General features: G+C 43.8%; 2 protein-coding genes and 1 non-coding gene across 3 annotated transcripts; 2 read left to right on the top strand and 1 right to left on the bottom strand.

Moving 5' to 3' along the window:
* The first annotated feature begins 17,370 nt into the window (after positions 1-17,370).
* LOC115760732 (tyrosine-protein kinase RYK) lies at positions 17,371-33,539 on the top strand. Its single transcript, XM_030702207.1, has 10 exons — positions 17,371-17,494; positions 22,285-22,412; positions 22,497-22,734; positions 22,802-22,970; positions 23,056-23,213; positions 23,284-23,426; positions 32,303-32,718; positions 32,776-32,916; positions 32,977-33,273; positions 33,359-33,539. Exons 1-10 carry the CDS (start codon positions 17,371-17,373, stop codon positions 33,468-33,470), a joined length of 1,926 nt encoding a protein of 641 aa, XP_030558067.1. The 3' UTR covers positions 33,471-33,539.
* An 11,752-nt stretch (positions 33,540-45,291) lies between these two features.
* On the top strand, positions 45,292-45,851 carry LOC115760820. Its single transcript, XM_030702339.1, has 2 exons — positions 45,292-45,510; positions 45,573-45,851. Exons 1-2 carry the CDS (start codon positions 45,337-45,339, stop codon positions 45,747-45,749), a joined length of 351 nt encoding a protein of 116 aa, XP_030558199.1. The 5' UTR covers positions 45,292-45,336; the 3' UTR covers positions 45,750-45,851.
* A 21,643-nt stretch (positions 45,852-67,494) lies between these two features.
* On the bottom strand, positions 67,495-67,591 carry Trnay-gua. The gene is made up of 2 exons: positions 67,555-67,591; positions 67,495-67,530 (listed from the first exon to the last, which is right to left on the bottom strand). It is a non-coding gene; the product is annotated as a tRNA-Tyr (tRNA).
* Between the last annotated feature and the right edge of the window lie 4,498 nt (positions 67,592-72,089).

Genomic DNA, 72,089 nt, shown 5'->3' with positions numbered 1-72,089 from the left:
TTAGATTAGAGACTGCCTTTCATAACTGTAAATGCACTGGAAATTGCCTCTAATCATATCATTTACAGTTTTCCTTATAAAACGCACATCAAAGGCTGAACCAATTGGCTTAAAGAGGGGTGGGAAATGGAATAAAAAATACATTATAAATTCAAGCGGGAAGGTTGAAGCTAGCTCCAAGTTGAGCCATTTATTCTGCTCATATTTCAATTGGCAACTTCTGCTTTTATTTCTTACCACTAATTGTCAGAGCGAAGTCTTGTGGTCTTAGTATCAGATGCAGATTATGCTAATCTGTCTAGCACTGGAGCTGCGTCTGAGCTCAGGAAGTCATGACACTTTGAGAAATGGCTGCACACCATCAATGCCCGCCCGGCCACAGTGTGCATGCCGCATGCATCTCTGTCAGGAGTCTGCAGCAGCAGCAGCTTCCCTAAGTGGTCGCGCGCTGCACGGAAGCGGATGAGCTCACGGCTATTGCAAATGTTGCGGAAAATATGGCGTCAGTCAAAAGTCAGACCGACGACAGCAAACAAATTGCATTCCAGGTGAAAGCTTCCAACCAACTGCAGCAGCTTCTGCTTACGCAAATCCACTTCGCATCTGAGCCAGGGCTAACGCGCCGATGGCCCCTTCGCAAATAATTGGTCAACTTTCAACTTAATGAAATTTTCTTGCCTGGTACATCCACAGATATGACGTCCCTTCAACCCCTTCCAACCAGGTTACGCAATAGTCTCAGTCGCAGTCGCAGTCGCCGTCACAGTTGCTCGAATGTATCCTAAATTAAGTTGTTATCCAGTGGAAAAATATGCAAATTGTTTTTGGCTCATGTCAGACATAAACTTTTTTTATGGCCAAGTGACATGTCAGCCCAGTCTCTCTCGCTCTCTCGCTCTCTCTCCGCCAGCAACCCCTTGACTCCCTACTACCTCCTTTCCCACTCGCTTACCATGGCATTTGTCTAGCGAACACTTTCGTCTGGCGCCGCGGCCAAAAAAAAGAAATGAAACAACAGCCACAACCAACTCACATGTATGTGTGTGTGTGTGTGTGTGTGCGTTCTGTGTGTTGATGATGATGGGGACGTGTTCAGGTTTATGCACACTTCGTGTACCCCTAAATCAGATAAGCGAACCTAACTCGTACCTCCCCCTGGTCACAGTTCCATCCAATAGCGAAGCGAACCTCTCTCTAAAATAATTGCAAATCATAAATAAGTTGAGGCACGGCGTCCGCCACGTTGTCCTCGCCATTATTTAGTGGCAACAACAGGCTACAGGCAGGAGCAGAAACTCCACTCCCTCTTGGAACTGCACCCCCGATCCCTCCTGCTGCTTTCGCTGAGTGCAGCTAACAGTTAATTAAGACATTCAACCAGCCGCCATTCGTCCCGCTGTCCTCTTCGACCCGTTGCCTCTTTCGCGTCATGTTACGGCCTAATCCTTGCACTCACTCCACCCGACTCGACCCACTCCTTGTCCAGCTGCAGTTGGTCGCGTGTTTCCCTTCAACACTGCGACCATGTTGCTTGCTTCTGCTGTTGCAACTGAGTTTAGAGAGTGTTTATATATATATACAAGGGACGTGTTTGTTCCAATTCTCTGCCCCGCTCCCCGCTCCCCTTTCCCCTCTGGTGTAATGCTTACAAGCTTCTAATTGAGCGTGCAGAGGTCGCTTCTAATTATCGCACGAACCGAACCAAATGGTTTTCTATTTCGTGCCTTTGACGCTCAACGCTCCATTGTTGCTTCTGAATTTGCACTTGTGTACTAAGTTCTCCTTGTTTTAGTTGTTGTTGTTGTTGTTATTGTTGTTGTTGTTGTTATTGTTGTTGTTGTTGTTGTCCGCACTGTTGTTTACGGCAAATGCGTTGGCGACATTCGGGCAAAGGGTTTCAGCTTCAGCCCAAAACATAAATTAAGTTGTTTGGGATCTGGAAAACAGTTTAAAGGCATGGGAGTTACCCAGGGACGGCGACTGGGGATTGTGGGGGAATTGAGAGAATTGGGGAGAATTGCGCGAACCGCCCGAGTGCGAGTGCCTGCTAGCTGCCTAGCCATCTATCCATGTATCCATCCATCCATCCATTCATCCGTTCAGCGAATCAACTTCATTACCGAGTACAGAGTGTCGGAGAGTGTGTGTGTGTGTGCAAATTTCCTGTTCTGCTTTTTACGGCGGCACGTAATCAAATTAAGCAATTACTGCCCTGCGTCTACCCCCTACCCTGGGCAGCTCAGTCTACGGTGTGACCGCGTGCACATCCCCTTGATTATGGGGCAGCTCCGTGAAACTCATGTGAAACTTCGAAACGAGAAGGGGAGTATGCGGAAGTTGCACCCCACAATCATAACGGTAAACGTTGCTTAGCCAAAGGGAAACCGAAGAACTCCAAAAGGCATTAATGTCCTTTCCAGGTCCAGATCCACATACGGCACTTTATTTCTTCAATTGACTCGAAGCCATCCCTTATAAAATCAACATTTGAGAGCTTCGCACAGTCTAAGCCTCCTGTTCTCAAAATTAGTATGATAATCGTTTGGTTTATGGCCAATTAATCAACTCTACAACAGACCCAGACCCGAACCCATAATCGGTCCCAGACGCAGATACATATTTTCATTGACTTATGGATATCCACGGCCGCACCCATATTTATTCCAACCCCAATCCCCGTGCTAGGCGAGCAATGCCAGCATAACTTGGACCTGCTTCGAATTGGGCTACAGCTGTACCCGATGGGTTTATGGGTCGCTTGGGTTTCTCGAACCATGCGGAACCATGTCGCCAATTAACAATATTGAATTCAGAATGGACGAGGGGCAAGGAAACCTCCGCTGGTACAATGGAATCCCTTCGAGTAGGTCAACGCGAAAGTGTTTACGAGTCGCGTTCACTTTCCGCTTAGCTCCTCGGTTGGCTCTTGGCGATAATCGCTTAGCCCATAAAACCCTAAAAGCGCCCCCTAATTATAACTGACCACGCAGCAGTGCAACTCGGTTGCGTTTTGTTTCCGTTCTCATTCCCAGAGAATGAATGGGAATAGAAATGGAAAAGCCCCAACGACCGACTGGTTGAATGCGGAAAACTTCTCTGAATGGCAGCCGAGTGACTTCTGCTGCTTACCTCACGGATGAGCCACGGACAGACAAAGAGACAGACGGAGGACTCCCCCACTGACCTAATGAGCCATTTAGCCAATTGGGGTTAATGTCTTGTGGCTGGAAGAGTTGCCAGAGAGGGCGGGTCGAGGCCTTTCATCTGCGACTTACGACTCATTGATGAATTTTTCAAAGGTTTCGTGCAAAGTTTGTTCTCGGCGAAACATATGAAGTCGGTGAAAGACTTTGAAAACTTGGGGATAAACGAGTTTCTTCTTCTATTTGCAAAAAACGAGGTCTCTTCATTTTCATATTTTCCTTATTTATGGGAAAACATTTTGGTCACGTGCCCCGGACGTGAGCATTTTCGGTCAACTTAGGTAAAGAAGTTTAAGCTAGAAACCTTTCGAGTGGAGCTCCACTAAACTGCATTGTTCCTCACTTGACGACTGCACCAATCCATGACCTAGAGCGTGTTCCTTAACTTGTTGTGTGAGCTGGGCAATCCTCGAGTTCAATCGTGTTGATTGGAATTACGACATCCGTCGAGCCCTGTAAGCCCCCGTGTCATGGCGTGAGCTGCTGCCTCTGCTGCAGACGTCATTTACAGAGCTTAGTCCTTGTCCAACAGGACACAAACACAACAATCAAACAGGTAGAGCACAAATGCCAGAGCTCTCAATTGGATGCAATCCCCCAACCGTTTACATTGCGCTGCATCGGGACTCCAATTGCAGTCGGAGTGGAGGTGGGACAGGCAGTTTGATGTCTTTGATTTCAATTGGTTCCATGGTTTCGATTTTAAACTCACGTCGATTGAAGTGGAGGTGGAAATGCTCTGACAGGACATGAAACTGTAATTGGAAGCTGCTGAAGCGGGCTGTCTGAATCTGTATCTGAATCTGTTCTCCTGTCATACGTCACATGGGCTGTCGGAGGGTGACTTTTGCTTGCACTTCTTTTGTGATATGACAGATTGCTCTATGGCAACTCGCATATTAATTATGGGCAGGTCTCAGACTCTGATGCATTAAATTGAAACAGAACCCGTTTCCATTGAGTCAAGTTTTCCTATTCTCCCAGGGGGCATTCGACCTGAAAGCAAACGCGTGTTGCTTGGCCCCCGAAACGGGTTCTGCTTCAGTTTCGTTTCATCTTTGGATCAGAGGCAACTTCGGAGGGCAACAGAGCATCAATTCAAGTCAATTAGGCTGCGCATCGCTTTGTTCTCTGTCCCTGGCTGAGCATGAGCAGCTCCAATGGCCATATCATTGGCATTTGCTGATTCCATCGACTCCATATCATGCTGAGTTATGTTCCTATCACTCATCACCCAGCTAGACCAGTGGCTAGAGTGGGAGCTCCGACAACGGCTGCTTATCAGTTAATGCGGCGCTTTATTGAGTTATGGAAATTTGCGTTCATTGGGTTTGCAGGATATTGCAGAATATCACAGGATGTCGCCGGCTCTGTTGCTCTGCCCGTTCTCCGTCTCTGACTGGCGGGCAACCGCAGACATATTTTCCAATTCATTTCCCTGCGTGTTGTTCATGAACGGAACGAGGCATCTAAAATTCAAATATCAGCGCTAAAAAGCGTAGCCATGTTCCTGTCCCAGCTCGCATCCATATCCTGCCTGTTTTATGCAATAGTCGCATGCTCTCTATCATCATTCGCATCGTCATCATGGATATGGATGTCATCATCCCCTTCTTTCGATAGACTCGACTCGCTTTTACGATCCGATGCTAATAATGTCGTCTGTTGTCTGTTGCTGCCGTCGGGCATTGGCGCCAAGTTGCATAATTCAATTACATCCGATGTAGACCCATAAAACTAAATCAAAGGAAAACAAAGCGTCACACTTCATTTACCCGGCGTGCTCCCCACAGTTACATCCCCATCCTCCCACCCTTATCCCATCCTGCCTAGACTCTTGCTTGGCTCTGTAGTTTGTCCAATCATACAAATTTGGCGCTACTTGCAGCAGCCTCTTTCCAGACAGCAAGAAGCAATAAAAATGTTGGGCAAAGAAAATCTTCTTACTCCTTCTTACTATCCCGTATCCCTGTCCCTGTATCTCTTTATTCTGTGGACGGGCGGATCTTTCATATTGCGACGCTGCTTATCCTTTTGGCCCATTGCCGACTGCTGACATCCAAGTGGACTCCGACAGTTGATGGCTACTGCGGCTGCTGCTGCTGCTGGCAAGCAAAGTTTTCCGTCGCTTCCGACCAGCTTCCCATCCCCCTCCCCCTTCTAAGAAACGCGCTGTGCCAGGGCGGATGCGACTGAGTTTGTGGCCCAAAGCATCAAACAATTTACTCGCCTGACTTTTGGTTATAGTTTTGCTTATAGTTTCCCTCGGAATAATAATAAAAACAATATCGTAGCAAGTGATTCGCTTGATTTCCCCTTAAATTTCTCTCAGTGTAGTTCTGTTTATGGCAGAACTTGGCCTTGGCCGGAGGCGCTTCTCAAACTTGTTGGCGGATTTTGAATTAGTGCCAAGTGTAAAGTGTTGGCCCATTATTATCTTTCGGACTTCATAACTTGACTCGTAAAAATCTCGATAGTTCCGCAGATTCCATTCCAGGATCTGCCACAAGGAAGGGAGTCACTAAAAGCAAATTGTGACGCATAAAATAAAATGAAGTGAAGTGAAGTTGGCATCTTAGTTGGGGCCAACTCTGAGGGTTATTGGCCCCATATGGTTTGTGAGTGCCGCAATTACCCATTTATCGAGGTAATTAACCAACGAGTCAGGAATACGGAATACGTGAGGCAATAGAAATCTGGCAGCTGGCAGTTGGCAGTTGGCAACAGGCCAAGGAAAATAGCCTGAACCAGAAACTTGAGATCTCAAATTTAAAGGCATTTAACTGCAAGTGGCAGCAGCCCATCACCTGCCTCTCCCCTCTTCCCCTCTCAACAGCTGGCAATACGATTGCAAAGCGTTGAAGCAATAAAGGAAATGCCCCAAAATGTGGCAGCAACAGGCAGTGGGGCAGGACTGAAGCAAGTGTCCGAGTTGTTTGTGTTGCTTTTGTTGCGGACTGCGGCAAAGGATTGCAACGGACTCCGGGCGGACACATCAGATACATCTTTTATATTGTTGCACACGTCTTCTTCTTTCCCTTCCTTTTCCCTTCAACTTCTGCTTCCTTCTAAAATATTTGATCTGAGAATTTGCAACGATTTGTAAAGCGGCCGCAACTTGACAGCCATTCAAGGACTCTGATAACTGTGCGCCAGGATAAATGGGATGAGCGACTGGAAAGTGCATTCACAGTGTTCGGTCAACTGTGAATTATTCCCCCCTTCCCCTCTTGGAGACTGTGTACGTTTCATGAAGGCGCCACGAGACGCCTCTGCAGCTGCATCTGCTGCCTGGCAGGATTACTCCACGAGGCAATTTGTCCGGCGCCAGCAGGACACAAGTTTTGGCTGGAAAAGGAAAAGGAGTTTCAAGGGGGTGTCGAGGGGAGGCGCTCTCCTGCGGATCACGTGCCCATTTTGTTTACATGGCGCATTAAGAGGATTCCGTTTCGTTTTATTGCGATTTGATTCTATTTTCTGTTTTCTGTTTTTGTTTGTTGTTGTCCTCTGCCTCGCGTGCGCCTGCCACATGCACACAAACCCCTTCTGTCCACACACAGCACACAGACATTCACACACACGCCACCAACTCACCTACACACACATACACACACACAAACTAGATTCAGTTGCAGCCACAGATCAAGTCTCACATACTATTTGTTTTTGTTCTCGCATTCGCATTCGCATTATTATCCTTTTCCTTATCCTTATCCCGCTTTGCAGTGTGCTTTGGGTTTTACTCGGATTGCTCTCCCCCTCCCCTTCTACTCCCCCGGCACCCTCTCTGCTGGGGTTGGTGTGAACTTTGCCACTTTGCTGCAGCTTTTTTCAGTTCCTGCAACTATTTAAGCGTCTGTCAATTGTTGTTGTTGCAGCTCGTGTTGCTTATTGTTATCCCTCTTTGCAGCTTTTTATACACATTTGTTGCACGGGGTGGTGGCTCGCTTAACCTTTCATTTGAACCCCCTCCCCACACCTCTGCCTTGACTGGTTTTTGTGTGTGTTTTGGCTATGAGCTCGACTCATTACAGAAAAGTGGGCGTGTCCCTGGGTTGCTGCTTGTTGCCTCCGCTGATAAGTGCACGTCTGGTGGCTTTGTGGTTCTCCTGTGGTTCTGCCTGCCTATAAGCTTATCTGTTATCAGTTGCCGTCGCTCTAAAGCACTTCACCAGGGAGTCGATGTGCCCTGTCTTAAATCAGAGTTTTATCGCCTGCAATTTACTTGGTCGCCACTTAATGGCCACACGAGGCACGTGGCTCCTGCAGGACTCCACTTCGCAATCTGCAATCTCCCTTCGTCAATTCATTTTACAGTTGCACGTGTAAACATCATAAATGACGTCACAAATTGAGAAAAGGGTTTCCTTTAGCACAGCTTGAATATTTTCCATTATTTTTTGAGGCTTTTCTTATTTGCAATTTGATGATTTTCTTGCAGAACCTCAAGACTCGTTTTCTTTAATTAAAAGTCCAGAGCCCAAAGTGTCCTTCCTGCTGAGGCTGTCACAGAATTTTTGGAAGGAACTCTTGAAATGTTCTGCGCTTGTTTGCTGTTTGGGCGGCTTTTTGTTGTTGGTAATGAGGCATATTTGAGGCGTTCGGGAATGTAATTGCGAACTAATCAACCTTTTTTAATTGAATTTCTGCAGCTGGCAATGGCAAATAGCCGAACAGCCGAACAGCAGGGTCTGCATTGGCCCCTCTGCGACTTTGTTCAAAATCAAAGAAAGTTATTTCATTAAAAAATTTTAATTGACATTCGTTCTTCTAGTAAATTGAGCTTTGTGTCGGAAGCTCTGGCCATCTGTCAGGTCCTGGGACAGGTCCTGCCAAATAACTTTGCCCTGGCCCCAAATGAATCAAACTGACAGTTTTCATATATATTTTCTGCTTTTTTGCTTGTGCAGCTTTTACTTGCTTTTTTTCTGTTTTTTCTCCCCATCAGTTTGTTTCTTTTTTATATATTTTGATGTAATTACTGCGACAAGTTGCCCAATTTGCTTAGTTCGGTTCCAACTTCGTTGAGCTCGTCTCATTTAATTAGTTTGGAAAATGTTGCTCCCAACAGTTCAGAAAGAGAGAATCTTTCTCTGGTCCTGCATTGCCTCAGCTCTTCTTCTTACTTACTGTTGTTGGCAGCTAACAGGAAATTGCTTCATTTCGACGGCTTTCGAGTGACAAATTGAATTTGCAACACAACAAATAGGGCTACTTGTCACAGTCAGAAGCCCACACACATTCATGTGGCTGATATACAATTAAATATATGCAAGTGTTTGTGCTAACATGTAAGTACAAGCTATCCGCAATTCCGTTGCAAGTTTCTTTCTCCATTGCGTTATTCCAAATAACATTTTGGACTAGAAAGCAGAATTTATTATTTGCAGAGAAAGTCATTTCAGCATCAGAATTCATTTATAATTCACAATTAGTTAAAGCGCAAGGTCACATAAATCCATAAAATATAGTGCAATGTTAAATACTATTAATTTTATTAAAATTTTATGAGTTCAATATTGTATTCAATTTAAGAGTATTTTCTAATGGTCATTTCAGGGAGGGACACAGGCAAATAGTGAGGACAATCAACTTTTTGTCAAGCAATCAACTAGTTAGTTATACTTATTAATTTTCTGTTATTCCTAATGAGTTTGACCTGGCCTGGGGATATTTATACGCATATATTCATATGAGCGCCACAATTGAGTCCAATACAATTAATTTTGGCCTGTTATTGCGAGGCATTTCCATAATTATTATTGAATTATGTGATATGCTTATTAACTTATCGGTTCATCAGTAGAATCCCTCCGACCCCAATCGTTTCCTCGCTCTCTTTCACTCCAAAACAAAACATAAACAGTGCGAAGGAAAAGCACAAAAAAAAAAACATGCCATTTGGAAAAAATGCGCAACAGTTGCATGTGGCAACAACAAACCAGCAAACAATTGTCCTTTCTGCTGTTGCAAACACCCTAACCTTCCTGCCTTCAAGAGCCGGCATATTGCCAGTTGAGCTGCGCATGTGCCCACACAGTCCAAACACGAAGGCAACTATGTCGGAGCTCGGCTTTTTGGGGTTTCGGTCTGTGTGTTTCACGTACTGCGTTTAGTCGCGCACAGCTTTCCGGTAGAGTCAGTCGGTCGTGGAGCACGCGAAAGGCACGCGAGCATCCTTATTGTGCAATATTGCCGGCAGTTCGGCCAAACAAAACTCGCAGACTCGATTTCGTGAAGTGACGAAGTGAGCTCCGTCCAAAATACTAAATATTTCTTTCTGTTTCGAACCCAAAACCCAGCGAATCATTAATAAATGTAAAGCAGAACGTGCGCCGCGCCATCCACAACATCAGCATTATTCTTGTTCGCGGTTGGCGGTTCGCCTCGCGCGTGCTCTGGCAACCAGCTACGAGGAGGACATTGAGCCCCAAATGCCCCAAGAGCCATGTTGACAGGCTTAAATGGGCTTTTAAGCGCTTAAATTTTCAAGGCGCTTTTCCGCTCATTACCAAAACCCCGCCATTCCTGTCTTCAACATGCCTGTCAGCGTTTGGCTGGTGTCCTGTAAAATGATATATTACAGCCAAGCAAATAAAAGTGTTGGCCCAAAGTGAGAATTCGTTCTCAGCCAAAAGGATTAAGCACGCCCCCAAGCTGTGCCTGTGCGTGTGTGTGTGTGTGTTTTGGTTATTGTGCGTGTCAACTGGCCATAAGGCCGCGTGTCTGTGTCGAATTGCCAATGAAAGGATTAAAAGCATAACATTTCATATCGGTTGACAGTCCGCAGTCCGCAGGACACATGGAACAGGACTCGGCGCCTAAGCTGATTGCGTTTTGGTAAGTAAGCATTTAATGTGTTTTACTAAACACTTTTTTCAACACTCAACAACAGCTTCAACGCCCGCACAAACACACTCAGAGTCCTCTCGAACCCGAAGGCAGCAGCCGTGTCTAACCAGCCGGCACGGTTCGAGACGGGACGTCAACAGACGACCCACTTCAAAGTGAAACTAAATAAATATTTTCGCATTTAACCATTGCGTCCTTCTTGCTGCCAGACATGTGTATGCCGAGTACACTGAGCGAAACCAACAAACAAGTCTGATAAACATTTTTTATAAATCCAAAAACTTTTAGTGGAGACTACTCAGCTGAGTTGTATAAGTGACCTAGTCGGTAAGGGGGAATATATTTAAAGAGTTAGGTATTATTTAAAAACATTTAGTTATCTTTGTATACACTGCTTGCGCTCAGTGTATGCTGTTTGTGAGGAGTATCTGTGTTAAGCGTTGACACTAATTGCAATGTGCGACAGATTAAAAGCTTTTGACCAACTCTTTAAAGTAGGCAATAAAAACACTTTGAACGACAGCTCGTTCAGAAAATGCACTGTAAAATAAAGCACAAATTAGTAAGAAGCGGTCAAAAAGGTTCTAAATGTTCTGGAATTCAACAAAGAGGGTCCTAACAGCAAAAGGGACTCTTCAAACACTAAACTCAAAGTTCATAATGTTCTCTCCATGAAGTATGCATTACAGGGTATATAAGTAGCTGGTTTGCAGCACATTTTGTCTACCCTCACACATAATGTTAAGATACACAAGTATCTATTGCTTCCCATTTAAAAAAAAGTAAGGCGTACAGCTTCTTCTTAACGTCGCATGCCATGTCTGCAGTTAATCATACCCTGTTAACACAACATTATAGGGTAAATAAGTAATGCGTGCTCCCTATTTTAAATAAGCGAAAGTAAATGGCCGCAAAATCCGTTCAAATCAAAAGAAACAACAGAAACTTGAGAAAATGTCAACTTATGCAAATCTTACGCTGCGCTTGGGCGGTCTTGAACGGTCGTCGAGCGCCCCGCACCCAACGCTTCCCCCCACCTCCGCCCTACACCTTTTGCACGCTCACGTCCCAGACACGCCACGCCGAGCCAGGGCGCACGCTGATGGAATGCCTAAGTGCTCGGCCAGGACACGCTGGCTGCCACATAAATGGGCAAGCATAAAGGACAACAATGGGCACACTGGCAAAGTGCAACTAAATGTTGCCCCAAAATGTAGGCTACAGTTTTTTCCGCCTTTCTTTCTGGCCCGCTTCTTGCTTTTATGTTCGCATGCCTCTGTTTTTTTTTTTTTGGGGCACAGCTAAGTGGACGGCGTCTGATTATGTGACCAAGTTGAGAAATATGCATAGATTAGGCACGCTTTTAGCGCCCTGCTTGACGACTCGATGTTTCAATTATCCCCGTCCAATTACCCTATAAAAACTTGAAGAGGCTCACAATGTAGAGAGCAGCTGGATAGGGGCATAAATACTTGACTTTTATGCATGCCAACCCCACCTATAATTTTTTCAGATATAGCTGAATTATAGCCACAGGACTTTTGGTCCTTAATCCCAAATCTGAATATGATACGATTTTAATAACCTCAAATGACAGCCATAATAAATCAATGATTATTGCCCTGGCATTGTCCTGGGAATCGCCAGGCTCCCATTTCAAAGCTTTAAAATGGCTCGTTGAGTCGAGTTATTTCTTTTTATGGCACTTGCCAGATAAAAGCTACAACCAGACAGGGTGGTTCGACTGGGTGCGAGGGGGTCCTTTGGGTCGCGAGGGGGTGCGTGGGTATGCGTCGTTGAGGGCGCCTAAAAGTGTCATCGCTTAGCTGCGATTCTGTCACATTTTCTCGCTTATAACAATAAATTTACCGCACATAAATATGAGAAATGGCCACGGACAAGCGACCGACTGTACGAGTTATCAAAAGGAGCACATAAAACATAATTGAGATTGTTTTTCATGTGAAATGCGAGGTTAGGAAATCAGTTTGGAATTTATAGAACTTGCTTTAAGTAATTCCATAAATGATTCCACACTTAAACTTCAACTTTATTTATTTAGCAAATTACTTTGGAATTTATAGAACTTGGTTTTAAGCCCATAAGGAATTTCACATTTAAGCTTTAACTTTATTTGATTTGCTTTAAAATTATTTTTTCAGTTATTTATTTTTACTTCACAACTATTTTGAAGAATGAAGCTCTTGATTTAGACAAAATGTTTAATCAATCGAAATGTTCATGGCAAAAGTCTCTTTTGTGCACTTTCATCTCATAGATCAAACTGCCCACTTAAGCCACAATTGTAGCCCTAAATAAATTGTACGTGTTCATTGAAAATTGCACAAATTGTCAATTAGATAGCAACAAATTAAATGGCACAAATTCCACTCTCGCAGTTGGAAGCAAGCCACCGTGGCCAAAGCCAGCCTCAACCAACCACATTTTGAGCCACAGCCTTTATTAGTGTCCATGGAGTTGCGATATTTAGTTCACATGTGACTGGCACACAACGACAAATTGTCTCCCCAGCCCCGGGGCCTGTCTATTACATATGGGCTATAGTAGTACACGACCTCGACCCCTCCCTTATTGTCCAGCGGGGCGCAGCGTCGAAATGTAACAAAATCGCACAAATGGCCTGCAGCACTTCCCGCCTTCGTCCCTGCCGTTGGCCAACCGTAATGCTCATTCTCCTCGCCCCAAATGTAAATTAATTGCCTGTACAAATTAGCCAACTCGGCGAACATTTCGAACATTTTGTACATTTTCGACATTAGGCCAAGCACAAAACGCTGGCAGAAATGTGCCCATAAAGCGCCTCTCCCTAATTTCCCACACGAAATAATTGCCGAATCACCAGCAAATAGAACGCAATCAAAGTTTCCAGCTAAAATATACCCTAATATGAATATAAATGCATTAGATCTGTTACCGATTCGTGTTGCAATTATAATCAAGAAAAGATAAGATTAATTATGTTGACAAATAGAAGACAGTACATTGGAAGCCTTAGATCTTCTGGAACAAAAAAAGAAAAGGTGGAGATTTTGGGTCAAGAAAAGATCATTTTGATTAAGACTAGATCCTAAAATAAGCCCAAAAGCTCTTAAGTGTTGAAAAGAGATTTTTAAGTCGAGCTTTTCACTAAAAGCTCAGAGCTCCAACAATGTTGAAAAATATGTGATGTAATTATTCTAAGCTTTGTAAGTCATGCTTTTGACTTAAACAAAGACAAGCCATTTTAAGCTTTCATGTGCTTTCAAAGCTTTGTTGAAAAGCAGTTTAGAAAAGATAACTGACAGCTTTTTAAATAAAAGCTTTCAGCTTATGAGAAGCTTTGAAAGCAGACAACTTAAAGCTTCAATGAGCTTTTTCAACTTCCATTTGTAGCTTTCGCATGTAACAAACATACATATAAATAATTGACATACCCCGCAACTCGTATACATTTCGTACAGGTATGGCGCCCAAAATTTTGTCATTGTCAGGTAAACAGATGCAAATGTCGTTCGTTATTTTTAATCAGCTATCAAACTGTAAAGTTGCAAATTTATCTAAACCATTGTCGAGAAACAGGTGAAAACACAGTTGCCATTTCAGTTGAATTTTAATATTGTGCGTGAAATTTTTTTGTAAAATATTTACCCCGAGTTTAATGAAGTCGCGCACACAAACCAACCCCAAGTCCGCCTCCCCCATGACTTTTGACTGTTTGCATTAGTTTGTTTGAGTTTGGTGCATATTGAAATTTGTAGCTTTACGAGAAGGGAGGCGAGTCACATTAAAGCTAATGAGCGAAATGACGCAGCATTTGACCAGAGCAAAAATTAGGCATTGAACTGCAACCAGATAGGGCAAATGGAGGCCAACTGTTTGCCAAATGCGTGCCGCAGGCCAAATCATCGGAGTTGAGTTTATTGACGAATATTAAAAATCTCGAATTACTCAAAGTTTGGGTTTTTGCTTGTTTTTATGAACGCTATTTTTGGATGAGCTTAATAGCCAAGGCGATGTGGCAGTCGTCTGGTGCTGCTTCTTGTTTTTGCCAGCAACTGAATCTGTTGCCATTGTATCAACAACAACAAATGGAGCGGCTCAAAGCACCCCGCCCCTGCCCCCTGCCATGTTGCTTTGTGTCTGCAATTGAAGCGAAAGCAAGTGCCCCGCGGCTCTTGGCAACATGGCACAGCAATTGGAACGAGTCTAGGAATGAGAAATGGAAGCTAGGAATGGCAAATGGGAAACTGGAGCAAGGCGAACTGGCATTTAAAGTCGCCAATGGGGAGATGAGTGGGGTGGACCAGAAGGGGGCACAGGGAGTACTCGGCAAACAGCAGAAAGCTCAGCGCCCCAGAGGAGGGGCAGAGATTGGGGGTGAGATTTGCCGGCAATTGAAACAACAACGAGGCGGAAATAAAATATTAACTTTGCTTAACTCAAACTCACGATTCAATTAGAAACGAAAGCCATTTTATAATTGAAACGAGCCTGCCTGCCACCCCACGCCACGCCCTCAGGCGGCAACGCCCCTGCCACACAAAACAGCCTTTCCTCATTTGGCGCAACAAAATGAACGATAACCGTGAAACGGTTGTGGCATAGACCAAAGGCAAACAATAAAGAACATCAATAAATATTGTGAGCAACAAAAATTAGCAAAAGGGGATCCTATGAAGATAATGATTATGGCTTGTGGGGAGCAGAGTGGGAAGCAAAAAAGAAAGATGATTATTCATTAGACTCCACATCATGTAATTGAAAAGTTTTTTGAATTGACAGTTGCCAGGACTCACATCGTCATCATCAGCATCCTGAAGCAACCCGAGCATCGTCTTCAAGCCAAAGACAAAGCCCGTCGCTCAATTTGTCACTCGCGCGAGTGGGCGGGCGGGCGAGGGAGGCGCGGCACGACGTGGTGTGGCGTGGCGTGGGGCACTGACTGATGATGCGTGTGACTAAGCAGAAAATTTTCAGCATTGGCTCCCCAGTTTCACGATTCCGTCTGCTGCCTGCGACAGCCAACAGACAAGTCCCTGTCCCTGTCCCGGTCGGGAGATATACCCCCCTCGCTCCCTTATTCTTCCTTCTGATTATGATTGAGTTGACGTCGTTAATATGTTATCGATGATGACGTCGAGCGCTCCTCCATCGGGAGGGAAGGCAGCCTCCCAACGTGCCAGCGAGTGTTTGCCACGCGCTCGCGACTACTTGGACTGAAAGGAAGCTGAGGGGAGCTGCTTGTCTCCTGCTGCTGGCTGCTGGCTGCAGGCTGTTTGTCTGCTGCTCCATTTAAATCAGTTACATTCCTCGCAATGTCAACACAAATACACACAAGGGACGCACACCCCCACACATACAGCCGCACACACATGTGCACTTACATTTTGTTATTTGTCTTTTGAATTATTAATGAACTTGCTGAATGGCATTGGCTTCAGCTTCAGCTTTTGGGCTTGGGCTGTGGCTGTGGCTGCCTAGCAGGGATCTGAGCTGCAGTTGACGTCCTGATGATCTGGTTCTTAATCAAGTGAGTCGTCGCCTGGCGTATCCTTGCGGCGGCCGCTCTCATCTCAGATAAGTTTAATTAAATCCCTGCCACACTTCGCATTCCACATTCCACATGCCACGGCTGCACTTTTGCCACGCCCACAGCTGCGTTGACCGCGCATTGCAAAAGTTTAAGCACTTTTCCATAGCCGTGGAACAAGAGTGAACGAAAGCCAAAGAAGTGGAAGCGGCAACAAAGTTTTCTGATTTCGATTTTTATTGCGGCCAAAAAACCCAGAAACAGTTCCCAATCTGCAGCCATGGAGATTGGAGAGGGTAGCAGGAAAAAGAAGGGGGGAGGAGGAGAGGGCGAGCAGGTGGAATTGGAGGTCCGTTTCTTGGCAACAATTTCATTTGGAGGCACTTGACTGCCGCTCTTCCTATTTCCCTCTCTTCCCTTCCATTTGCATTTGCATTTCCATTTCCATGCCAACTCTTGACTTTCCACCTGGCCAACAGTTTTGACTTTGGCTCTGGTTCTAACTGCACCTGGAATTCCATTCGCGTAGCTGCACGCAAGCAGCAGAAGGCGTGAGCACGAGTAGGGTGGGGGCGCTACCACTTCAACCACAAAATCCACACAAACATTTTTGCAAACAAAAAGTTTATCCCATTTTTCTCGTTTGCCCTCCCAATGCCCACTGAATTATTAAGAGCAGAGAAACACACGAAATATTAACAGGAATTTATTAAAACATCAGTCGAAGCAGCACATGTGAGCTTCAATCAAAAGAGGAACTCCTGCTGTTGCCTTTTCCCTTTCGCCTTTCCCACTAGAAGTGTTGGACTATTCTCGAAGCTGTTAATCTTTTTTCAACTTTGTAATTACTTTTGCAGGCAGAAAACTTTCTTTGAGCAGCACATTCACAAATTATTTTCGAAACAAACATCCAACAAAGCCACTCAACCACAGCACCACACACTCCTCTTACACACACTCTCGCACCATACACCAGAGAGTGTCACAGACTCTGCATCTTCTGTCCGAAAGTCAACTAAATCACTTTCTATTCAACAGGACTCTGCTTGGAACGACGAGTCGAGCAGACGGCACAAAAAGGCCACCAGGACAAGGAGGACAACCAGGACACGTGCTCGACACCAACAACTGGCGCTAGCCACTGACCAGCGGGCGAGACGTTGCCAACGTGACGAGCTGAACCACCAGCAGCCGGAGCGAAAGGAGGTAGCCAAGGGGGGAAGAAGTGGCCAATAAAAAAGCTAACGAAATGCTGATGCCGCTTGCAGTCGATAGGCGAACTCGGCAACAACAACAACAACAACAGAAACAACAACGACAACAACAACCGAAGCAACCGCATTAAAAACAAAACTGGAAAAGTTGAACGCAGTCCGTAGAAGGGGACAGCCAGAGGAAAAGTTCCAAATTTGCCAGACAGAGTCCACGTAGAGCTGCTCGTCGCTTTGTGGCCGCATCCGGAACTGTGAGCAGCAGTTGCTGTTGCCGGAATTTGATTTTAACGCATTTCTCAGAGCCGCGCCATATCAAAACCGAGCTCAGGCCCAAACGGAAGAGTCTCGTCTGTGCCTCCGGAACGTTTCAATGGCAACACATTGAAATTGGCTGTCACAGAGCCAAAGGGGAACCCCACTCCACGTGGGAGATCCGTTGGAATGAGCGCCAATTGTGGCGTCACATGCACTGACAAGCTATTAACTGCACGTCTGCCACCCAAATAGGCATCCCCATCACATAACAGTTGAAACCGAAGAGGAAGAAGAGGAAGTGCTCCTCATGCTAAGTATGGCCGCCAGCCGCAGCTCCCTGCTGCAGCTGCTCTGGATCTCTTGGATCATTTGGCAGCTACCTTTGGTCAGCGGATATCTAAACATTTTTATCAGCCACCACGAGGTGATGAAACTGATGGGTAAGTCCACATGTGGGACCTATTTCTGAGAGGGAAAGTATGTTTCGATTTGAAAGTAATCGTTGGGACAGTTGCTCGAAGTTCGAGACACGCCTCCGACCCCGCCCCACAGATATGATTAATAGTTGAATGGCAAAGTGCGACAGGACAAATTCATTGCTCCTCAACAGGGAAAACAAATAAGCCCAATCAAGGAGGGGTAAGGCGTAGGCACAGACCACGTCGCAGTCATTAATAGTTCCTAAATAATTGTTGACCATGACGACGACGACGACGACGACGACGACGACGTCGAGAAGAGGAGGAGGTGGACGACCACAAAAGTTACGCGAAAACACGACAAAACAAATCCACACAAATCGATTTCCGGCTGTAGCCGGAGCCACCCTCGCACCTTCACCTTCGCCTTCACCACCCTGTTGACAGCTGCAAGTGGCTGCCCGCCATGCTTAGCCATCCCTCCCCCCGCTCCCATTTTTTCCCTCTCCCCCTGCTGATAACGACTTCACAGACCGGTGCGGCGCATTTTGTTGTTTGTTTTGCTGTTTTCCCGTTTGTTGCTCAACGCGAGGCCTCGTTATTGATGGCGCCAGCTACTCAAGTGCCTCCAGATCGACCTTGTGCCAGGCCTCGCCCCTACCCAATCCGTATCCTCGAAAATAGTTACAGTAATAGGCATTCATTCGGCGTGCCAAGGCGGAATGACGTCTTGCCCGTCGCGTTCTTTTCCTCATGTTGATTAATGGTTCATGGCTCCAAAATGTGAGTCGGGGCGGTTCCAATTCGCCCTCCGACTCCCTTTACCCACCAGTCCATCATTCTTCCGCTGTGCTAGCTGTGCACAGCATTTTCCGGCACTTAAGTGTAATTGGAGCAAAATGCTTCCATCTCATTATGCAGGCTCAATCCTAGTCCTAGTTCCCACTGCCACTCCTTCTGGTTGCTCCTAATCGCCGAATCACGGCACTTCAATTAGTTGAACAGCATAAAAATAATCCACACAAGGTCCGCTCGAGGCGCAGATTGATGAATGGGCAGACAACTTTGAACTGCAACTGTCGCCATGTTACTAGGTCAGCTACTCCACCTCCCCTTCCTTGCCTCCCTCTCCTTGCTTTGCCTGTATTCAGTACTCCCCTTTCGTTCTGCACTTCTTGCTGAGACTGCATTCGAGTGTGCTGAGCCATGAGCTGCTCGCCCGAGCAATTGACACTTCACAAAGCGCGGCCCTTGGCTCCCTCTGACCCCTGGCATCCTTCAATGCAAATCGGATTTCATTAGCGACAACTCAAAGAATCTTCCACTTTGTTTGTTGCTCTTTGTAATTTCCTGTGCTATGCGCGATTTCCAGAGATTCCATCTCTCACTTCCTACAGATACCCTCCTTCTGTTCCCCTTCTTCTTTTCCACCCCATCCACAGAGCTCGTTATGTTTTTAACGACCAGTTAACAGCCCCTCCTTCATAATATTTGCCACCCTCTGGCACAGTTTCCATTTCAAAATTAACAAGCAGCTTGGAATCAAACAAACTGACCCGTCCAACTCCCTCCACTCCCCCTTCCCATCCACAGCGCGACATGCCGTTGCATGATTTATTTTCAGGTCCCCTCATCCTTCTCCGCATATGTCTCTATGACTGTTTGTTCATGTGGAAGACGCGTCATAGTTGCATGACCCCATACCAAACCCAAACCCGAACCCAAGCCCCATCTCTCCCTCTGTTTCAGTTCCCTTCTCCTCTTCAAACACACGCATTTCTCGAATAGCTTTGCTCTCTGGCAGTCCTCTCATTGCTGGCTGCCTGTGATTGACGTGATGCATTCCGGCAATAAAAATCGAGTACACAGTTCCCCTTTCCGCCCTCGCCATCGCAGCCTTGATTCCGGTTACAATCTGAAAGTTTGTTCCATAAGCGAGCTGTAAACATGAGTTAAACGATTTCTTTTCTAGCTGCTTCTAACTATACTTTTATATACATATATCTCGATACCTTTTCCCTCGATGGAGTGACGACAACATTAAAATTAAATATTTTTTACGCTTTTGTTGAAGATTTTCCGCTCTGCCTTCCAGCGAGTCGCGTTTCCCCAGCAACGAGCAATGTTCGTCCCAGAGTTGCCAGCGACACCAGCGTCAGCCACCAGTTGGGGAGGGTTGCCCCACCCCCACGTCCACCCCCAGCCCCTCAACTTCTAGTGCTCGCTGTGCAAGGACGCGTAAAAATGCAATTTCAACAAGTTTCACTTTGATGTGCACATTTCTTGAGCCCGAACCGAACCCCACAAGAAAAAGGACCTTTCTAGGTCTAGAGCTTTCTCCCACCTTATGCTCCGAAATTTCCCTTTAAATTAAAAGTTAATGCAAAAGAAAATTATTTTTAATGAATAGAAAACAGCCCGAAAATCGCCACATTAATAAGGCAACCCTCGACCTTCTACTCCCCTCCCTCTAGCTTTTAACAGGGTGTTTTGGTGTCGATTTGCTTTATTGCTGAGTAAGGCGAGAAATGTTGGAAAAATAAAGAGAAGAGGGAAGGTGTGAGAGATTTTAAACTGTGCCAATTAAATACCGAACTCGACTCTGATTCACAGCAAAGGGATAAGCCCTGTCGAGGTGTCATTTGGAGAGGAGGAGAGAGGCTAGCGACTAGGTCGACAGTCAGGATGATAATTTCAGAAAATGCACGTTGCACTCCTTCAAAGCGGCTGCCAGCTAATGACACTAATTATCCTCTTAATCTTTTATGCAAATTGTGTGCTGCCATTGTCAAAGCCGACCCAGACTCGGTCCCCCACCCTCAGTCTCGCCCACCAAAGCCTTCCTCTCCGGTTCCACCTCCTGCTCTGGCAGCGTCTGCGGTTGCAGCGTCACGTGTGTGTGGCGAAGCCATTCAGACAATCGCAGGTATTATAATTATGCTAGAGAGGCAAGCAGCAGGGGGACCCGAGGAAACTTACTGGGACAAGGCAGACTCCTGAACGAGCCAAAACTTTCCCAGGCGACGGCAAAGTTGCAAAGCGCTGTGCAAGGCGCGTGATATGAAAGACGGCCAAAGCTCGACGGAGCAGGACTTGGGACCGTAGCCAAGTTGGGTGTCCTCCTTATCTCCAGGAACACCGTGCTTAGATGCAGAACGAAAACGAACTCACGGAAATTAAAGATGCTTTCAGGTTGTGGCTTAAATTCGCCAAAGAGGCCAATCGAAAAGTTGAAAGTCTCTTTGAGAGTGAATCACATCCGTTTTCAATCAGAACTGAATTAATTAAGCCTGACACAAGTGCATTCCCTCTCCCACTCCCATTCCCTCTCCCAATCCCGTTACGGTTACAAGTCCTCACTTCTACCTCTTGGGGCACCCTTTGGCATTGTTGTCCTACGACGAACTCGGGCTGAGTGACATTGTCCTTTTCGTGTGTTTGTGCATATTTAATGTGAGTCACTTTGAGGTTATATTTGTGTTTTTTGTTTAGTCTGCCGCGCATTCCCCTAAATGGATGAATAACGAGGTAGCTGCAGCTCCTCTACTCTCATGCCATCCCACGGCAGAGAACTCTGCAGTTTGTCAGCGGAAAGCGGGAAACGTAAAAGAAAAGTAGTACAGTTTAAGTAGCCTGTGGGAGCCGCAGAGTCAGCGGGGTGCATAATAATTTCGAATTCAAAAACAAAGTGAAACTGTAAAGGAAAACGGCGTAAGAATTGGGGAAGTTCTTAGACAAGCCATGAATAGAAGGAAGCAAACGAAAAATGCTTTCTCTTGTTCTGTAATTGGATTTGAAATTGTTTTAAGAATCGCGCAAGCGCCTTTTCTTCTATCCTAACTGCACGCACAATCACATACGCGCTTCTCGCTTCTGCCTCCACCGGAAACGCAACACTCAACATCCGGCACAGACGCACAGTGAAAAGGCTGAAGGCAGGGAGGGTGGAGTGGAGAGGAGAGGAGGACTGGCAGGCGAGTTGAGGAGAGTAAACAGCATTTGCGACTTTCAATGCAAAGCAAGGCCAAGACGTTTGCGGACGCGTCTTAGTCTGATCCCAAAGAGGAAATGATGCAACATAAAGCAGCCCAGTAAGAGGCGGAGAAGGCAGAAGGGAGAGTCAGGCAGAGACAACAATGAAAGCGGATGAAGAAATTTAATTTCACGTCTTTTTAACTTGAACAGCTCGTCTTTCACTGTCAGAGTGGTGGGGGGCAGAGGCTTAGAGCTCCCAGGGTCGGGGTCAGAGATTAGGACGTTCGCGTAGCTAGTTAAAGTTACACAAAGCGAAGGATGATGATGATGTTGCTGCTGTCTCGTCTCAAATCGAGTTAGACAACACTTGACACCTTTTAATATTTGGTCTCACCCCCTTCGAGTCCCGCTGCTCCCCCCGGGCGCCTGTCGGGCGTCATTCGAGGCAACCCGAGAGCGAGAACCAATTGACGCCCCGTGCATTGTCGCCTGCTGGTGACGGATTCGATTTCGATTATTATTGTGTCTTGGGTTTTGTTTACCGAACTTAGCTCACCCGCTGCAAACCCGCTGCCACCCCCTGTTGTTGAGTTGTCGAGGAAATCAATTTCCGTTCAAGCTCAAAGGTAGATACAGTTGCAGGGGGAAAAAGGGGGAGAGTCATCAACTGCGGGGAAAATAAACACAGCATGCACAAAGTTTGCACAGCAGTAGAAACTCCAAAGAAGGGACACCAAGGGGAAGGTGTAACAAAGCAAATTGTGAAATAAACTTTGTCTTTATGCCTGCAATGCATCCGCCACCCAATCTCATCCTCCATCTATTCGCGTTCGCAGGACTGGAGGCGGATTTGTTCTACGTGCACGAGGGAGCCATTAACACATACGCGATGCACTTCACCGTTCCCGTCCCGGCAGATGTGCACGAGCTGGAGTTCTCCTGGCAGAGTCTCATTGCTTATCCGGTAAGCCACCCGACCCTTTCCCCCTTCCATCCAGTTCACTTCAAATTTGATTTGCACTCCATTAACTGGCTATTCCACTGGTAGCTGCGCTACACAATCAGCATCGAATACGCCAACGACCAGGACGCACTGGGTACACCCACGCTGAGCATTCCACACAAGGGTCTGGTGCCGCAGGAGATCGAGTCCTTCCTGGTTTACCTGCCCTGCACTGGCAACGCAAGCCTTCAACTGCCGGTCAATGTCAACATGGTAGTGCAGGGACCTCCCCGCTTCAACGACACTCGGCTCCACTTCAAGCGCAACAAGATCTGTGCCAAGGGTACGTAACCATTCCTTCCGATCTCCGACTGTCATTCGCAAATTGTCCGTACCCGTTCCCATTGCAGGCATCTCACCCGAACCAAACCAGTCGCCGGCCCCAGCCCACGCCCCTTCCCAGGGACCGGCTCTGATGAGCGCTGCTGCCTGCGCTCTGGGCCTGGTCTTAGCCGTAGGCCTCGTGGCTAGCATGATGTATGTGCGGGCTCGCAAGCAGCTGCGCCAGGACTCGCTACAGTAAGTCCTATTGATTGGTCCATCAATTCAATTAGCTTCCTACAGTGAACCTTTCATTTGTTACATTCCCTTCCCATTTCATTAGCACCAGCTTCACTACAGCGGGTTATGGCAGTCATCAGAATGTGTTCATTCGCCTTGATCCTTTAGGTCGACCGCCGAGTGCCACCGGATCCTACGCGACCATTGCCAGCCTCAATAAATATCCAGCAGAGAGCAAAAAGTCGTGCAGCATATTCGACCGTAAGTTATCCGTCCTCTTCCTAGTCCCATCGCTTACTTATCGATCCCCAAACTATTTATTTCCCTACAGGGTTCCGCAGCTCGCCCACACCTACACCCTACGCCACCGCCCTGCTGCCAATGGGAGACCAGGGTGGAGAAACCATTTACTCAAAGCCAGAATCCGTCTGTCCCTCGAGAATATCCTACTACGCCTCCTCCCAGCTAACCCAGGTGAGTTCCAATCGCTCTGATTTTGTGGCTACACGATTTTCCTCCTGGGGGTTGATTGCAGCAGGCAACTGCCCTCAGGTAAACCAATGCCTTTGATATGTTGTGACACGTGCCATGCGCCAGGCATAAATGAAAATGAATCCCGTTGAAGTTTAGCCTGCAATGGGTCGGTCGGTTGCCTAGGCCACCAGATCCAGTCTGTTGCCAATTTTCGGCACTCACCAGACCAGACGATTGCTCCCAAGGCTCCCATGATATCCAATGCCCAACTCGAGCCACCTTTCCACGGCGATAAAAATTAAATTCTAATTTATATTTACGAGCTGATAAAGCTCCCGAAGTGCGTTAAACTCGAAACAAGAGCCATTCATAAATATGCGCGCGCCAGGGTGCCAGCCAGCCCTGTTCCTTATTTCAAGGGTTTTCTGTGGGTTGGGGCAAGTTTTGCCTGGCGCTCACGTACCACGTGTTGCGACCCACAAACCCACTGCCAGCAGAGTTGAATTACGGAGATACGCGTTCTTATATGTGAGAAGATAGGAAAGAGGGCTTGGGGTAAGCGTGTGAGTCTGTTCAGATAAGCGGATGGAGCTTCACAGTCGCAGACAAACAGGCAAACAGGCAAACACAGAAAGGAAAGCTTATACTCTGTTTACGCGACCGTTTGCTTTTCTTCCAGTTGGGAAACTAAATTTAAACTAACTAAAAGCCACAAATGAAGCCCTAAGAGGCAGCTGTTAAACCTCGAGACTTGTCTGTACGAACCCCAAATTAATTTTATGATACCCTACAAAAGTTTTTTCACATTTGTCCCTCTCTGGCATCCCTTCCCGTTCTGTGGAAATCCCTCTGACATTTTAACTTCTTGGCCTTGGCAAATCTGTCGCAAATTAGAATAAATTATTTAGCAGCTTCTTTTCTCGTTTTTCTAGATGTAACATTTCACAGACCCAAGCGGCGTCAACGTTTACATTTTTCCTAGACAACAAAGTGTGCCATCTCCTCTCGCTATCTTTCCTCCGCTCTGTCGCCATTCTCGTGATTGCTTGGGCCATTTTCGTCACCATCTTCAAACGCAATTTCCATCGACGCATAATTAAATATTCAATTTCCATGGAGACTCCTTTGGATTTTTATTTGCTGCATATTCCTTAACATTCCTCCAGCTGCTTCCTTACTTTGTCCTGGCATACTCTGTTTGCCCAAACGATTTCTGTTTGTTTAGACTTCAATTTCGTCCTCATTATGGCAACCGTTTCGAGCCATTTGACGGGGGCTTCCGGGGAGCAGCCACAGTCATGACTCGTTCAAGGCACTCACATGGATTCACATGGATATCAAGAATATCTGGATGTCTGGGATATTACACAATGCCAAGAGTCGTATCCATTTGCCGCTGTCTACTGATAGGACTCACTCTCAGAGGAGGCCGATGGAGAGTTAAATGAATTTCAACAAAATTTGAGCCCCAAATAGCATATGCCTCTGTCTGAAGAGCGGGGGTAGTTCTGGGAGGGGGTGTTTGCCATAATTATTGCTGTTCTCTTATCATAGTCAGTAGCCACTCTCCTGTTACACACTCGTATGAGTATTTGTGAGCGTTAAGCGAAGTGAAGCACTAAGCAAAGTGAATGGAGGGAAGCCGTGGGCCGGCAGCGGGGCGACGCACTCATTTAGTCAAACAATTATATCCAAGTGCACACACTGAAATGTTGTCGGCACTGATCTGCTCACTTGTGTGGAAATATCTCATTTGTGTGGGGCTCCTTTGCCCCAATCCTCGGCCTCACTCCACTCTCCTGTCTGGTTACTCTCATTCCAACCACTCCCTTTTGATTCTATTAAATCAGTCTTTAAATGTTGGCCAAATTGCTTTAATGTGCAGCGAAAGTTTAGCTAACGGCTGTGGGGACTACAACAATTACAGCACAAGAGGAAGGGACGAGGTGGAGGACAGAGAAGGGGAGAGGCCTGAAGAGTGGGGTAAATAACAATAAAAACAGCAGCGAGCAGAAGCCAGACTACAGCTGTTGAAACATGACTTTGTGCTTGTTTAGAAACACTTGCAAAATATTATTGCAAGAGTACGGTGGGAGGAGGGGAGGAGAAACCGCTAACTGCGGGGGTCAGAGTGGAAGCCGGTTCCTAGACCAGATACACGTCATGTGCAGCGCCAAAGCGAAGCAAACATAGAAAGGCATTAGGATATTGGATCAGAAGTAAGCTCACATAGACTTGGGATGGATAGGAGAGGTTGGAGGTGGGGTGTAAGTGGCTGCTGCGGTTGAAGATGTCGAGCAAGTACATGGAGCGAAGGCGAGTTAGAAGGCGACACAGACGCCACCTCCAGCTCCACGGTACGCGACGCATTCAAATGGCATCATTTGAGGACAAACTTGGAGAAGTGCGTGAGCCAGCGAAGCGAAGGAAAGGAGGCAGAGATGGGGAGGAGCATAGATAGCGCAAAGTTGGAAATTAATTTCCATGGAGCACGCCCAGACTAGAGTATTTTATGGAGATTACGAGAGAGATTCGTGCAACCCGAACAGGTGCTAATTAAAAATGTTGTCGTCGCCTCATTAAAGAAATTTGTAAATCAACCTGCAAAGGACGCGCGCAGCATGCGAAAAGTTAAGCCTAGGCCCAAGCAAAGTGAAGAGGACGAGGAGGGGGTGGGTAACCCGACAACTGTCCCCCTTTTGGGGCAAGCGGAGCAACTGGGGTGCGGCACGTACGCCGTTAATGGATTTTCCACTGTTGTTCTTTTGATTAAAACGCATTATTTACATTTGCGACAAAGCCAAAAGAGGGCATGGGGGTGGAGGAGACATATTAATGTGCGACGGGGCTTAGGTCTGGTCAGGTGAGGGGCGTGGCGCAGCTGGGGGTCGACTCGCCCTCGGCAAAGGTTGACAAATTGCACAGCTGAAAGTTGATTTAAGCTCAGTTTTTGCATTTCTTTGCACTCGAATTTCGTAGTTTTTTTTGCTCTCTAGTTTTCCTTTGGTCCTTCCCAGCCTGGTACAGGTCCTGTTCATCGAGTGCCAAACTATGGCGGATGCTTTTGTCTGCCATTACACTATTGATTGCTTCCTGTCAGCCGCAGAGAGGCAAACGGAAGGCGCCAACGGATGTTGCCTTTGTTGCCTGTTGCCTGTTACCCAGTTAGGCAGTTACCAGGCGAGCCCGACCGGCAAGGAGAGAGAGTTTCGGCTGTCTGACATGGAACATGGGCTTTATGTGGGATTTGGTCAGCTGCAGACTGTGGCAGAGGCTTTTGCGGTTTACACACCACCTACTTGACCAGAGACTGGCTGGCAATGCGATAAGATGGATGCGTGCTTGTTGCTCTTCGCTGATTTCATTGTGGTCAGTTTGTGTTGTTTACCTGAGGCATTGTTCACAGAGCGAGAAAAACACCAGATAGAGTAGAGAAAGAGAGAGAGGGAGATGGAACGGACAATATCTATGGCTTAAAGTGTCATTTGAGCTGTGGAGAACAGAACAAATTTTAAGCGCCAAGGAATTGGACAGACTAAGAAGAGCATAATGTCCAACTGACACCTGTTGCCGAAGTCTTAAGCTCTATAGCTGGCAATTAATCTTATAAGACTTTCGACTGCAATATTGTGGTGAAAATAAGAAAAGTACATTTTGGATTTGATTCTTTTCAATCGCTATTAAGCTCAATTTTATGCATATGCTTAGAGCAGGATGCGCACAGAGTCTCTTTTAGGCCAGTTAAGCTTGTTCCCTTCCATCATATTCGACAATTGAAATTCCCTTTAAGTCAACTCCACTGCCAACTATTCTCTCCGGTCCTTCATTCAGCTTGTAATCCGCTTAGCCTAGTTCTATGTAGCATAACCCACTTGTGACTGGAAGTGGGTTATGGTAAATAGAGTTCAAAAAATATTTAGAACACATTTACGAGCTTTTTATTCAAAGTGCTCAGTTTAGATTGGGTTTTGTGGAAAGTAATCGATGATTTCGCAATAAATCAAGCGCATTTTTTAATAATATTTTAATTAGTAAAAACCTTTTACACTTTGCCAGCCACAATTGAATACCAATTGCCAGGCACTCGCTAATGGGCGTGTCCAGGGGCACGCGATGCCTAATTGAAAGGCAATTACCTGTAATTAGGCGTATGTGTGTGTGTATGTGTGCGCGGGTCGTTGTTTGTGTGTGTAGGCGGCAAAGTGGGTTAAGTAGGCGGCACTTTTAATTAGGGCCCGTGGCTTTTGGGCCTTTAATTATGCATTAGATGCTTAAGACCACAACAAAAGGCGCCCAAAAAGTTGCCAAACTGTTATTAAATGCTCAAATGCTCGGGGAAAGTCGAAAATGGGGCGAGCTCTAACGACACAGCAGCAACTCATCAAATTGCCATGCATCAAATCGATCAGGCATAAATCAAACGAAAATTCAAATTAGTTTCCCAGCCAATTAGAAGGTTCTCTCTTGCCCTCTCTCTCTCTCTCTCCCTCTCTCTCTCTCTCTGTACCCTTAAATGCCAAATGGGAAATTAATGAGAGTTTGCCTCAGTAAGAAAAAACTTAGAATTCCCCTAGCCTTGATTAAAGGCTCGACTCCAGAGAGCCAAAGAAAATAGAAAATGGAAAATGGAAAATGTGCATGGGAATGGAAAAGGGCAGGCAGTCAGGTAAATTGAAATATAATTGAGCTAAGGCTCTTTGGCCTGGGCACAAACTCAACTTTTGTCAACTGACTAATTTCGGTTCATTAAGATGCCGCTCGCCTCGAGCTGCCAAGGTGACGGCTCGTATACGTAATATCCCCCCGCCAATGTTGCTGCTGTCAACGTTGCCTGCGGCAATCGTGTGTAGCTGCAACAACAACAGCTTAGAACAATTTGAAGAATGCACAGTGTGCACAATGGGATGGGAAGTTGCCTGAAAGTTGTCCAGGGTTTTATCTTAACCTATATTTTATAGAGATGCGATTGTTTCGATGTGCTGTAAGCTAAATTTAAAGTCTCTGAAGGGTTGACTGAGTTATTTTTATAAAAGATAATCTGTTCTTAATGTATGGGAAGCTTTACATTAAATTTGTTGCTGCTGGCTTGTATATTTCTTAAGAGTCATATTTGTATTGAGGGTTTTTTATATACTGGAGTTTAGTTGTTGCACAACTTTGAATAAAGTCAAAATTGAGTAATTAAAGTTTTCTTACCTTTTTTGCACATTTTTGTGCCACTGTGCTTGGCTGAACTGGCGCTGAAATTGTTGTAGCTGCTGTCGCTATTGTTGTAGCTGATGAAGTGCTTGTTGTTGTTGCTTTTTGTTGGTTGTTGCTTGTTGTTGTTGGTTGCTGCCTCCGAAAGTTTGTGCTGCATTTTGGTTGCAGGCAAAAACGCTGCCAGGCGAGGAAATGCACACGAAATGTTGGCAAAATTGTCATCAAGCGTTTTTAATTACGAGCCAGTTGCGAGGGGCAGGGCAACTCAACGCTGTGGTTGTGCAGGGTGTGTGTTGTGTGTGTGTGTGTGTCTGGTGTGTGTGTATTGCGTGTGTGTGGGCAGCCGTAGAGCTGCAAGTGACATAAACAAATCAGACGCCTGTCAAGTGTGCGAGAGCCGAAATTTCTGTGTCTGCATGAGTATGTGTGTGTGAGTGTGTGGGTGTCTGCATGAGTGTGCGTGTGTATGAGTGTGTGGGTGTCTATGGGTGTGTGCTTGTGTGTGTGCATGTCATTTGCAGACCAGCAGCTACACAGCCTGAACCAGCCCCTGCTTTCCTGCTGCCTGGTGCCTTGTGCCTGCCGTGTTGTGTTGTCATTAGAAATGTCACAACAAAGCCAAACAGCTGCAAACCAAACGTCAACATTGCCAACGCTTTCAGCCACATTGTTGTTGTTGTTGTTGTTGTTGTTGTTGTTGTTGTTGCTGCTGCTGTTGCTGTTTTTGGTTATGTGCTGCCAAGTGTCGCCTCTGTTGGCAACAACAACGCCCCCCAGCCTCTGTCTCTCTCCTCTCTCTCTCTCTCTCTCTCTCTGTCTCCCTCTCTCTTGCTTTGACACCCGAGCCACCCTGTCGCATCAAGTTTAAATTTGTGCAAATTTATACTAACAAGCAGCTGCCCCCAGCTTCACACCCTCCCTTCTCTATCTACCTATGGCCATGCTGTCAGCCATTTGGTGACTACTTTTCCTCTTCTCCCCAGTCCCCTCCACCGCTCTCCAGAACTTGTCTCATCTGAGTGTCAATGCAAAGCGAGATGAGAACTGCGACTAGTCAAACAGTTGACGGCAACGGATGTTTTCCAATTTTCAGTTTAAGCAATAAGAGTCCACAACAGCAACCAGAACAACTGCAGCAACAACAACAACAACAACAACAACAGCAGTAAAATCCATTGCAATATTGTCTATTTGACATGCACTTTTAATATTCCTCACAGACATAGCTTGGCTTTGAGCACAGGGCGTAGTTGCCCAGCATTCGGATCTGTTGCAGGTGCTGCTGCGAAAGGAATACGCAGAAATAGGATAGCAGCACTCGAAGGACTCAATTGGCATTCTAATTTGGTATGAAGAGTCAGAAATCGTATCACAGACTCAGCTTAAATCCGTTTCTGTCAAATGAGCTCCAATAATAGGAAGAACTAATTCCAATTGCAAAGCGCTTTCGAATTTTTCTTAGAATTCTCAATCAGTTTAAGCTACAAATTGCACAGAGAATTCGCCTCGATTGTTGATAGGCAGCTAAGATACTATATTTGCCGCGACTCAAGCTGAAATTTCTGTTCTTTTTCTAACAGCGTTGTGCAGCACTGCGATTAAAGCTAAGCCGATTACATTAAATCTAATTGCACTTGACCTGCGCTCATTAGAGGACAGCTCTGCTCAGATAATGCAAAAAAAGCAATAAACATACAAATTGATATATATGTATGTTACATATAAATTGTGCTTGTTTCTACAACGAGGACAACGATAGAAAGTGGCTTCCCTTTGCCTCAGTTAGGGTCATAAAAGCGACGCCGGTGCAGCCCGCAGACACTTTTGTACTCCCCTCCCTTCCCCTCTACACTTCTCTGACTAGCATTGTGTGCGGAGCGCTTTGCATGTCGTTGGACCAGTTGGGCGACAAGGATTTATCGCCAGCGTCGCAGTCACGAGCTGCCGCTGACGAGAGGGGACGAGCACGCGTTGATGAGCTCGGCCAAAGCCAAAGCCAGCTGGAGCAGGACATGCAGTAGCAGTGGTAGCAGCAGTAGCAGTATCTAGAGTTGGAGCTTTGATGATGGAGTGCGATACTGTTGCGTTTTAATTGAATTTTCTTTGTGCGACAGCAACAACAACAAGAAGCAGGAACAAATAAAATAAAGGACAACAGCGCACAAAGGAGCGCGAGGCAGACGCAGGAACAGAACGAAAACTGTCTGAGCAAAGTGGCAATAAAGGCAATAATGAATGAAATTCACTAACAAAAGGCAAACAACTATTGTTTTTATTGCTGTCAATGTTGCCAGCCGCTCGTTTGTTGTCCCTCCTTGTCCCTTTGTGTGTGCCTGTGTCGCAATTGTCCTCCGCTCAGACATTGTTGTAGACCACATATTATGTCGCGCTTACGCCTCGAATAAAGCTGTAACTTTTAATAAACGAAATTATTGGACTCAGTCTCAGGTGACGTTTGCCCTGCTCTGCTCGAACATTTATGTAAATTTCCACACCAAATTAAGAAAGAAATGAAGAGATTTTTCTTGAGTTTATTAGACCAGTGCATTGAGAATCCCTGCTCCTCGCAGCCATCCCGCCGGGCAAATGATTTTCGCTGTGTGAATTTTATGAAAATAAATGAGCTGCTAGCCGCGGCTAAGGAGCTGCTGCTGCTTCTGCCTCCCTCTATATCTTGTTCATATATCTTGAGTGCCTTTCGGGCCCCTACCAGCCCATTTCCGCCCATCTCCGCAAGCCCCTGCTCCGGAAAAGACGTTGTTTATACAACTCAGCTCGCAATTTCCTACAGCTGCGCCCTCCACGCTTCGCATTGTTGTTGTTGCTGCTTCTTGTTGGTCTAGGGCTTGGCTTCTGCTACGCTCCTGCCCGCGCCGCACCCCCCTTTCCCTGTCTCGCCCAACTGGCTCCTGGCACAAGGCTATGCAAACATAATGCTCGACGAATTAAAGCTTTTTGCCAACCAATAAATTATTCATGCCGTAAGACAACTACGGCTGTCCTGGCGGATACAGCTCTAGCCCCAACACCCAGCCAGCCCCTCCCGCTCTGCCTCACAGCCTGAACCACCTCCCCATGGGCCACACTCCCTACTTTATGCACAAATTATGGCGCAGGCGGCAGGCAGCAGGCGTTTGACGGCGTTGGCAACACCAACTGCCAGCCAGTTGGCAACATCAGCAGTTCCTTCAAGCGGAAACGGAACTCAATTCATTAAAATGAATGAACGAAGCGCAGCCAAGTGCATGACTAACGGTAAACGGATGCAAACTGAAAGATGCAAATCCGGTTGATGAAATTGCGTTTTCATTGCCCCCTTTTTACAACATTTTCCCAGCCGCCAGGCCCCACACCTATAAAACCTCATCTCCTGCTGCCTAAAACTCATCAAATGTTTATCCCTAAAAAGAGTTTCGTTTTAGATGATAATACTTCCGGCATTGCATAGATTGAAGACTATGTAGCATATGCAAAGTCTTAACTTATAAGTGTTTTTTTTTTTTTTTAAGTAAAAGATCTCTACAGAAGCTCAAGGAATCTTATCTCAATTGAACTTTCAATAAAATAAAAATTTCTTTAGAATTATTCTGAATTACGTTTGCCCCAACCTACATATGTTTAGGCATTCGCTGACAAGAAATTCTCTTCTATATTTCTTTCCATTCGTCTACCAGGCCTGCAGCATGTCCACACCGAAGAGCAGCCGTGGCAATGGCAGCGGCAGTCTCTTCGGCGGCATTGCCACCGGCAGCACCATCACCGTGGGCAGTCACGGACATGGCGACAAGACCAAGGAGCGTCTGCGTCGCATACCCAGTGTGCAGCCGGGCGCCTTGAGCTACGAACAGCTCATTAAGGAGGGCACCTTTGGTCGCATCTATGCGGGCAAGCTGGGCGAGACTTGCGATGCGCTGGTCAAGACGGTCATCGATGGCGCCTCGTTGACGCAAGTGGCCTGCCTACTGCAGGACGCCTCGCTGCTGATCGGCGTCAGCCATCAGCACATATTGGCGCCTTTGTTGGCCAACACGGAGCTGCCCGGTCCGCCCGAGATTGCATACCCCTATCCGTCCAAGGGCAATCTAAAAATGTAAGTTTCCCGCTGCTCCAGCCCGGGAAGAATCATGCTCCTTCATGTACTCTGCAGGTACTTGCAAAAGTCACGGGAATCCAGCACTGCGTTGAGCACCCGCCAGCTGGTGGAGTTTGGACTCCATATAACCAAGGCGCTGGCCTATCTGCACTCGCTGGGCATTGTGCACAAGGATTTGGCCACGCGCAATTGCTAGTAAGTATGGGGTTGGACGGGGTTGAGGGCGTCAATGTAACCCCTTGCATCTGCTTGCAGCGTGGATGAGGAGGCGTATGTGAAGATTTGCGACAGCGCGCTCTCGCGGGATCTCTTCCCGGATGACTATGACTGTCTGGGCGATAATGAGAATCGTCCGCTCAAGTGGCTGTCGCTGGAGTCGCTGCAGAAGAAGGTCTATACCACGCAGGGCGATGTCTGGTCTCTGGGCGTACTCTACTGGGAGCTGGTCACACTGGCCCAGATGCCGCACGAGGAGGTGGACATATTTGAGCTTACCAATTACTTGGCTGCCGGCTATCGTCTGGAGCAGCCCGTAAATTGTCCGGATGAATTGTGAGTAGCTCTTAACTCTAGTCACCTTAACTCTAGTCAAAACCTTCAACCCCACAACCCCCCCTGCTCCGCTCCCCCTATGTAGCTTTACGGTCATGAACTGCTGCTGGCACTGTGAGCCCAAACAGCGTCCGACACCCGCCCAGCTGTTGTCCTATCTGCAGGACTTTCACGTCGATCTGGGCATGTATATCTAAGGATCCTGATGATGACTGACTGATAGGCCTGCGAGCTAAGCATTCAGCGCGTAAAAAACTTATTGTATAACTAGATGCATGCACACGAGTTACGTAAGATAAATTAATTGAATACTTTTGCATTTTAAATGTGAGAATTGAATGTGAATTACCTGTTAGCAATTTTTCTGGCGTCTGTGTGTAACCAATTGAACGTGCGTATATGTGTATATAGTATATAGCAATTTATTGTCTAAGTAAATATTAAGGCGTTTAAGTGTCACAGAAACCAATTAACTCGACAACAGTTGCAGACAATTGCACTTCAAAGCACAACAATGCAAACAGAGGCAATTTGTTGCATTTGCCTGTGTTCCTAGAAACGTAAACTGCCAGAAATCGCAAACAATAACTGCCGTAATTCTTAGTAAAGCACATTGCAAAGGATGTGTTAACATGTTCAATAATGGAAACAGTTGACTTATCACCAAAATCGAATTATAAAACAGCTGAATTTCAATTAAAAGGAGTAAATGTTACATACTTTGTTCTAACTGAGGCGAATGCATATTCTGGAATGCATTTCAGTAAGTACAGTTGAGCATTTAAGTAGCTAGAAATTGAACACACATGCTTATATAGTATATGTATACACTTCAGATTGCAAAATGCAAATTGATTAAACACAAAATAAATTAAACAAATATGATTGTGAGCTATTGAGAATGCATATTTTATTGAATGTGCATAAGAAAAGAGCAAGAGACCGCAAAGAGAGAAAGAGAGAGAGAGAGAGGGGGGAAGCGAATAGAAAGTTGAATGTGCGACAACAAAATACGGAATCTTTTGTTCTCAAATGTTGTCCTCAATTGTTATCAAACGATATATTTATTTATTGATTTACCAACGAGCATTTAAATATATGATTATATTACATATTATTATCAAATATTTGTAAGGAAAATTCTCGACTGATTGCGAGTCAAAGTGAGACACAGCGGCAGCTGAAGTTCAAATTAGAATCAGAATCAGAATCAGAATCAGGTGAAACAACAGACACTGTAAAGCAATTGTTAAACGCATAAGTCACACAAAATCAAATCAATTGCAAATGTCATAAGCAAAAGCACAAGTTTCGAGCTAAATTCCACAAGAGACTCAAAGCACCAAGCTACACTGAAACTCAAATCAAACCAAATGGTACACACACTCACACACACACACACACAGCCAATATGCACACTCGCACACAGCAAGCTTCACGCTAATTTTGTTATTAAACTGACAACTGCTTCAGCTAACTAAGTCCGTCTCAAGTTTTAATGTGCACTTGTGAGCTACAGTTGTTACTCAGAGCAACTATTTAACAGAGGAATATAGTGGGAATAAGGCAATACAATTAAGCTCACTTAAAGCTATCGTGTGCTTTAAGAGCTGCTTATACAGAACGGGAAAAAGCTGATTGACAGCCAAGCAGCAATGAGCTTTGAGCTTGAGGAATCGATTAAAGCTCACTTAAAGCTTTCTTGAGCTTTAAAATCTGCTTTTGCAGTAAGAGCTCTTCAAAGCATATGCTTGACAGCCAAGCTTTAAGCTTGAATACTTGATTAAAGCACACTTAAAGTTATCGTGTGCTTTAAAAGTTGCTCACAGAGCAAACGCCCGTCGAAACAGTTACGCAGCGAGGAGCTTTGAGCTTGATTAATTCTTTTAATTGCCTAAAGCTCAACTAACGCTTTTGCGTGATTTCAAAGCTCTTTTCTCACAAAAAAAAATAGCTATTTTAAAGGATATTTATTTTCACTTTTTACTGCTCTCTATTATGTTTTCGACTGCTCGTCCTTTTACCAGCCTAGATTAAGATATTATTGTTGTTGCTTATGCTTTAGTTTTAGTTTGAATTGCGCTACATTGTGTCTGTTTCTGTTTCTATTTATGTTATTTTTTGCATTTCTGTTAACAAAGGCAACTGAAAGTTGTTCAAAACCGTGCAAAAAACAAATGCAAAACTTAAAATCCAACCATAACAGAAATAACAACAGCAAGTGTTGTTGTAATTGTTGAAAGTGCAATAAAACAAACGCACAAAAAAGTGCTAAATAAAAAAGATACAGAATATATATCGTAAAACCAAATAGAATCGAAAATACAAATAAGAAATTCACTTTTAAACACTAACAGCTGCTTTTTAACTCTAGCTACGTAAGCTCTATCACAATATGTTTTAACTTTTAAGCACAGACAAGCTGAGATAAAGATCAAATATTACACTGCCAGCTCAAGCTCAAGAATTATACTTTGCACTCAATGAAAAAACTGATCAATGAATATGAATGTTACTACTACTTAAATACGAGTACTCACTAAAAGCTAAACTGACTTTAAGAAACGAAAAAGAAATCTAGTAAATAATTCACTGATTCTGATCTCTCAACTCTATAATGTAGTATATACTATGTGAAGCTGCTTGGCAGATGCAAAAAAACAAAAACAAACAAATATAATACTGAAAATCCAAAAACTCTCAACTAAGTGTATAACAGTTTTAAATAGTTAATGATAATTGACACACACACACTCACACACACTCTCACACACACAGCACACATACTCACTCACTTAAAACTATAACTAACTGAATGTGTTTCATATATATATTTATATAAAATACTCTAGCTCGTACACGTAATAGTATGTACGTATCCTGAATGTATGTATGTATGTATGTATTGATGTATGTGCCATGTTTGTATGTATATTTTGTCATCAAATTGAACAACTAGAAAGTAAATTCGCAAAAACAAATAGCTAGCAATATCCCCAAGGGATATTTTTGCTACTCTTCAAATACGAAATACAACAGCCAAACAGCAAAAGGATACGACGTCTAATACATGCATCAACTAGGTTTTCTCTATGTATTTTTAAGAAAACAACACACACACACACACACACACACACACACACACACACACACACAAACACACTCACTGCTGGAGCAATGAAAGCAAAACAAAACCTCTAAATATTATCAACATTCAGATTCTGAACGTCTCTCACTCTTAAACACTGCCCAATTTTTATATAGATGTATTCTCTGTCTCTGTCTAACTTAAGATATATGTGTACCCTAGTATACTACTATGAATGTGTATTGGATAAATATTTGCTAAACTAACCCACACTCACACATACACACTCCCAACCCACCCCACACACACACACACACACACTCACACAGCAAATGTAGCTTCATCTATGCGACAGTTTTTGGGTTTTCTGGAAACTCTCCGGCTCTGTGGGTGGTGGCAATTTAAAATAGCAAAAAGCAAAAGCAGAAATTCAATTTTTGCCCAAAAATCGACAGAAAAAAACAACAGCAACAAACTAAACGAACAAAAACAAAAAGCAAATTAAATAAATGTTCCTTTTGAATCATCAACAAAACACACAACGCTCTATTTATTATTATTATCTCTCAATGGTTTCTACTCCAAGCAAGTAAGTATAACGCGTCCGAGTTGCAACAGTTGCAAGTTGCACGCAGCTTGGCAGCTTGTTTTATGCTGTCAGTTCTTGTTGCCTCACTTGATTGGCTTGTCTTGGCTTATGCGTCGTATGCGTGATGTCCATGCCGCGGCACGTTCTCAGCGACGCAGCGGCAACACGCCAGAAGCAAGTTAATGGCAAGCCACAACAGTTTATGCTGAACAGAGCAAAAAACTCGCAACTTGCCTTCAACTTGGTCTTAAACCAAATAACAACTGAAAACTTGCTTTCTTTATTCAGTGCCTTTGGCATGCTTAGATATAGTTATGCTCCACGGACGAATATATAGCATGTGTGACAGCAATAGCTGATGTCTTCCTTGCTGTAAGCAGTGCCTCTGGCATGCCTAGCGATAGAAATGTCTGACTCTGCGGATTTCTACTAATTCCAACTTGAACTTAAACGTTACACAATGTTTTAACTGTGAGTTAAACAGCTACTGAAATCTCCCCTTCTCTAAGTAGTGCATTTGGCATGTGTCGGGCCCCAAACTACTTAGTTTCATGTACTCAAGTCAAATACAGCTGGGCTTTAAGCACACACACACACGCCCGCCGGAATATATTTGCTGTGCGTGTCAAATGCTGAACTCTGCGCATTTGCAGTGCCCTCCCCCCCCCTCCCCCCTCACCCCTCTCTCCAACCCCTCTTTGGCTGCGCTCTAATTACAAAATCACTGTCAGTTTTGCTTTTTGTTTTTTGTTCAGCTCTTTTGTTATTTTTTGCGTTTTTCCTTTTGTTTTTCTGCCAGTCCGAGAGGACATTCGCTTTTCGTTTTCATAACGGCAGCACTTTGTTGAGTGGCAAGTGGCAAGTGGCAAGTGGCAAAAATAAAAAGTGCCACGTTGTGTATTCGCCCCGCTGAGCTGGCAAAAACTGGAACAACGCACAGTTGACCAAAGGGCTTTTCGGGTGCTGCCAAACTTGTTTGTTTGCTGTGCGTGCTCCAAAATCAAGCGTCACACACATCAGCATCTGCCCCCCTCCCCCCCCCCCTGCCACGCCTCGCCAATTGGCGCTGCGCTGCCTGCTTAACGGGTTTTTATGCGCTCTCATAATTGTCGACACTAATGACGTGTGTGTGTGTGCATTTGCAGCCATTTACAACACTTAACACGGGATGCCATTTGGGGCATCCCGCAGCAATAATAAATGGATGAATAATGGCAAATAGAGCGCATGTTTTATGCAAGTCGAACCATCTGGCTGGCACATCTGTTGCATAAATCAGGCTTCGCAATGTATGACAACACATAGAAAAACTTGAAAAAGCATTGCATTAGCCATTTGCCCCTTGACGCTGCATCCGATTAATATTTTAAAAGGAATCGAATCAAATGCTGGCCTAAATTGAATTGTCAGCTTCCGGAATTCATGAACATGAAGCAGAGCAAAACGATTTGAATTATTTAAGAACTGCTCGGATTTCGTAACTTTTAATGATTTTTGCACTTGACCAAAATCGTTTTCAATGTTCGACGCTCAATTAAAATGCACAAAATGAATGTTGACACGTGATTGGGGATTATTAAAAGCGCTTCAATCAACATTAACAGAAAATAATTTAAAGTAAATTAGTTTTTATTGCCCATCGAAAAAAAAAAACAAAAACAAAAACAATTTCTTTTTATACCCTGAACCCATTAAAAATGGGTATAAGGGTATATTGTATTTGTGGCAAACCCAAATGTATGTAACAGGCAGAAGGAAGCATCTCCGACCCCATAAAATATATATATTCTTGATCAGCATCAATAGCCGAGTCCATCTAGCCATGTCCGTCTGTCTGTCCGTCCGTCCGTCCGTCCGTCCGTCCGTATGTATGAACGCAAGGATCTCAGAACCTATAAGAGCTAGAGACTTGAAATTTTAGATGTAGATGCTCCTAGTTCCCGCGCAGATCGAGTTTGTTTCCGATAATCGATAACTCGCTCCGTTTCCAAGCAATCGATAAAAATCGATATAGATATCCTGTTTCTTGGGCAATTTTGCTAAATATTAAGAGCTAGAGTCACCGAACTTGACATATAGCTTCTAAAATAAAATATATATATGCATTTGATGTTGGAAGAAGAGGGTTCAGGGTATTCCCTAGTCGGGAGCTCCCGACTAGAACCTCTTACTTGTTTTTTGCATTGTTTTGAAATCGTATAACTCAGCGAACAAATTCAATTTTGTAGCCGCATTTGTAGTTGGGCTTTTTTGCACGCTTTTTCTCGGGTGCTTTAATTAAAATGATATATGCGTGAGTGTGCGTGTGTGTGTGTGTGTGTGTGCATATATTTTTTAGTAAAACGTTGATTGCACTCGGAAAAGCTCGCAGCCACAAAATAAATACATTTCGATGCAATAAGAAAAAACAGAGTATAATAAGCAATATAGATTATTTTCGGATTGCGGCAGCTTAAATACCCTCACAGAAATGCATGACAAAGCTCGAAGAACAGATACACTTCCTCAGCAGCCGCTACGCGGACAAGATGCTGCGCAGAGGCGCCTCCAAAGGCGAATTATCCAAAATACCTCACAGTATTATACCATGTCCTCCTTCCACTTCACAAATTCAGATTTAATATATTAGCTTTTCTTTCTATTGAGCACTTATGAGTCCTGCTCAAGAGTTTCTTTCACAACCCATTAGGCATTTCAAACTGCAAAGTGAACGATACCCTTGGTAAGGGTATTAAAATCCAATAGAGATTATGTTTCCTGCAATTTGAGACAGGCAGTCAGGCAAACAGGCGGACAGGCGGACAGAGATGATATGCAGAGATATGCATATATGTAAGTACAGTTCACGTGGGGGCAACACGTTGGAACTGTGATATTATTATTACAGTTTCAGTTTCAGTTTCAGTTATTGCAATCGATTTTCCATTTGATTAAACGTAAATATTATAAAAATGAAGAAATATAATCCAAGCTAAGTTCTGGTTGGCTGAGTTCGTGTGTGCATATTAAGTATATATATATATATATATATATATCCAAAATTTTGCCACATTGACACCTAACCATATGAAAATCAGTTGAGCATTGACCGAGATAGGGAGTGATGGGAAATTTCGACCTATTAGGATATTTTATTGGACAATTTCCACATGGCTAAAATAATGTTGCCAGACTTAGAGGTCTAGAGGTCAAAGGTTAGACTCCTAGAGCTCTAAATGAGAAGCTAAACCGGATCTCGCGTCTATAAAACGACTATAGAAATACAAATTTTGCCCGACATCAACTTAATTATGCTGCTCAGATCATGTCCGCAGACAATCGAATGTATTGAAGGAATAGGGAAAATAGAAAGTTAAAATTTGAGTTATATATGTAAGAAATCCCCTTTGGTAAGAGCTGAAATCAGGCAATAAGTTTCGCCTGGCTGGCAACTGTTTTGGGGTCTGTCGTTAATTGCAATTTTACGCCAATTTCGGAGTTCGCTTCGCGCAGAGCTAACAATAACGATAATTCAAGTTGAATCGAATGATAAAGGCGGCAATTAGAGCACAATAGACGGGGCCCAGACAAGCGGGTGGCAACCAGATACAAATCGAGCCAAACTGCAGACAGCTGTGAAGAAAAAGCATTGCATAGTTTTGGGGTTGCAGCCAAATGAATCACTTGCAACAACAACAACAATAACAAAAGAGGAAGAGGAAGGGGAAGCTATCTTGTCTGCGGTCAGCTGAATATTTGTTTATTTGTTATTGATAAAAACTGCTCAACTTTTGGCGCAAACAGTTTATAACTTTTGGAAGGGCACAGCAAGAGAGGGCATGGCAATGTGCGGTGTTAGGAATAGGGTATATATAAATGTTGTGTTCGGGTTTCTATTGCTCGAAGCTAAAGTTCGGTGGCCGCCTGCAGTGTTACGATTTAATTAAAGCGCCATTAAGTTAGCAATTAACAACAACAACAACAAGAACAAGAACGATAACAACAGCAGCTGCAACAACAATGCCCATGACTGTTGGTGGCAACTTCAAGCGGCTGCCCCTTTGAGCCTTCGCCTTCGCCTTTGGCTTTGGCTTTGGCTTTGCCTTTGCCTTTTGCTTGTGGCATTTTGTACTCTTTCCGTCGCTTCCTGTTCTTTTTGTGCTTTTGGCTTTGTTGTCGCTTGCCGTCGCATTAAGTTCCATTTTTTAGTGCTATTTTGTTAGCAGCAGCAACTAATTCTTGCCCCAGCGGCAGCAGCAGCAGCAGCAGCAAAACACATTGAAAACATAAAAAACACACGCTGTGCATGGGCGCGGGGTATGGGGCTTGGTTGTTGCCCGACGCTTTTCTAATATTTGATTTTGTTTATAATACCCTGTGGGCAAAGTGCAGAAAGGGTATGCAGAAGTCGAGGTAATTATGCTTGGGAAAACTTCCGATCTCTCATTTATGCACTTATTGCGACTATCGATAAACGATAACTCAAGCTATCGAAGCAGGCAGAGTCTCGGCCTCGAAAAATCTGTGGCAAGATTTGGTAGCATACTTTTGAGCTGCAACACAACACTTGAACTGATTACGTGGTATTTAAGAGTTGCGCAACTTGTTTTTACTTGTTTTTTTTTTTGTTTCTGAACAGGCTGCAAGTTTTATTATGGGTACGTGTCTGGATGGCAGCTTGTGTGTGAGGGATGTTTTAGGGTTAAAGACTGGCCTGTCAGGGTTCGCCAGACGCCAGAACCCAGACGAGGGGCGAGTGTGTGTGCGAGTGTGAGTGTGTGAGTGACTGGCGAATGAACTGAAACTGTCAAAAGTGCACATTCCGCACTTGACATTTTTCCAAAGCGCATTTTGAACTGTGCCCCGCTGTGGGGTGTCTACGGGTGTGGGAGAGGGGGAGTGGAAGGGTGTGAGTTTCTCTCTTGGGGTGCGCTTCAATTGGCATTGAAAGCGCAAATGAAAGGGAAGCCTTTGCATGTTTTAGCTCAGCAATGGCACAGTCAGCGCCGGAATGCCAGTCAGAGCTCAGACATAGACATTTGCCGCTTGGTTTGAGGATGCAGGGTGCCGGTTGCGGGGTGGCGGGTTGCGGGTTGCGGGTCGCCGGGTGAAACTGTGGCACGCGTTCGCCGCCCTCTTGTCAAACAGTTAAAATAAAAAAAAAAAAAACGTAAAGAACGTGGCATAAGCCCAGAAATTTGCTCGTACGTTTATTGCTTTTAAATTTGGCAATTGTCGAACGTGTGTGTGTGTGCGGGGTGTGTGTGTGTGCGGGGTGTGTGTGTGTGTGGGGTGTGTGTCGCAATGAGGGTACTTGCCAGCTGCAAATTGCTTATCAGGCAGCGCTTGCAGCAGTCAGTCGCGCCAGCCGCCCTTAATTTGCCCAATTTAAAAATGGAAATCGATTCCCTCGAGTGACGCCACACAATGCCCCCCCCCCCTTCCACCATCGCACCCCCCGCTCTGTCAAATGTGTCAATAAAATGTGATTAACAAGTTTTGCATAAAAATGCCGACAGTCGATTGCAATTGGGTTGCTTTACACAGACCATCTCCCCCCCCCCCCCCCCCCCCCCCCCCCCCCCCCCCCCCACATTCTCTGGCCGCAGGCATTTTTCTTTTGTTCAAATCCCAAAGTATTTGCCCAGACTTTTCCTTGTTGCTGTTGTCGCTGGCAAGCGTGGCAAATTATCCCTTTCATAAGTGACAAATATGTCTGTCGAGCTGCAATTGGGAGCAGGCAGCAATGACTCCACCCCCCTGTGCCTGTCCGCCCTTATCAGGCGCGTGCGTTGGGCTGCTGCAAGTAATGAGATTTGATTTGAAAGCAAGTGACTTGGGTTTTGTAATTTGCAATAAATATGCAGCCAACCAGGCCAAGAGTCATTGCGTCAGCAGCACAGATAAGAGCCCGGCATCGTCTTTGGGGGCGGGGGCGGGCGCGGGTAGTCGTGTGGCAGCCATAAAGCCCCAGGCAATACTCAGACCAACTGCAGCTCAGATTATCTGCATATATAACTTCAACTTTAGATCTGCCATTCAGCTCAATTGGATGGACAAACAACAGACACAAAGCGCCGACATTTGAAATATTTGTAATCAGCATTTTAATGAACCCGCAAACTTTGAGCATAATTAAACAAATGCCACACATAACGATGATAACCTCAGGCCAATTGTTGTTGCTTTACGTTTCTCGCCAAAATGCCTGGCAGCAAATTTGAATTTATATGTCAGCGTGTGTGTGTGTGTGTGTGTGTGTGTGTGTTGCAAAAGCTGCAATCAATATGCAATTGTGTAAGTGCTATTAGCATGGATTTCATACAGAGCAAAGAGTGTGAATGACCTTTGAGCCAGAACCTTTGATTATTTATTATTTCGTTTTCTAAATGGGTGATTAGCAGGTCTGTTGCCCGAAGATCTTTGCTTTAATAGAAACGATTTACAGTTATACAATTTTCAATTTAGCCCTTAAGCCCTTGTGCCAGCAATCACAGCGCATTCTATAACGGTAAACAAATAGCTTTTTATTGATCACCACATTCAAACGTGCTCAAATTAATTACAAAACAGCACTGATAACGGTATGTACAGTTCGACAGACAATGTTTTATCATTTAGCATTCCTGTTTAATGAGATAAACGCAGCAAATTAAAGCAAAAAGCCTTTACATAAGTTGCTGTTGCAAAATTCTGCACTCTGTTAATTTGCATTGATCTGTTAGGTTACTCAACAGAGCAATATGTTAATATACAGCTTATTAGTTGAGAGAGATGTAAAATTCTGTACTATGTTAAAGTAAATTCAGAGCCCTAACATAAGTTATTATTACAGAACGCCCTACTGTGTCAATTAGCATTGATCTGTTAAAGAAGCCATGTTAATATGCAGCTTACCTGCTGAGAGAGCAACATAACAGCTGGAGAGCGTAAAATCCGTTAGGCGTGGGAATGAGAAGGAATGCAAAAATCTGCGCTTAGCAACAGCAACAACTGCGCAGCGAATAACGGATTGTCGAAATTGCGTAACGAATGTGAACAAAATTAAAGCACTATCTTAAATTAGAACACTTATTCAATTTTAATTATTTTAGTTGAATGCACACATACTTTTTATTACTTTAGCTGAATGCACACATATTTCCTTATAGGCAAATATGTACATGCACTTGTTATTACATGCTTATAAGGTAACATGCATGCATACACATATATGCATACACAACGTGTATGTTAATTGAATGACTTCACTTTTTATCACTTGAGCAGCAATAGATATGCTTATTCATATATACTATGCATATTAAACAAATGCACTATTGCAATAGGAGCAGCGGCCAGCTCAAAGACAAAACGAATGCAACCAGATCAATCAAGAGATAACCGAAAACTAAAACGAAATTCTGCTTGAGTGCAAGCCGCCTACACAAAACGGACTTAAGAATTCGCGAGCAGAGGCAGAGAGAGAGAGAGAGAGAGAGTAAAGCTGGGCTTGCACGCAGGCATGGGCAACAATAAAATACCAACACAGCAACAACAGCTCTGCATGGTCGTGCGATCAACGCATAATGGCGGCCAGAGGCTAGAGAGCAGAGCTGAGCATACAAAAACAAAATGTCTGAGCGTGGAAGAAGAAGCATAGAGCGAGAGCGAGAGCAGAATATTGCTTGCACAACAACAGCAACAAATACATGCACAACAACAACAACTACAGCTGCTCAAAGGCAACGCATAACGGATCATACAAATGGCGCATGGAAACAAAAAGAACAACAACAAAAAAAGAAACAAGGAAGACAAATGTGAAAATGTAAATTCGAACAGAAACGATAACATTTACATAATGACAACAGAATCAGCTGAAAATATTCGAAGAAAAAAGAACCAGTTGATAAGCAAAATTTCATGATTATCGAAATCAAGTTTTTGATTGGCCAAGCAGCTTCCACGAATTCGATAACACTTGAATAAAAATGTGATTTTCTATTTAATTTTGATATTGATAAGAGTTTCGAGGAGCTGGACACATGTCCGAAATAATGCAACCGCAGCTCGAGTGGGCATGAGTCAACGCAATTGTTATAATAAAGAAATAAGAATTCCGTTGCTTATCAAGCGAACTGATTACCCGGCGGAACTCGCCGCTTTCTCTCTCTCTCTCTCTCTCTCTCTCTGTATTTACCTGGCGGCATCTACGCCCCTGTGCGAACGATAAGCTCGCGCAAAAAATAAAAAAACAAGAACACTTCTCAGCGACGGGAAAATTAATTAAAAACCACACTCGTATGTAAACAATATTACTCACTCGCGATAGCCGCAGGAAAGAGGGAGAGCTTACACTATATAAGCAGAGCGATCGTGGCAGAAGGCAAACAGAGTCTAGCCAAGTGTCTTCCAACTCGAAACAATGAAATTCCTATACAGCTGCGTTCTTCTCCTAGCCCTGTGCGCCGCCAGCCAGGCCTACAGTGCCACCTGGGGCAAGAGGAACAGCACCGATTACCTGCTCTCCCGCCAGACGGAGGTGCGTGCTCCGCTCAAGAACAGCTACTGGAACATCAATGTGGACTTTCCCCGTTCCGTAAGTCTAGCATAGAAATTGCGATATCAGCTTAAACTGCAAAACCAACTCTTCTGCTGCAGGGCACAAGCAATCTCTACACGATCACCGCCATCAATGTTATCGATAACTTCCGCAACAGCTCTGGCGCCACGCCCAGCCTGTGGTCCGGCGGCCCCGGCTATCGTTTTGCCCAAATCAATCTGCGCAGCCAGGTCAGCAGGGGCCTCAACTCCACCGTCGAGATCTGGGGTCGTTAAGCTATAATGCTTGGCGGGATTCAAACGATACGAAACTCTTCCAAACTCGCAATCAAAATATAGTTAAAAAAAAAAATAATAAAAATTTAAAATAAAACAGAACTTGCATTTATAAAAACGTTACTCTCTTCCTCACTCTCTCTCTCTCTCTCTCTCTCTCTCTCTCAAAGCTATTTACTGTCTGAGTTCAGACTCAGACTCAGGCCTCAGATAGAAAGACCTTCCAGATACTGGAATATTCTATAATGTATATATACCCTTACCTAGGGCATTATAATTTTATCATGTCATGTGTGCCCTTTTGCAGTTATTCAGTTTTAAAACTATTATATATAGTTTTTCATATATCGTATACTTCCTAACATTCAAAAAGAAAGTTCTTTTATGAACAACTTTTTAGTTTATCAAGATATCTGGACCAAATATGGGATATACGAGTTTTACCCAGCTACTCAGATATAAGCAAAATCTTATCCAGATCGGTTCACTATATCATAAAGCTCTGTCGTAAGAATGGCTCGAATGGGCATAAGCATAGAAAACGTTGATATTTTACCAGATATATAGAGCTAACTCTATCTGTAATAGAGTAACACATCTAAGTACTTTATCATATGAGGAAAATCGGAAAATTGCTCAAAAGAAAAGCTCTTGGATAAAAGCAGCTGCCAGCTTCACATCTGAAAGCGCATCGGAACTTCGGCGTGTTGAAAAATAACTGAGTTTTTGGTATTTTCATTAAAAGCATGGAAATGCTTGGTATCTTGACGATCTTTCCTGGCGAAACTGAGTGCCAGCCAAGCAGATAAGTAGAACAGAATGAACGCTTCATATTTGGCCATTGAATGGGCCACGAATTGTCAAACATATTATCTAGCCATAACTCGCACTTAAAGGCGGCCTGATGGGCAACAAATTGATGGAAGCCGGCATTTGCATAGGGCAACCTGGTGTGCCAGTCCTGGCCGGGCTTTAAGGGTGCTCCTGGCCGCAAGCAGAAAGGACCAAAGATAGAGAGCAGGAAAAAAAAAGCGGAAAGAAAAGAAAACTTTGTGCGCCTGCAGGCAGCTGGCAAGGGAAAACATTCAATATTTAATAAATATGTAGGCGAGCGAGAAATATACACATATTTTTTTTTTTTATTTCAGTTAGCTATTTTGCACACAAATCCTGCAGCAGACAGACGCCCAAAGGGGGGCGGGGCAAGGACTTATTGGCCTGGGCTCATCTGAGCTGGCGGGGGGAGGGGGCAGGGAGCTGTCCAAAAATGTGTATTCCCTTTCGAGCGAGTGTTGGCCAAACGAAAATGTTAAGCATTACGGTCAAAAGGATGCGCCCCGAAGTCCTTTTCTCTGTTTTCTATACGGCCCAGCATTTTGTATCGAATTGAAATTTCAATTTCAAACGTCTTGAGGCGACAAAAGGCGACCAAATCGAAGCCCCTTCTCCCTTCCTCCTTTCCTTCGTCCCTGTCTCTATTTGTTTTGCTTGCATGTAGGTAAATATTTGCACAGGACGCACAAATGTTTGAAAAGTTGTCAACGAAATGTTTCACTTAGTTAATATGCAAAACGCGCGGCTCGCAATGCAAAGCCGGAGCCGGATATGTTTACGGATGCCGCCACATGGATACACACGTCATCTGTGGACCATCAATGCGACGGGGCAGGGAGAGGGAGAGGGGGAGGGAAAGGGTTTGAACTGGTCCTACCACCCAAAAACGGTAGGGGGCAAATCTGAAAAGAAAACTCGCAACTTGCACGCTCCGTCGAGTTGCGACAACTGCAGCCAAGGCTGTAAAAAAAATGCACTCAAAGTCACGTAGAGTTCTATTTTAGTCGAACATTTTTCTAGGGGAGTAAGAAAAAATAGCACAAAATTTCACAATATTTTTTATAGAGAGAGCGATAGAAAGAGAGGTAGAGAACAAGTGAGAGAGAGAAGGGGAGAGATAAGGGGCGAGAGAAAGGAGGCGAGAGGAATACAGGAAGGTAGAAAGGAAAGTAGACATGGAAATCTATCCATATTGAATTTATGAGAATCGCATGGTAAGGTCATGCTTTAGGGCACAAGAAAGGGAGAGAAAAAGAGCAAGAGAGAGAGAGAGAGAGAGACAAGGAGAGAAAGTGGAGAGAGAGATAGAGAGAGAGAGAAAGAGAGAGGGAGGGATGGAATGAGAGCACAGGGCAGCAAGTAAGATTTGTAAACAAGCCAAGCTATGTCCGCATTGAATTTATGAGAATCGCATGGTAAGGCGATGCTTCAAAATGAGTTTTACTTTAATTTGCAGCGCTGCGTTTAGCTTACTTGATGCATGTTAGGCATAAAGAGAACAAAAATAGCGATTATTACCCGGCGTTGCCCGCACCACACTTCACTTTTCACATTGCCACCCATTTTCCACGCATGAGCGTGAATTTCCACATGCTATTCATTTAAATCTAATCATGTAAAGCATTTATTATTGCGACAAACTTTAATAGCGACCCTCGCTCGAGGTGCAGGCAGCTGCTGCCAAATTCACTTTGGGTGCGCATTTAGTTGACAAATTTCTCATACGCCGCGTGGTCCGCTGCTGGCAGTCATTTTGGTCGAATGCCTAACTTAAGCCGCTTGCTGGCTAAGCTGACCACTACACAACCCCAGCCCCGCCTCTCTTTCTTTCACCCTATCTCCCACTCTCTCTGGCTACAGCTGTGCAACAGACGTCGTCCATGTCCAGGCAACAGCTTGCAAAGCAATTACTTCAAACTACCCGGAAATGTCGCCTGGCTGACCAGATGCCGGTGTCCCCATGAACTGCTCTCGGCCCTGGCATATGTGGCAAGCTGTGTTTGTGTGTGTGTGTGTGAGTGTGTGAGTGTGTGTGGGTGTTGCTGCAACAGTTATTGGAGCATGGCAGAAACATCGACCGCAGTGCGGCCCCGAGGCACAGCCATGGCGACAGAGTAGACGTCAGCCGGTTGGAGCGGACGCAGACACAGCCAGAGCCAGAGCCAGAGCCACATCCACAGCCGCACAATTGCCGTCACCATGCCACACGCCACCTAGCCACATGCCGCTGCGGCTGGTTAAATTCTGCTGATTTTGTTGCCAGCAACATTGATTTTTAATAAATAGCAATTTGGCCCAGCAAACGGACTTGTTATTATTTTCGCAGCACGTTCTCACAATCTGCTTTCAGGTGTTTACGTTTACGTGTTGGCAACTAGAGTTGCCACAAACCCCTCCCCCCCCCCCTTGGCTCAAACCCCCTCCTAGGGACAATCGCTTGAAATATGCAACAAGCCAAACAATTTTCAGCTTTGAATCTGCAAAATTGGTTAAATTAATGCCAATGCATTGCTTGGAGAATGTTTCTCTAATGCGCTAGATATTCCCTATTCCCTATTCCCAACCAAAAACCCCGCCCCCTAACGCCTTCCCCCTGTGCCTCAAGCTGTAATCGTCAAAGTTTACCACTGCACAGTGTGGCAAGTTATATGAAATAGGCATTTCTTCGTTTGAATATACTCCAAAAGTCAATATGTAGAAATAGCCAAACAATGTTATCGATTACTGTTATCGGTTCACAAAGTACTTTCGATTTATGTGCTTGAATTTATTCAATATAATATATAGAAATCAACACACATTCCTTTGCTATCAATTGCAGTTATCGGTACACGAAGTAGGTATATTCGATTTATGTTATCGAAAGAGCTCAATATGTACAAAAACCCAAACATTTGCATGTTATCGAATGCTATTATCAGCGCAAGAAATAGTTATATCGGAGTCGTTATCGAATTAACACAATATGTGCAATTAATCAAACATGTGTATGTTATCGATTTTGTTATCGGTAATAGAAGTATGTATATTCGATTTATGTTATCGAATGCTGCTTTATGTTTTGATCTCGATTTGTTTTGTATTTTCCATTTATGCTATCGAATGTGTGTTAGTTTGTTATCGATAGGTTTTGATTGGCGATATTCTGTGGTATACTTTGTCTAGCTTTTGTTATCGATTTCCATCTATCGATTAATTTAATCGATAATTCCTGCTTAATACTTAACACTTATTTTATTTGTTTATATTTGTAAGCCAGTTTCGCATATGCTCGACACACTGTGCACCGTGCAGCGTGCAGCGTGGAACGTGCAACGTTGGCCCCTTTGCTAGTTGATGCAAACGTAATGAAGTATTTATGATTGGCTGATTGGCTGATTGCAACGGGGTGTTGGCCAATCCGTTGCGCCACTTTTGGCCAACGTGGCAACAGCAGCAACAGTTTTGACAAGCGCTGCTGGGGATTTGTGGCATAACAAATTCGTGCCGAAAATTCTAAAATAACAGGGCACCTGCACAACACCAACACACACTCACACACACACACACAGGCTCGGCAATCAATATTGATGAGCGGCAACAACTATTTTTGTGCCAGTTTAGCTGCAACTGGGCGAAAGGGTGAAAGGGGCAAGGGGCAAGGGGCAAGGGGCGTGTCCCGCAGAATCGTTGGAATTTGGTGAACTCTGAACTGCGGCATTAGGTTCATCGTTATTTATCGCCACATTTGGCATGTTGCAGCTTATTTGCATGCTAAAAGTGATTAAGTCAACTTATCTCAGCTGCAACAAAAACAGTTTTTCATCTCTTCTGCCATAAAATATGCATTGAAATTTGGCCTTTTAGCATTTACTGTGAAATGAATTTCATGAAAATTGAAAGGCAATTACTTGTAGGTAAGCCCCAGCATGAACTGCATAGATTACAGGTGCACACACACACACACACCTTTAGAAAATAGAAATGCAATTGCCATAAATGTGTAAATAGGAAAATGCGAGTGCTTTAGTCGCATAAATTGAATGGCATTTGAATAGCTCGTGTGGCTTAGTGTGAATTTGATCGTTATATTTGTAACAAAGACAACGACAAACAGACATTAAGCAAGTATTTAACTGAATCAGAAACAAACATTTTAAAGCCTTGCCTTAATGGTTGTCAATATTTAAATTTAATTTCAAATTCAAAATTCAAAGGCTGCTTTTAGGTACAAAGTTGCCTTAACCTTGTAATATGCCTGCAAAATCAGCAATTTATGGCATAAATTACATTTAGAAAACGTTGCACAACAAATATTTCTATTGAAATTCCAACATATAGACTTTCGTTAAGCTAGAGCGCTTATTCAAATTTTAACGATTGGCGCCCTTCGTTGAGCAGCTTGACGAAGTAACTTGGCTAAGCGCAGCCAACTTCATGCTTGGCAAACTTAGCACCTAGCGTATAAGCAGGCAAACTTAGTGAAGACACTAACCAACTCGCATTAATTTGAACGTGCTTTATATCTGATAGATGGCGCCAGCTCGGCTAGCAAACGCACACACCAGCCGCACAGATAATACGCCAGAGTTGCGCGCATTTATTTATCGAAAATGGCGCCAATTGATTTCAAGCAAGCGAAATGCCGAAACTGCAGAAAAACTAATTAAGATAAATGGGAAATCAAGTAACAATAAGGTACAGTTAACGCAAGCTAACGGCCAGAAATGGGTACAGTTACAATTGATTACAGCAATTAACGCTTATTCAGCCAAACAAGCAAAAGACGAACAAACAGATGGACTTTCACACATGTGCGCGCCTGTAAATCGCAAGTTAAACAAAAGTCTCTCATTCATTTACATAAAACAGACCCGTAATTTGTTCAAGTACATAGCACACACAACTCCAACAACCATCCCCCACCCCTCGGGAAACCATCCACATTTGCCGCCCACGCATTTGCACAGCAACCCCAAAAACAAAAAAACAGTTCGAGTTTCCTCGCTCAACTAATACACGCAACCACTACACACACACACACACACACGCACACACACAGATGCACACATAGACGCACACTTACATAAGCGCCGAGGCATTTTTCTTTGTGCTTAGTTCGTTTTTGTTGTTCTTCTTCCCTTCTCGCGCCGCTCTCCGCTCGCCCAAAACATTCCGTTTGTTTGTGCAGCGCTCGGAAAAGATATCTTTCCATATGGCTGATTTTGAATGGTTAGATACTTTTTTCCTTTCTGTCATTTTCATAATGAATAATGAGGGAAAGAAGTGTCTCGCTTGCATTTGTATTTTCTGTGTTTGTATTTCTGTTTATGTGTTGGGCATTTTTGCCAGCCCGTTGGGCTTTAATATTCCGCTACGCTTAACGAATTGCGACTGTACCTCGGTTGGTTGAATGTTTTTCCATTCGCTCTTTGGCTCTGATTTGCAGCTGGGAATAAACGGAAATTTTCACGTCTAGTTCGCTTACACCTTTGCGGCCATTAATTTTAAATCAAGCCAACTTTTCGTTTGGCTTTCAGCTCAGCTCAGCGCTAGTTCTTCCACCCGCCCGACCCGAGCCCTTCAATCAATACACACACACGCACGCACACATGCATACGTGCATATGTATGCGTGCTGCTCCTGTTCCGTTGACGCAAAAACTCGCCCCCTTTTTGCTAACGAAACGCGCCTTAACCACGCCCGAACAACCCGAACGCTTGGCCTAATCGCAGCGCGTTTCGGGCGCCGCCCAATCGCCGTCCGCTCGCACACTTCGGCTCGCTGGTGTCGGCTCGCCTGTGATTGGTCGACTTTTTCGTTCAATTGCCGACGAATCGTGCACAGTTCTTCGTTCGGTTCTTGTCATCGTCGTCGTCGCCGCCGACGTCGTCGGCTGTTCGGCAACCGGTTTTGCGCTCTCTTCGTTGCAAGCGTAGCAAAGCGACAAATGCGACGCTCGCTCTTCACGTTTACAGCGCGCTCTCTTTCGCTGCAAGAGAGCAACTGAATTTAAGCATTTGCAAATACGCGACGCGCCTTAATTTATAAATTATTTCATTTGCAATGTTTTTTCAAAAACCTTTTGCTTGGGCAAAGTCTTAAAAGAGTTCGTAGTGAATAACATTTCTCCGAAAACTATAAGATTATGATGTTGATGAAAATATTTCAACTAATAGAGAAATCATTACAAATTAGTACAAAAGTGAACGGAAGAGCTTCTCTTCTCCTCTTCATATGTCACCTCTTCGTCACCTTTCATTCCACGTACAAAACGCAAAGTACAGTTCGGTTGAAATGCCTAATAGAGAGGGGTGTGGATGGGATCTTATATACAGAGGTCCGCCCAAGAGAGGAGTGCCGGCCTGAAAGAAGAGTCTCTTAAAAGAGTTTTCACTGTACCTAATTTATTTTATCTGCATACGAATACGATTCAGAGTCTCAAGGAAACTTTTGCATCAACTATTTTTGGGATCAGAAAGTATTCCAGAACTTCCTCGCTAATTGAGCTGCAGTCTGGCAACTCTCTCCACTCTTCCAACCAACCTAACCTCAAAATCTCTATCTTTAACTGAAAAACTTACATCAAATCTTTCTCTTCTCTCGTATGATACAAAGGAGAAGTGTTCATTCTTGGGACGTCAAAGCTACATAAGTTCACATACAGTGAAAACTCCGCTAACGAACATTTCTATTAAATCATAATTGAAGCAAATCATAAATGAATCACAAATGAATCAATTCATATCCATTTCCATTTCCTCCTATTAGGAGCGGACCCCCTCTTGAGCGGACCACAACACAGCCTCTGTCCGCCTTGTAGAGTTTCCACTGTATCGCCGAGCTCTCTCTATACTTTCTTTCTCTATATTTTGGCTTTTGTTTGTGCTGCATTTCTCGTGCCGCAAGGTCCATTATTTCCGAATCAATCAATTATCAGAGTCAATTATTTGGCCATCAGTCGAGACGCAGCTGCCGCCCCCTCCCCCGTCCCCCGTCCCCCTCCCCTGCCACATGTCCTGCCACAGCGGGAAATTCGCTTTATTCCCCATTTTTAGCTGCAGTCGTGGCAATAAAATGGCTTCGACTATGTTGCCCCCGACACCTGCCGCTGCCCCCGACACCTGCCGCTGCCTCTGCTCCCGCCACAGACAGAGCATCCGTCAAAATCTCGGCGCATCTGTGAGTCGAGTTGCCCGTCGGAGTCCGTTTGGGCTTTTAGTTTATTGCGCGGCGGCACTTGGCTTGCCACACAAATCAACATTTTTAATGAAATGAGCTGTCAAAAGTGCCGTTACCTTCAGGTGGAACCACAGTAGCAATAACTAAATGTTTTTGTTGTTTTTGTTGTTGCTGCTTTTCGCTTTCATATTTTAAAGCACTTTATTAGTGGCTGAGTTTTTGACAGATTTGTATTGAACGTGGTTGAAAAAATGCTCCTTCTTTTAGTCAGGGAAAGAGGCGGGAGCTGGTTAAGAGAGGGGAGAAGCGCAACACATTTGTAGGTTATGTTTGATAAGTGAGAACATTTTGAGGTTATGCGTAACTGTACTTTTGTTGTCAGTTGAAATCCGTTGAATATGATGAGGTACAGTTCCCTAGCTGCAGCTACAATGGAAAGACTTGCTTGTCTTCTTCTCTTTTGTTCTTTAGCTCTCTTTCTTGATATATAAACTTTTGCCTTACTTATGCGAACCAAGTACAGTTCCTTATAGCATAGGGCTACAGGGTATTTTATTGAAAAACAACCTAGTCAAGCTTGAAAACTCGCGAGCTTTACGTGCATCCGAGTTGTTTATGTGATAAAATTCACAACCAGTGCGAACTCAACTGAGTAACATCATTTTAAAGGAGATTTTTCACTGTCAAGAGCTTCGAAAACGTTTATCAATTCATTCACAAATGTATTTACTTTAGAGCGAAAGAGATGGCGAATGTCCCAGAAGAATGCAGAGAGTAGAATGCAGAAGAATAAGAAGAAGAGCGCACTCAAGTGTCAAAATACAGCTCAGCTTTCATTCACAATTGCCACGTGTAAGAAATTCCACGTCAGCTCTTAACGTTCTCTCGCTTTCTTCTCTAATACGCAGCAATAAACAGCTATAAACAGCTATGAACAGTTATAAACAGTTATCATAAACGCACAACAATTGAGTGCTCCTCTCCTCCCCTGCTTCTGCTGCTCTTTCGTATGTACCGCAATCGAAACGCACAGCCTTCGCTCGCATAAAATGGCGTCGCGTTCAGGCAGAGGCACAGAGACGTCATGCATTGACGTCATGCGGGGCGGGCTGCACGGCGGGGCACACACACACACACACGCAGACACACACATTAGCTCGAAAACTTAATTCAATTAACATTCTGTTTGGCTAAATATTTATTTTGGCTTTTAATTGAAAACAAAACGGGCTAAATCGAAATGCCAAAGCGACACGCAAAAATGCTATAATTAAATTTATCACTTGGCGAAGACCGCAGACCGAAGCGAAGCCGAAGCGAAGCCGAAGCTTTCGAACGGCATTCGTTGAAATAATTATAAATAAATGAGTGCAGGGCGCAGCGGTGGGTTGCGAGGGTGGCGCGAGGGGGGGGGGGGGGGGGGCACAGTCATAAACAAACACATTTTCAGCGAGAAAACGTAAAATGAAAAGTCGTAAAAGCGGCGCCAGCTAACGATAATGTTCAAAGCCAAACACAAACTCGTAATTGCGATTTTGATAGGCGACAGTTTTCATTATGTGTGTGTGTGCGTGTGTGTGTGTGTGCTGGCATTGGCAAGGGGCGTGTGCCACACACAGAGTGGGGCAGAGTGTATAGAAAAAAAGCTCATCAAATGTGCCAGCAGGCAACGGCGTCAACTAAATAATCGCCATAAATGGCGCCATTCGCAACGCAAGCCGAACGCGCTGCCGCCCCCGCTGTGGCCCACAAGCTGGCAAACAACAAACTGGCAAACAACCCACAACTGACGGCTGAATTTTCGCCATGCTACGTAATAATGAAGTTTGGCAACAGCGCAAACAGCAAACGCCAAAGTAAATTATAGTAAAATGCGTTCGTATGCGAGCATGTGCGCGCGTCTACATATATGTATGCGAGTGTGTGTGTGTGTGTGTGTGTGTGTGTGTGTGTGTGTGTGTGTGTGTTTGTTGTGACCTTTTTCGTGACGTTGCAGTCGGCAAAGCAAGCGACTGACAAGATATTCAATTCGAACTCAATATTTTATTCGAATTTCGAATGTGAGAGCAGCGCAAGTGAATTCGCCGCAAGAGAGTGTGAGCACGAGAGCGCACGACGGCTCAACTGCGCTAGTGTGTGTATGTGTGTGTGTGTATTCGTATTCGTGCTCGGTTTCGTTTGCGTGTGTGTGAGTGCGGATTTTGATTCAAAACAGAAAAGCGCGGAAAATTTTATAAGCGCGCCAGTTTTTGTTATGTTTTGGGTTTCGCTTTGGCTGTGTGTTGGTTGCTTCATTTTTGCTCTGCCACAGCTGAAAAGCGGCAACAGCGCATCGCTTGCCGAAACGGCGGCACTCTCAATCCGCAGCTCGCTTTCTGCTTCGTTTGCCGCCGATGCCGATAATAATTGAACGAACGTTCGCCCAAAAGCAACAACAACAAGCCAAATAATATAAATTCAAATCAAATAAAAAGCAAACACGCAAAAACAAGCCTCTAACATCATTTTTTTGTTATTGTCGATTTTGTTTTTTTTTGCCTGCTTCTAATTACGCCCAATATCGTTTTGCCATTTCTTTTATTGTTCGTTTATTGCATCTCTGGCTTTTCCATTGTTTCCGAGCCTCGATTTCGCGTCTGAAAAGTTGGCAAACTCTTGTTCTTTTTGGGGCCAAAAGTCAGCTGAAATTGGCAATTGGCAATTTCGCTTCGAAATTGACTGAAATTCACTTTTTTCGCCCTTAACTTTCGAACGTTTCGAACTCGTGACATTTCAGAAATGTGTGGAAACTCAAACTTCACAAAACGGAAATACAGTTTTTCGCCATATTAACATATTTTATGACAAATCAAAGGCTTTTCATAACTTTTCGTAGTTCTACCTTGAAAGTACAATAAATACATAAGTATAGCTCCCTAGCAACAGCAACAAATGAGTGTAAACCCATGGAATAACCCGAAAGATTACATAATGCACGACAAACACATTCTGCAGAAATTATAGTCAATTATAAATATGTATAAGTATAATAACAAAGAATTTATCTGACATTCTTTAATACTATATTCCCCCATCCAAGCCTTGGCGACTTGAAAGAATGCGTCTCGTGATAAAGCTCTTGATTTATGCTGAAAATGTTTAACAACAAAGTGGAAAAGATGGAAAATAAATTGCCTACAAAATGCGAGAGAAACTTCAAAGAAACGCCGTTTAGCACATTATCGACATTTGAATGAAACAGACTTTCATTCGGGCCGCCATTTTGATAAAGTTTCCTTTCGAGAATGCCACAAAAGATATATTTAGATTAGATTGGATATATCGTTTAGCCCAAGCAATGGGCAGACGAATCTTTCAAAATGTCATGAATGTTGAAATATGAAATATTGGAAAAATGTTATAAATGGAAACTTACGCATGGAGAATGTTACGGCAAATGATAAACGAATATATGTATGTTGATATGTATGCGACGAGTTAAGTAAAAGGAAATCTTCTTACCTAGATATCTGCTCTTACAATTCCGAGAAGGTGGTGTTAAATATCTTGAGATTTCAGATAGAAACTTTCATATTTTCAATGCAGATATTGCTCCAAATAGAAACATAACATAGAATTTCCAGTGTAATAGATCTGAACAGTCAAGCTTGGGTATAGTCAACCATTTTCCAAATCTGTAAAGAAATCAAATCAATATAAACTGTGGAAATTCTGCTAACGGACATTTCCAATAGGCGCACAGCTCTCTGGGGCGGACATTATATCTCATACCATTATGAAACGGACCTCTATCCGCCCCAGAGAGTCTTCACTGTACTTACATACATATCTTTAAAGCTCAGTAATTGTCTTTAGTTTTTACTGTAAAAACTTGCAAATGATAATTGAAGCAATCTTCCATTCGAGAAGCACAGTTAGAAACGCAATGCAATGGCAAATGAAAAAGCAAGACGAAACTCGCACAATAAAGCAAAATGTGTGCAATACATATGAAGAATAAAATAAATAACTGCATATAAAAGATTTAACTGTTAAAATTGTGTAGTTGTTGTTGTTGTTGTTGTTGTTGTTGTTGTTGTTGTTGTTGTTGTTGTTGTTGTTGTTGTAGCTGTAGCTGAGTTCGCCGCCGCATGCTTTTGATGGGGCTGGCGCAAAGCAAACATGAAAATAAACAGAAGCAAAACGCTGATGTTCCAATTTAGCACAAACTTTCGCTAGTTGTCGCCGCTTGGGGCCGCACGCTGACGCCAAAGGGGTGAGGGGCTGGGCAGCAGAGCTGTAGGTGACGACGTGCAAAGTGCACACAGATAGACACAGCAGACAAAGCGACTGAGAAACAGCGTCAGCAGCAGCAGCGACAGCGGCAACGTCGTAGCTGTTGTGTGTGCAAACGTCATCAACATAATTTTCATCACTCTGCGATAAGCACGAAATATGCTGATGAAAGACGCCGAACAGAGCGCCGAGTAGAGCGAAACCCGAGCAGCAACACGAATGCCAAGCAGCACGGCACGAACGCGAGCCGAACGCCAGAGAGCTGTGCGTAGAGTGTGGGACTCCCAAGGGGCCAGAGGTGGAGTCTCACGGTTGCGAGCCAAACGCCAAAGAGAACACCCCAAAAGGGCCTAGCGACAGACAGAGAGGCAGAGAGAGAGCGAGCGAGAGTGCAATCGTGTCAACGGGCTTGGGGCCCAGTCCCGCGGCGCACACAATGCCAGTCGGCGGCTGTCGGTGGGTGTCGCTGTACAAAGGCAACGGAAGCGGCTCATTGAGCGAGCAACTGGGAACCGACTGCCGGCAACGGCTGCCAATTTGCCGCGCGCACAAAAACAACAATGAGCGCAAACATCCTCCCTCTCCATGCCGCCCTCTCTCTTTTGTTGTTGTTGTTTTTTTTTTTTTTTTTGCCTACTGCAGCCAGTTGTGTGCGACAGCCGTGACACTCCATTTTTATTTTGCCTTCGCCGCATCGACGTCTCGGCACAAAATATGCTCTTGGCACGAAACCTATGGCCCGGTCCGTAACCAGTGTGTCCACACAGCTTGCGCTGCACTAATTGAAGCTCATGATTAAGTAACTTTTGCAAAACTCTCAAGTCCCAGCGGCACAAAAACCAGCGACGGCGACAGCGACGGCGACGGCGACGTCAGCGTCGACTTTCCGGCATTTGTCACGAAAAGGTCTCTGGAGCTGCAAGTTTTATGGTGCACCTTCTCTTTTTTGCTTTTTGTCTACACTTTTTGTTGTTGCGCAAAATGTCAAAATATAAATCAATTAACTTTTACGTACAACTTTGCACAAAAGTTTCAAAGCGAATTACCGCAGCCAAATGCAGCGCGCGCTTTTTTCTCAACGGGATTTCAGCATTTTGTACAGTCGCGGAAATTGAGTATTGGCCATAAAGAGTCTGGCTGGGCATTCGATTGGGCGGGCGTAGGCGTCAACCCAGCGTATCCAATAGCTTTAAGTTACTTTTCAGCTTGAAGAGTATTCATTTGCAATTGAAAGATTGCTTGGGGAACATATTAACATAGATCTAGCTACATCTTTGAAGTGAAAAGGAAAGAGAAGGGGATGGATATCAAATAATGTGAGTTCCTGTTACGATGGCTTTATCTCTTAGTTCCTATTATTGGATTAATTCTTGCTTCAATCAGCGCCTCCTCCGTGCATTAAGGCAGATTATGTATGCACAGTACACTCCTGTTAAATGAAAACTGTCTTGATCGATTTCTTTTTGTCCGCTTAAGAGGAGGGGCAATGGATATGGCCTAATTCATAATGGCAAAATTGTCCGCGCAAGCGGGTTTTAACTGTATTATCATCATAGAACAATTCTCAGCGAAAGAGTTATCAAAGTGAGGCACTTTTTTAGGCCAATAAACAACGAAGTTCAGGGTTCGAAGCAGCGGAACCTTAACAAGTTTCTAAGAACTAGCCAAAATTGTAATATGTTGATATGTTAAAACCTTATGCATTTCAAGCGAAAATCCTTTCAGATATAATCTGTTAGCCAGACATCTAACAGTTCACAAAGTGCAGGATTTATTGTAAAAAGTATTGGAGCATATGCCCAAAAGTTTGCTCAATTCGATATGAATTACTTTAAAGCGTGTAAATGATAATTAATTGGGTTTTTTGGTAGTCCCGAAGAGCTAGATACATGAAGATGCATTATTGAGTAAGATGTTCCCTTGATGTTTCTATATTCCAGTTAGTCAATCCCATTTCATAGCCTGAATGTTGCCTAAATGTTGTACATAAAAGAAAGGACATTGCTTTTTCCAGTAAATAGAACTATCAGTTATCTCAGCATGCTCTAAGTAACTAATGACTGAAGAACAGTACACGTTTACCAACACTGAAACTCAAAATGGTGGCCAGGCTTGTGAGCATTCATTATTTAAACTCAACAACCTCGCGAGGACATTCATTTTTACAGTAAATATAACTGTCAGCGAACTCGTCATGCTTTAAGTATCTAGTGACAGAAATAAAGTATACGTTTACCAACACTGAAACACAAAATGGTGGCCAGGCTTGTCAGCATTCAATCTGGCCACATTCAACATTCAAACTCTCGAACAACAAAGACAAAATCGTATCTTGGGTTGTGTTTTTTCCGTAACTGCACTGAGTTCAGGTGAGATTTGTTGAGAGGTACGAAATGTGCGAGTTGCTTTGGATCACTTTCGTTTATGGACAAACATTTGAACGAAACGAAAGCTCATTAACTTTAATGTCCAGCATAGAAAGTTAATCGTATAAACAAGTGTGTGTGTGTGTGTGTGTGTATCTAAATATCAGCTCTACAAAGGCCTTCATTTGCGTTATTTACAAACAAACAAACCAACAAACAAACGAGCTACATCAACGAATGACTCTGTATCTGTATCTGTATCTGTATCTGTATCTGTATCTGTATCTGTATCTGTATCTGTATCTGTATCTGTATCTGTATCTGTATCTGTATCTGTATCTGTATCTGTATCTGTATCTGTATCTGTATCTGTATCTGTATCTGTATCTGTATCTGTATCTGTATCTGTATCTGTATCTGTATCTGTATCTGTATCTGTATCTGTATCTGTATCTGTATCTGTATCTGTATCTGTATCTGTATCTGTATCTGTATCTGTATCTGTATCTGTATCTGTATCTGTATCTGTATCTGTATCTGTATCTGTATCTGTATCTGTATCTGTATCTGTATCTGTATCTGTATCTGTATCTGTATCTGTATCTGTATCTGTATCTGTATCTGTATCTGTATCTGTATCTGTATCTGTATCTGTATCTGTATCTGTATCTGTATCTGTATATGTATATGTATCTGTATCTGTATCTGTATCTGTATCTGTTTGCATATAATAAGTATTTATGCACACACTTATATATATATTCGTACTGTGCCTAGTGTATCTAGAGAAGAGCTGCTGCTGCCAAAGTAAACAAAGAAATCATTTCAATCCAAATTTCCAAGGCAACGCAGTTCCCAGCGGATGTTTACTTCGCCCACGAAGCAAAAGCAGAATTTTATCAGTCAAAGTCAACTTTATTAACTCGAGAAATTGTGAAAAATTCCACAAAATAAACGAATTCAAATTCAAAATTGGAAATTGAAATTGAAATAATAAATGTGCATCAGTCTGTTGGAATTTGATGCTGTCGGATTTGGCTCAGAAACGATTAGTTCGATTTAGTTTTTCGCCTCGCTTTTCAAGCATTTCCCATGGGTATTACGAAATAACAAGCTATACATATGTATAGCTATAGAAGACTTTGTATACCCTCTAAATATTAACAAGAAATGTAGCTAGATTAAAAAGTTGTCTTTCTCTTTGTTAATCGGAATTTTAAAGTCCCACCTTTAATTGTACATTCAAGATCAATTATTTCTGGCCATATACATATATTTATCTGTCGGTCAATTTGTCTGCCAGTTTATCTGCCAGTTTATCTGTCCGTCAGCGTGTCTTTCGGAGCTAAAGACTTGATTTTTTGGTATATGCGAACATGTTAGTGAGTATATCAAAATCAAAATAGGCACTAGAGTTATTCAAGTCATTTTTTCTACTATGGGGAAGCTGTGGTTTCGCGGTTAGCTTGTGAATGTGTACAGGGTATCTACAAGTCGAGCACGATTGCTGAGGTACGACTAGGAATTCGATTTTTGGCAACTTTGTGATGGAGGTAAGTGAAAATGCAGCAAAAGCTAAGCTTAAAATACTGTACAGGGTATCTACCAGTCGAGCATTCATTCTCGGTTTTTCATTCTGTAGAAGGCTGCGCTAAGAAGAAGAAGACAGCAATTGTTTGTGTTTAGAGGTAAGTGCAAATGCAACGAACGCCAAGCTCGAGACTGTGTACAGGGTATCTACGAGTCGAGCAAGTCTTGCTTTAAGTTATTTCTTGTATTTCAACTGAAATTTGATACTTTTCGGTGCATTTTTCGGTGCTATTTGCTCATCCTGTGGCCAAATCCGCAGCCAAACAGACAAACACAGTCTGACTGCGGCTCAGGCTCAGGCTGAGGCTGAGGCTGAGGCTGAGGCTGGGACTGAGCTACTCGTTAAGAGTCGCGTTTTGTGGCAGAGGCAGAGGCAGCTGGGCAACTGGGCAACTGGGAGCTGGCGAACACTGGGGGAACTGCATGACAGTGTCTGAATTTAGATGCCGATAAGTAAAATGTATCTGCGGCAAAGTCGAGGTGCAAAATTCAATGCGAAAGCCAGCCGCAGCTACAACAACAACAATAACAATAACAACAACAACAACAACAACAACAACAACTAGCACAATACCAAAAGCGTCGCCAGCAACAACAAAAACAACAACAATACAGAAACTTGCATAAATGGAACCTGTTTTGAGGCCCAGTCGGAGACGGAGACGTAGCCAAAGCTGCGACTGAGGCTGGGGCTGAGACAGAGGCTGGAGCTGGAGCTGGAGCTGGGGCTGGGACTGGGCTCGGGGCTGGGGCCGAGGAGCTGTAGCTGAAAAGCCGCCTCGGCTTTAGTTAGCGACAGCGACGAATAAATTTATGCAGCCTAAAGCGCGTTTTGTGTCCAGATGGAAGCAGCGCGTGGAGCGGGCAGGGGGGGGGGTTGGGAGGGGGCACAGAGCAAGCAAAACAGAAAACACACGGGGAACGGCCTGTTTAGACAGCGAGTGCGAAGAGCGGAGAGAGATGGAGAGAGAGGGAGGGAGAGAGAGAGAGAGAGAGAGGAAAGCGAATGGATACGGGAATGGGAATTGGAATGGTAATGGGGATTGGGGAATGGGGACTGGCAACTGGGTAGCTCCGGTATCAGGGCCGCTTCCCGTGCCCGGCACGTCCCACTCCAACTCCTGCCCTGCCCCCTTACCGTCCCGTCCCGTAACTGGTCGCGCATACCGTCGAACGACATGTGAATATTAATGTTTGCCGCCACAACAAAACGGATTGGAAACGGATCGCAAAACTCAAACGTAAACGCAAACTCAAACTCAAACCCAAACGAAATCTTGTGACAATTTCAGAGTTTGCTCGCAAAATGATTCGCACTACGCGCAGAGGCAGACGCGAGGGTCGTTCAAGTGTGTAAAAGCCCGAGACATGATATGGGGCCTGCAGCAAGGGAATATCCCTAATAATTGAGAGAGTTGAGCGGCAAATGGCTGACAAGCGTAAGAAAGGGATTCATGTATTGTTTGCTCAAGTCAAGATTAATAAAGAACGTAAAGGATCTGCATATATTAGACAATGTTATCAAGGAGGGATAAAATATATCTGAAATATCAAAGGGACGACGGGGAAATAAGTTGACACACACATATAAATTCTAATATTATAGATGAATATGCTTCAAAACTGGTAATATAAGGAATCTTCCGCAGTCCCCGCTAAATGAATTTTGAAATAGAACCAACTACAATGAGGTTGCTGGCTCAAATTCCAGTCCTAGTCACAAGAAACAGAAAACTAGTTAACCAACATATATGTACTCTATTTTTTAGATAGATATGCTTTAAGCATGGTAAAATAAGGAATCTTCCAGACTCTTAAATGAATTATGAAATTCAACCAATTACAATAAAGTTGCTGGTTCAATCCAAACATTCATTTATTCTAATATTCTAGATCGATACGCTTTAAACATGGAAAAATAAAGAATATTTTGTTGTCGAGTCAAATTGATCCAATTATCACAGACCAAAATAGCCAATGGTAGTTTAAAACTTCGAAATATGTTAAGAAACATGTAGATACTCGAATTTTATAGATAGATATGCTTTAAATATGGAATAATAGGGAATATTTCGTAATATTTCGCTTTATAAGTTTTCTGTTTGAACCAATAGCAATGAAGTTGCTGGTTCAAATCGCAGACTAGACTAATCACACGACAAAATAGGCAGTTGCAGATCAAAACGAGGGCTATTTCTTACCTTAAGCCAAAGATAATAATATGAACCAAAAGAATATTCTAAGACAATTATTAATTCCTTGATTCTTCAAAGATCTAACCCAGCTTTTCCTTAAAGAAAAACGTTGGATTTCGGACCAAACACAATGCATATTCAATCTTAAACTTGAATACCAAAGACCTTATTTATAGAGCAGCCCTCGTTGTTTGTAGTTGAATTTAGCACACTTTCAGTTTGTAGTATTTGTGTTTTGGGGACTCGTGCAATTCTGCGATTGCGATTGCAAATTGCAAATGAGAATGCGACCAAACAACAAGAACAACGGCAAGAAGCAGAAATCCGTGCGTGTTAAGGATCAAACGGGTTTCGTCCAACGGACAGACTCATTGTCAGTCGTACGCCATGACAACTTGATAAAGATTTCATGCCTTTGATTAATATATTAAGTCCCCGAACGGAAAGAAGAACGGGAACGCAACCCGAACAACACGGCACAACAAACCGCCGGCAAACACCAAACACCAAAAACACACACGAGACACACGAGACACACGCACACACACCGGGTCCACAACTTCCCGTAGTTGTGTTGTGGCAAGGTGTGCGGACTTTTTGGACATGGCCATAAATCAACTGGAAACTTGCCAGTTGATGCCTCCGTTGGGGAAACTTGCAGTTCCGCCTGTCTAATGCGAGACTTCGTGTCAATTAAATAGAATTGAAGTTCAGTTCAGTTCAGTTCGGTTTCGTTTGTTTGAGCTGAGTTGATGAATTTGAAGTGGATTTCTAATGGAACTATCGCTCCACTGGGATTTCGAATAGCAAATCGTTTTTGAATGCGTACCCAAATGATGCATTGCCGCCAAGTATGAGTATTTCTTATACGCATAAGCTGAAGCAATGCGTAGTTAAATGATTTAACGAAATGTTGCAATACTTAGCTTATTTTTTGTATATGGAAATAATGTATGGAATAAAAGAAGTTGTACAGAGCTATTCATATGCGTATTCATGCCAAGTATGAGTAGTTATTGTACACATAATTGGATGCAATGAGTAGTTTAATGATTCAGATAAATAATACAATTATATCCTTAATATTTGTAAATGGAATATGTTTAATATTCATATATGGAATAATGGAAGCTTTATAGAGCTATTCGTATTCATATTCATGCCAAGTACGGGTAGTTTTTATACTCATAAGCTGAAGATATATAATAATAATATTCTTTCACATACAAAACATTCAAACATGCAACGGGTTCTTTTCATCGAAAAACTAAGTGTCCAGAGGGGACATGCATGGATTATATGATATTATTGATGCTCTAAGGCTGAACAAAAGAATACGAAATTAAGAAATTAATCAAATTTAAGAAATTAATCATAAAAATACAATTGTAAGATATTTTAGAATCCGGATATAGATAAATAGATACATCAATAAAGTTCTATTAACCAAAAAGGTTCTTAGTTCCCCAAATTCTTGCTTCAATACTTTTTGCAATCAAACAAAAGTAATTTAATTAAGATAGAAAGAGTTTTGATACTTACCCAACTTTTTCAAATTTATCAACACTTGACAAACTGCAGATGCCTCCAACTGGGACCGCAGACATATGTATGTGTGGATAAGAAGTTAGGGTATGTGTCAGTTACCTTTTAGGAGGAGCGCATAAAGAAGCACTCGATTAAACGATGAACCCAGTCTGGGCACATTTGGCTGGAGCTGGCCGAACCAATCATTAAATGGCATAATTGAAGCTCCGGGGAATACAGAAGCACGGCGGGCGAAATCTGAAAATATAATAAAATAAAAAGTCAAATAAAATGGAAATGACAAAAACAAGAGGGTGGCCGGAAATAAGGACACGGCACAGCCAAACGAACAGAAGGCCCAGCAAAAAACAGCGTTAGCCAACCCCAAATGGAAGTGAAATAAATGCGCACAACAACAACAGCAACAACAACAACAACAATATGCATGCAATGCCTGTAATGTTCTTAACATAAAAAGTCAAAAGCAAATACAAATTCTCTGCGTGTGCAACTGTGTGCGTGTGCTTGAGCATATTCGTATATCTTGTGCGTGTGTGTGTGTGTGCGACGCCTCAAGCGCTGGCAAGCACACAAACGAGCGTAAAGCACGCGCCAAACAAATTTACGGTAGAGGGCGCCCTGTGGACCACCCACCACACACACACACACACACATACGCGCAGCAACTGAGAGCAGCAGCAGCGACAGCAGCAGCGACAGCGCCAGCAACGAGGACAGCGCATCAAAATAGAAGAAAAACTTTGCACGCTGTAAACTTTGTTCGCTTTTTTTTTTTTTTTTGATGTGCTGTGTTTTGCTCTCTCCGCGTTGCGCTCCCCTTTGGTGCCTTTCACTTTGCCTAGTCCGCTCGACTGGCTCTCCTGGGCAAATATTTAATTTTTATAAAGCCTTCATGCTCTCTGCACTTGTGTTGTAACTGTGTGCGTACGTGTGTGTGTGTGTGTGTCTGTGTGTGGGTTCTGTGTGCTGTCTATGTGTGGGTTTAGCATTTTGTGTGGGCTTTAAAAATATTAAAGGATAAATGCGCGCACATAAAGCTCACATTTTATGATTGCGAATGCTGTGTGTGTGTGTGTGTGTGTGTGTGTGTTGGTGTGTTTTTGACATTGGACTAGCGCCGCAGCTACAGTAGCATTGCCCCAGGGGAGCACTTTGTATGTGTGTGTGTGTGCATTTGTTGCTGTGGCGCCTCGATTTGCCTTCATCAATTATTGTTGCAAGTTTGCCGCGTCGCTGCTAATAGTTAATGAAATATGCATATGAAAATAGGCCTATCATTACACGTTGCACGTCGCACATTTCTATTTGACTAACCCGGCTCGCCCCTCCTGCCCTCCCCAATCCCACTGCCAGGCCATGTCCGTATCCGTGTCTGTGTCCTGTCCGCTGTGCGTGTCCTGCGTACTGCGTATTAAGCTCTCCCTCACCTTCATTAGAATGCACGAGGTAACAGCCCATTCATTAGACGTTCCACTGTAATCGCTGCGCATGCCGGGGTGACCAGCTTTTTAAAATATTCAAAGGGATAACGTTGCTTCATTTCGAATGAGAATTAGATCCACATTCTAATTATTATTACTCAGGCGAATGTAACACAAGTATATATGTGTACTGCTGCTTATCATATAGAATTAGTTTTATGCAAAAAAGAAAGTACGCATATAAATTCTACGCAAAGGAGAGTCTGTTACTATTATCGAACCTGCTGCATATCAAATACTTTCAACTGAGCTTCAGCTACCTTTAAAAACAGAAATATAACAAAAAAAAAAAGAATCCTTCGAGCCGGATTTGAACCAGCGACCTATGGATGTCTACATTTGTGATTGCTCGCTTCTACAGTCCACCGCTCTACCAACTGAGCTATCGAAGGTCGATAGACGCCGCGATCCAAAACGTCAGCTGCTGCTACGGCTAGGTGGGGCGCTATCAAAAATAATGCTCACCCGAAAGCACCTTTCCAAAAGTAACAAGATAATGAAATGCAAAAAGCTTTACTAATCAACGATGCCAACGAAAATCTTCAAAGCAAGGCGCAGCTATAAAAACTGTTATTGACGTCAGCTGGTCACCCTAAAACGGCGCATACAAAATGGAGTAGCTAGCGCCTGTTTGTGCGTGTGTGTGCGTGTGAGTGCGTACCTGTATGTGTGTGTGTGTGTGTGTTAAGGGCTTGGCTGGCATTCAGTTTATTCGTGCGCTCGTTCGTTTCTTTTTCTTTTTGTTTTTGTTGCTGCTCAGCTCTAAATCCAAAAAAAAGAAGAAGAAGCAGCAGCAAAAAGCAATTTCGAAAAATGCTAAAGGGCTCGCACGCTGCGGTCGCTGCCGCTGCCTCAGTCGCTGCCGCTGCTGCTGTTTAGGGCTCGGTAAGCAGCGGCAGCGGAAACATGTTCAATTATCGCAGAGTCGCAGCGCTTTGTTGTTGTTGTTGTTGTTGTTGCTGCCGCTGTCGCTGCTCTGCCAGCCTGCGTGCTTGTATTTTACCCCGATAGACACACACACACACGCATACACACTCGCATGCACACACATATGCCCGTGGAGAGCTATTGAGAGTAGCCCCAAAATGGTTTGAGGTTAAGCTGAATTCATGCCATGCGGTCGTCGCCGTTGGACGCTGTGTTGTTGATGTGCTATGCTTTGCACACCCTTTACAACACAGTCCCTCCTCCCACTCCAACCCCTCGCATGCTGCCCCCCCCCCCCCCCCCCCCCCCCCCCTCTGGTGTAACATATGGAATTGGCGTGTCGACGTTGACGAGCGCAAGTCTTCGTTTCAGACATATGTGCGTGTGTGTGCATGTGTGGGCGTGCGTGTGTGTGTGGCTCTCTTCCCGCTGCTGCTGCCGCTCCAAAGAGGGCGGCGTAAAGCACTCAACAAAGCAACAACAACAACAACAAAAACAACAACACGAACGGCGCCCCGTAAAGCGCCCCTGGGAATATGACGTTATAATTTATTTTAAATCTGGCCCGTTTCGCTCGCTTTAAATGTGTGCAAGAGCTTTTTATTTGCACTCGCCCCAACAACAGTTCGCCATAAAAAACAACAACAACAATTGTTGCGAAATGCTCGTGTGCGCAAAAAACATTTGGCCAGCTAATTAGCCAGCGGCCAGGGGCGTGCTCCGTGCTCCGTGCGGGGTTGCCGCACTTCGCCCAGCGGGCATATTGACAGTTATAGTTACTGTTATTAAATCGAGCCCTGTTCTCTCTCTCGTTTCTATTTTTGACCTTCGCCCTTCGAATGTACGAAATGTATATTATATCATTTTTATAGAGCTTATAACTGAGCGTAGGCTGGTCTTATGGCAAATGTTCAGCTAGTTTCAGTTACGTAAGGAGCACAGGTAACTGCATACCAAATTTAAGCTTTCGAACTCCTGTATTCCTCGAGCTCTGGCCATGTTTACGAGGCTTAGCGCGTTAAGGGATATCTAGTTTATTGTATTGTGTAATATAAGAAATTATAAGCCCATTGGAAACTTTCTAGCTCTTCTAGTTGCTGAGTACTTCCCCTGTTTATGCCAGTTATTCGACAGTTTAAAGTATTCTAAGATATCTTCCCTTTTTGGGGTTTTTAATACAAGTAAATTGTGTATATAAAACAAAATTGAGCTAAGTAAAGCATATGAGACTCTAGTTTATACTAGATATTATAATTATTATTATTTTAGAGAATTTTTAAAGAAATTTTTCAAATTAAAAGCAAATTATGTTTAACTAAGGCAGCAAGAAGGTTACCTAACAAGTTAAAAAATTCTAACCCTTGTATATGCTAAGTTCTGATAAAGTTAAGATCGTAGGTGAATGCTAGATATTATATATCTTGTTGTTTTTGGGAAATTGCGAGGCAATATGTTGAATTCAAAGCAATTTATGGGGGACTAAGACCTCGAGAAGGCTACATCACCAATTTAGAGACCCTATCCCTAGTAATACCTGAGAGCAGCCCGTTGGAAACCTTCGGGAAACCCCTAGTAATATATTTCAAATACAACACGCATATCACAGTTAGGGCCAGAAATACCAGTTGTCCGGCTGTCCGGTTGTCCGGCTCACAGACAGACAATGGGCCGGCGTTGCGGCGAGGACAACCCTCCGAATGGCCCAATTGACATTTAACGCTGCCTTTGACCCGCGTGTCCTGCCCCCGCCGGCGCACCCCTCCACTCCAGCGTTTGTTGGTGGTGCAATTAACCGCAAAGGTTTCCTATTCTCACTCGCCCTCGCCCTCACCCCCGCCCCGGCGCTCGAACAGCGTCTTCTTCTGCTTGCACGAACGAGCACGGACAGCGAATGCGACCACGAGCTGAGTTTCCCAGCATTGCGGCCTTGCTGGACGTTAGCTTAAAGCCATGAAATAATAACGGGCCTCGCCGTAACTTTAACGGCACAGTTATTAACTTTTGTCCAGGGCCAGGAAGTGGCCGTACACGAGTCTCCGATAATATTGTTTTCGCTTATCGCAATTATTATTATTGTTATTATTCTCGCTTTTTGTTTGGGGAGGTCTCTCTCTCTCTGATATAGCTGAAGGCTCTGCGTATTTGGGTTTATTCAATTCTCTTTTTTCCTCTCCAGACAAAAGCCAATTCCAATTACTTCATTGATAACATTTTTGGGTTCCATTAGACTCCGTCCATTGCTTTTATGGTCCGGTTCCTATCTATCTTCCTAACTTCCATTAGCATTCGGAATCCTAATGTCGCATATTTGTGTCCACTTTTGTAGAGTGTTTGTCGACTTGGACTTATAACTCGGGGAATTTCATGTTTCATTTTAACTCGAGAGCTTTATTTTAAGCCTCAACTCGGTAGCTGTGGCAGCTGTTGCTGTTCCCATTCGCGCGTCGAGAACTTTAGAGTTACCATAATGACAAAAAAATATAGAGAAAACATACCCAAACGAGAATAGAGTATTTGTTGGCCGACACCTGTAGTGTTCATTGGAAAGTGCGTCCATTTCGACGAAATATAATAATTAATATTTGAAAGCTTTACTTGCAAACATTTATATTATAGGACAGAAAGGAAGCATATCAACTGCAGCCTGGGGTTCGAACCCTTCACTTCATTTTAAGCAGAAAGACTTGGAAGCGGAGGGACTTAAAAGATAGGGCTTTAAATGTAGCTTATTAATGAAAAAAGCTAAAAGCATTGGCTACGTATATTTCTTTACAATAAGATCTATTTCGTATATCTCAAAATTCGCTGAAAAATGACTAAAATGTGCCAAACTCAACCAAGAGGATAAGGAAATACTCCTTGAAAGCAACCCAACCCAAACCTAACCTCAAAGCGAATAACTCATTTCCTTTCACGCAAATTGTCATATCAATGAGGCCAGTGGAACGTGCCATTATTCAAAATGACACCGAATGACAACTGTTGTGCATATTGTATACGCAAAGAGCTGAGTATATCAATCAATCAATCAGTCAATCAATCGAACAGACTGACAAGTGCTGTGGATAGAGGGCCTCGAGCTAATGCGGCATCGATTATAAATGCAAAAAGTATCGACTTGCAAGTGTTGGTAAACGAGCTGCAATGCGATTATTGCGAGTGCTCAAAAATTGCCTAATGAATGCGAATGAAGCAATAATAATCAACAAGGCAATACATAATGCGCAATAATAATACATATATGCATATATATATATATACGATATATATACGATATATAAACAATATGTTTATCGGGTTGGGCTTATGCATTTTATGGGGCAAACGGAATGCAAGTATTCATGTCGTTAAATGCCATAAAAGAAAGCCGTAAATTAAATAATTAATGCAATAAAATTTTTATAAATATTGCAAATGTTGCACAGCATGTGGCGGCTGCAACCAGTTTATGGGGCACGCACAACAACAAATTAATATACATAATAAATAAAAACACAAATATACAAAAAAATAATAAAAATGCTAAATAAAACAAAAGCAGAACTTTGACTGGCGGCAAAAATTGAAATCGAAATGCAAATTAAAGCGATCAATAAAAATGCGAATATGTCAATAAAAGTCAAATGCAAATTTTGTGCTTGTTCTTCTCATTGTTGTTGTTCTTGTTGTTGTTGTTGTTGTTGTTTCAGTCTTCGCAAAAGTGACGAACGATAAAACTGAAAATGGCAACGAAATCAATATGAAAATTGTTGTTGTTTTATTTACGCTTTACGCAGTTGCTGCACTCCCTGTGCCATGGGTGGGGCGCAGGAGGGGGGGGGGGGGGGGGTGCCGTGCGCCAAATATAGCAACGAGATCCAACAACGATCGAGTACCCCCATGGGTGCTAAATATCGAAAAACGAATACATTTTCGTGCACTTTTCGTATGCAATGCGCAGATACAGATACAGATACAGCCTAG

The sequence above is a fragment of the Drosophila novamexicana genome, unplaced genomic scaffold, assembly GCF_003285875.2.
Source record: "Drosophila novamexicana strain 15010-1031.04,08,12 unplaced genomic scaffold, DnovRS2.1 tig00000462-arrow-pilon, whole genome shotgun sequence".
NCBI classification, from domain to species: Eukaryota; Metazoa; Arthropoda; class Insecta; order Diptera; family Drosophilidae; genus Drosophila; species Drosophila novamexicana.
This window is presented reverse-complemented; position numbering and strand designations above follow the sequence as displayed.

Bases quoted from the DNA above. Each gene is read 5' to 3' on its own strand.
- LOC115760732 (XM_030702207.1), top strand. From the start codon at position 17,371: ATGGCCGCCAGCCGCAGCTCCCTGCTGCAGCTGCTCTGGATCTCTTGG. The intron at 22,413-22,496 runs GTAAGCCACCCG...TTCCACTGGTAG, and splicing joins AGAGTCTCATTGCTTATCCG to CTGCGCTACACAATCAGCAT. The intron at 23,427-32,302 runs GTGAGTTCCAAT...TTCGTCTACCAG, and splicing joins CCTCCTCCCAGCTAACCCAG to GCCTGCAGCATGTCCACACC.
- LOC115760820 (XM_030702339.1), top strand. From the start codon at position 45,337: ATGAAATTCCTATACAGCTGCGTTCTTCTCCTAGCCCTGTGCGCCGCC. The intron at 45,511-45,572 runs GTAAGTCTAGCA...CTTCTGCTGCAG, and splicing joins ATGTGGACTTTCCCCGTTCC to GGCACAAGCAATCTCTACAC.